This window comes from Eleutherodactylus coqui, chromosome 5, assembly GCF_035609145.1.
Source record: "Eleutherodactylus coqui strain aEleCoq1 chromosome 5, aEleCoq1.hap1, whole genome shotgun sequence".
NCBI classification, from domain to species: Eukaryota; Metazoa; Chordata; class Amphibia; order Anura; family Eleutherodactylidae; genus Eleutherodactylus; species Eleutherodactylus coqui.
Window position 1 is genome coordinate 41,340,127 of NC_089841.1, and position 72,089 is coordinate 41,412,215.

The 72,089-nt window shown below is 44.0% G+C and overlaps 2 protein-coding genes across 3 annotated transcripts; both read right to left on the reverse strand.

The window, feature by feature from the left end:
* Positions 1 to 10,167: 10,167 nt before the first annotated feature.
* LOC136629201 (zinc finger protein 300-like) lies at positions 10,168 to 37,766 on the reverse strand. The gene is made up of 2 exons (XM_066605374.1): positions 37,635 to 37,766; positions 10,168 to 11,402 (listed from the first exon to the last, which is right to left on the reverse strand). The coding sequence occupies exon 2, from the start codon at positions 11,314 to 11,316 to the stop codon at positions 10,336 to 10,338; it is 981 nt and encodes a 326-aa protein (XP_066461471.1). The 5' UTR covers positions 11,317 to 11,402; positions 37,635 to 37,766; the 3' UTR covers positions 10,168 to 10,335.
* Positions 17,272 to 60,135, reverse strand: LOC136629176 (zinc finger protein 665-like). Of its 2 annotated transcripts, XM_066605340.1 has the most exons (6): positions 59,780 to 60,135; positions 58,729 to 58,896; positions 58,523 to 58,646; positions 54,263 to 55,480; positions 52,824 to 52,853; positions 17,272 to 18,510 (listed from the first exon to the last, which is right to left on the reverse strand). In XM_066605340.1, the coding sequence occupies exons 1-6, from the start codon at positions 59,849 to 59,851 to the stop codon at positions 18,011 to 18,013; spliced, it is 2,112 nt and encodes a 703-aa protein (XP_066461437.1). In that variant the 5' UTR covers positions 59,852 to 60,135; the 3' UTR covers positions 17,272 to 18,010. The 2 variants fall into 2 exon arrangements, with proteins under 2 accessions (XP_066461437.1, XP_066461436.1); XM_066605339.1 differs by lacking the exons at positions 17,272 to 18,510; positions 52,824 to 52,853 and having other exon boundaries at positions 53,279 to 55,310; positions 55,401 to 55,480.
* Positions 60,136 to 72,089: the final 11,954 nt, after the last annotated feature.

Sequence of the window (72,089 nt, forward strand, 5' to 3'; positions counted from 1 at the left end):
CGGGATAGTGCTTACCTGAATCCCCGCGCTCCGGTGACTTCTTACTTACCTGGTGAAGATGGCCGCCGGGATCTTCTCCCTCGGTGGACCGCAGGTCTTCTGAGCGGTCCATTGCCGATTCCAGCCTCCTGATTGGCTGGAATCGGCACGTGACGGGGCGGAGCTACAAGGAGCTGCTCTCCGGCACGAGCGGCCCCATTCAGAAAAGAAGAAGACAGGACTACGCAAGCGCGTCTAATCCGGCGATTAGACGCTGAAAATTAGACAGCACCATGGAGACGGGGACGCTAGCAACGGAACAGGTAAGTGAATAACTTCTGATAACTTCTGTATGGCTCATAATTAATGCACAATGTACATTACAAAGTGCATTAATATGGCCATACAGAAGTGTATAACCCCACTTGCTTTTGCGGGACAACCCCTTTAAAGATAACTACCTTACCCAACTGGTGCAGGAGCTAACTAGAGGGAGGGCCACTCTGGACTTAGTGCTAACTAACAAACCAGACAGTATAGTGGGGATGCAGGTTGAGGGGCACTTGGGAAATAGTGACCACAATATAATAAATTTCCAGCTGTCATTCAATAAGAAGACCTATCAGGGAGCGACAAAAAAACTAGACTTTAGTAAAGTAAAATTCCATGAGCTGAGAACTACTATGGGAAGCTTTAATTGGGACAACATCCTCAAAAATAACAATACAAACGACAAATGGGAAAAGTTTTAAAACATCCTGAACACCTCATGTGAGCAGTTCATACGGTTTTAAAAAAAAGATCCACAAGAAGAAGGAAACCAATGTGGCTCGAGAAGACTGTAAGGGGGACAATAAGCAATAAAAAGAAAGCGTTTGAAACTACTAAAACAAGAAGGCAGTGAAGAAGCGCTAAAATCATACAGGGAAAAAAATAAAATATGTAAAGGAAAGATCAAGATTGCTAAGGAGGAGGCAGAAAGACTGATTGCCAAAGAGAGCAAAAATAACCCTAAACTATTCTTCAACTATATTAACAGCAAAAGGAGTTGCACTGAGAGCACTGGCCCTTTAACGAATAATGCAGGTGAAATCATAAAAGACTACGGGGGGAAGGCAAATCTATTAAATGGTTTCTTTACAAGTGTATTCATGAATGAAAATGAAATGGTACATGAGATGCAGGGGAATAGAACGAACCCCCCACTACATATAGCATACCTAACACAGGAGAAATCGCAGAGCCGATTAAAGAGGGTTAAAATGGATAAATCACTGGGTCCAGATGGAATACACCCAAGGGTTCTAAGGGAACTAAGTGATGTGATAGCTAGACCACTATTTCTTATATTTACGGACACTATCAAGACTGTGGTGGTACCACTGGATTGGAACCATCCAATGGTACCATTGGTGGTACCATTGCCAACGCGGTTCCAATCTACAAAAAGGGGTCCAAAAGAGAGCCTGGTAACTATAGGCCGGTAAATCTTACTTCAATAACTGGAAAAAAATATTCGAGGGGTTTCTGAGAACCTCAGTAATAATTTCTTGGCCTGTGCCAGCGAACCCGGGAACATGGAAAGGAATGCCAGCTCCGGGGTCAGCCGAACCCTATCCCTGCACACCCAAAAGTAAAGGGTGCCAACTTCTCTCCATAATGCACCGATCATGGGGCAGGACCACCAGATATGAATATAGGTACCTCTCTCCACCAGGCATCTCCAGCATTTGTCCGGATACTGGGGGAAGATTCTGGCCAATCTCTCCGGAGTCCGATACCATCTCGTCAGAATTTTATAATTCAGCTCCTGTAATCTACTGGAAATATTTATTTTGTGTGTCAAGATATATGCCTTTTTCCATGACTCCTTGGAAGGCAAAGCAACGAGCTCCCTTTCCCACTCTCTTTCAATTTTTTCTACCTCCCACTTTAGTATCCTCTCCCAGCAAGAACCTATATAGTTCTGATATTCTACCCTGTGTTGTGGGATTGGTAATAAAAAGACTCTCAAAAGATGTTAGGGGTGTTCCAGCCCTAGAGGCCCCTCCCATGGCTCGAATATAATGACATAGCTGTAGGTATTGAAACCTAGCCCCGGTGGGGGTTCTCCCCCCTTCACAAATTTCTTCTAGGGCCTTAAGTCGTCCCTCCATTACCATATCCCGTGTCCTGGGTATCGTGTCTGAGCGACCTATTGCCAACATGGTCACCAACGCTGTGCCCCTAAAAAAGGTCGGAAGTTCTGTGTTTCCCACCAGAGATGTCAACGGACCTGGTCTTGTGATCAGCCCCATCCTAGTGACTGAATTAAAATATCTAACTTTATTAATATTTAATTAAAACACATATAGGCTGACAGACAAACACAAAAGCACATATAGTTTGTAACGACCCTAATTTAAAATGCTAATAGCTGTAGTGGCCCACAGTTGGTAGGCCTCTTTATTATGTTAAGTCTCCTGCATTGTATAGTCAGCAACTTCTGTGTGGAATGTATTTGGATGTGTATTGCCCCTTTGCAGCACTGAATGGGTTAATGTGTGGATAATATTTGAAAAATGTATATTGTTTGTGTGTCAAGTGATCGTGTTTTGGATATATCTTTTCGTACAAGGTTCTGAGTGGGAGAGTTCAGAGTTCCGTTCTGGTCTTGCAAGGGAGAGGAGTATTGCAAGCTAGTGCAACGGCCGAGCTGAGCACGTCAAAATAAACAGTTGTTTTGTCACAGGTGACACCAGTACTCCAACCTGAACTCGCAAGTCTAATGATGGTGTAATAACTGGAGACTAGTCCAGTAGCTTGTATTAGTAAACTGGGAGCATGCAGATTTACTGAAGCTTTTGGTCATGACAAAATACAATACAGCAAAACTTTGCAGCAGTAAAGATGAAGCAGAGCTGGCAATGATGAAGTAATTAAACACGTTGAAAACAGCAGATTTGTATTGTAAACAACAATTTCTTCAACGCTCTCTCTCTATTCTCCTAGAGGTAACTCAGTAATGTTTTCCTCTCATGCAGGTGTTGGATGATAGTTAAAGATGGCCACTGAACTAACCCTGGCTTTGAATTCACCGTGTAATTAAATTCACTGTTTTGTGGAATGCTGGCCTCCAACTCAGATCTCCTCACTGCAGAATGGACAAGGAAGCAGAAAGGGACCTCAACTTTGTGTAAAAAAAACTCTATCACACGGATGGCTTGCTAACACTCCTCCTTTCCGAGCATGACTTGCTGTACACTCCTTTCTCCTCTGACTCCTCTCTCCTCCTCGCTCTGTACACTGACTCCTCCTTCACTTCCTACTCTTGATTCCCACACTTTTCTCTCCTTCATGCTCCCTCTGCATAGGCACTCATGATAAGGTTTCCCACCCTGGATTCATTTAACAATCAGTGGAAGCGTGACAGACAAGCAATAGGTAACCAGCTATTTGCAACACTACACTCTGAGCTTAGGAAGGGGAGAAACAGAGTTTCTCTGATGCGCAGCACCTTCTATGCCTAAGAAAAGAACATAGATGGGTGTAACAGGACAAAACGTGATGTGACTATTTTGGAGGACCCTCCGGGCCTCTACAGTTCCCCCCTACTTAAAAACACAGCTGTCCTTGGCTGTACTGAGCTGCAAGAGAGGAGAGGTGTACCTATTAAGTATATGTGACAGCACATTATTTTAGAGTTTTAGCATACTTTCAAGTTTTTAATACGTTGGCATAGGACTGAATCTTAGGTCCCAGCTAGTTATGGGGCACCTTCATAGCTCTTCTCCTCACAGTCAAACAGAATATGCATAATATAAATGCAAACATTAAATTACATTTTCAGGAAATTCACTGTATAGCAGGCAACCAGTTAGGAGAGGAATTAATTTGTTAGGCAACAGTCACATAACTTTACTTTAGAGTCATGTGGAAGAGTCCATATATGCATGTACATCCTGCAAAAGAAAGCATGCAATAAAAGACAGTAGTTTCTTCTTTTCTTAGCAAACCTTTTGGAAAGGTGGCAACCTTACTATCAAGATAGGTGTGAGTCTATAAGCATAAGCATAGGAAACCAGAGTCCATGATGCAGTAGTGTGGGACACTAAACAAGCATCTCTGAAAAAGGTGAAAGTTGGGATGAGCATAAAACAAAAATAACAACTTGAAGAACTCATCAAGTAGTCTCTTGAGGCACAATTCTTGATTGTTACTAAACATGAAAACACGCTGGGAAGTCTCTCGGGGGGGATATGGGAAACCACATTCACAGAATCGCTGATCAAACTTTGATCACCTTATCCTATGAACAGGTGATGAATATAAATTTTTGTACAATCCTTGTAATGGCACTCCCACTTGCACGTTCGACAACAGCTCCTTTCATTCAGGAACACTCAGGGCCTTAATGCTTGTAATAATGGGGGTCCCAGTAGTCATACATACCCAAAGTGATTCTATTAAAACAATTCACAGACTGACAGAATAAATCATAACACATTATTTATGCTGAAACACATAAACAGGAGCCGCACTCAGGAACTCATCTCAACAGGATTCTTGTAGAAAAAGCTTGTAAACATTTTATTCCTCCATAAAATGCATGCTGCAACATTTCGACAAGAATAACTGTGGTCTTTGTCAAGCATGACATTATTTACGCTGCACGATGAATTATGAACATATTAAAAACAAAAACAAAATTTGCTATTTTTTTTCCATTCCACTCCAAAAAGTTAAAGGGGTTTTTTAGGCTAATTCTATAGAAGACCTATCCAGATGATATAATTCATCACCAGAGACTTGTCACTCAGGATCCCTGGCAATAAGATGATCGCCTGGCCTGTTTGTCAGTGCAGCAGGGTCAGACGTCGACATCTGAGTCGGAGGTGGAAGCGTCACAGAGGGCTTCACTCTTATTTAAATGAATGAGAGTGCTGCCTCAATTTAAAGGGGTTTTGTCATTACAACAAAATCCCATCCACCTGCTCGGCCCGGCCTAAAATAAAAAAAGAGGGCATACTCGCCTGTCCTGGAGCCCCGGAACGAAGCTGAGAGCTGCCGCCGATACAGGTTGACAGCCCGGCAGAAGTCAGATGTCGTCTGCTGCTAGTTAGAGGCTGCAGCATAACTGTACATATGTCACCGTACATGCTCTTGGTAAACATGTACGGCGATGGTGCGGCCTCTGATTGTCCGCAGACAACACCTGACCTCCGCCAGGCCGCCAACCCGAAGTCACCACCAATACCAGTGGTGGCTCTCAGCTGCGTCCTTGGGTCTCAGGAGAGGCGAGATTGCCCTCTTTTTTTATTTTACACCAGGCCAAGTAGGTGGACAGGATTTTGTTGTAATGATAAATCCCCTTTTAACTTCCATGTCCAACTGCTGTAAGAGGAGAAAGTGACATAGTACGGCCCCGCTGCGCAGACAGCGGACAGGATGATCAACTGATAGTGATAACTTACTTTTATTTGTTTGAGGTTTATTTAATAAAACCAAAATGTTTAGCTAATAACCCCTTAACGCCACAGGACGAAAGTTAACATCCAAGGTGCATGGTACTTAAGGCAGCAGGCCAAATCCACGTGATCCTGCGGTGGGACCCGGATGTGACAGAAATGTAATAAATAAAAATACAATAGAAAAATGTTAAAAAGTGGGGACAGGTACTTGTGGGTTATCTGTCACCACTTTTTAAATATATATCATTCAACGCTATCTTGCGGGCTATTGCCGTGCTTATACCCCCTTATTAATATTATAAATATTTATGTTTTGGAGAAATAAAAATAGTTTAAGAAATAGTGTTTTTTTTAATGCAAATGTTTTGATGAAACATTTGGGATATCAATTAAAATAGTGGTAACAACTAATATTTTTTTCAGTACATTTTTCCCTTTAATAAAATATGTAAAAGTTTATATATATATATCGCATCCTCGTATTCATAACGACCTGAACAATAATTGGAACACACTAGTTATAGCAAAAACTGTAAAAAAAAAAAAATGTAATTAATGATAGAGCTAAAAAGAATGCAAATAAAGTGATCAAAAAAGCCAAATGTACCCCAAAATGGTTCTAATAAAAACCACAGCTTGTCACATAAGACACAAGCCCTCACAAAGCTCCGTCAATGGAAAAATAAAAAAAATTATGGAACTTTGAATGTGTTGAGATGCAAAAAATACTTTTTGGAAAAAAAGGGGTGTTTTATTGTGCAAACATGGAAAAACCTAAAGATATATATATATATATATAATTTTGGGATCCTTGTGATTTAGGCTCTTTCACACGGGCATACATAACCCCCGCTTTCACGGCCAGCCGGTATACGCCACCCATCTAAGACATTGGCTTCCAATATACTTCAGTTCAGATGGGCGTTTTTCCGCAACATAAAAGTGCCCGGCCAAGATAGCGCATATGGTGTGCATTCCGGTCAGACACTTTTACGCCATCGAGAAAAGATAGTTCTGCAACTATCCTTTCTGTCTGGAAAACAGACGCTGCAATAGACTCCTATGTGAGCCTATGGTAGCTGCCGGAGTAGGGAGGGAGTTTAGCAGCATGACTGCTAAACTTCCTCCCTCTTCACACCCCTTGCCGACTCTCAGCAAAGGCAGGCGGCGGGACGGGGCAGGAGCTAGTGTGCTAAGCTCCCGCCCCCTCCCATTGCTAGCAGCCAACAAAGGGCAGAGATGGGGTGGGAGTTTAGCACACTGCCTACAGCCACTGAGGGGGAGGCAGTTTAGCAGAGTTAAACTTTCTCCCCCCGCCCGACGGTATTCCAGGTGCGGTGTATAATCGTCGCACTTGGCCGTCTGAGTTTTAATGCCCGTTCACGGATTTTCAGCTACGCTGTGGCCGTGACATAGCAAGCCAGAAATCATCACACTGTATGAACAAGCTCTTTTGCTGTATGATTAAAGCGGTTATAAAAATAGCAGAATGTGTTTTTCTCTCCCTGCTCTCCAAAAAAAATGTAATAAAAGTTGCACAATAAATTGATAAAAACTACAGCTCACTTCGCAAAAAAACAAGCCTTTATACAGCCAAGGGGATAGAAAACTAAAAAGGCTATGACTTTTGAAAAAATCGTTGCATCCTCATGGCCAAAATAAGGCGTGTCATTAATGGGTTAATAGTGTAATAGGTGATGAAGCCTCGGACATGAAAGTCTAATAGGAGGCAGCGCTGATGCTTTCGCCCCCGACTACAATCACATGGTCCGCCCTGTAGCATAAATGATGAGTTATTAATAGAATTTGACTTGAAACCCACTATAATAAAAGTTAATGAATAAGTTATAAGTACCCCAAAATTGTGCCTATGTAAAGTACACCTCATCCAGTAATATACAGTCACGGCTCTTGGAGCGCCATAATGAAAAACAGAAAAAGATTTTGAAGGGGTTAATCCTCCCTGCAGCAGTCCTGAAAGGGTTAACCCACCCACCCACCCACCCCCCCCCCGCCAGCAGTCCTAAAAGGGTTAACTCGGCCCTCCCCCTAGCAGCATTCTAAGGGCTTATTCAGACGACCGTATATCGGCTGGGTTTTCACGCCCAGCCGATATACGGTGTCCCTCTGTGCAGGGGGAGGAGGCTGGAAGAGTCGGGAGCAGTGCACTGAGCTCCCGCCTTCTCTCCACCCCTTTGGCACTATTTGCAATGGAAGGGGCGGGGCGGAGCCAGGTTCTGTGACTTGACATTCAGCAAAATCCTAAAGTAAACAGCCCCTAGGGCAGTGATGGCGAACCTTTTAGAGACCGAGTGCCCAAACTGCAACCTAAAACCCACTTATTTATCGCAAAGTGCCAGCACGCCAGGGGGCGGGGCTTATCACGATGTATGATTTTACCCCCGTCGTTCTAAGAAGGACAGGGCCGGTTCAAAATAGACAGTGTGCAGATTTTGACTGCTTTTTGGATGTGGAAATACTACAGGATGTCCTCAGCGGAAAATACTGTGGAAAATTCTGCAGCATTTCCGCATCCAAAAAGTAGTCAAAATCTGTACGCTGTCTATTTTGAAACAGCCCTGCCCATTTCCACCTCATGTAAACATACCCCAGGGGTAATAGTGACCCCCCCCAGCAGCCCCAGTGGTAATAGTGACCCCCACCCTACAGCGGCCCCAGCGGTAATAGTGACCCCCACCCCACAGCGGCCCCAGCAGTAATAGTGACCCCCCGCAGCGATAATAGTGACCCCCACCCCACAGTGGCCCCAGCAGTAATAGTGACCCCCACAGCAATAATAGTGACCCCCACCACACAGCAGCCCCAGCGGTAATAGTGACCTCCACTCCCTAGCGGTAATAGTGACACCCCCCCCCCCCCCAGCGATAATAGTGACCCCCACATCACAGCGGCCCCAGCGGTAATAGTGACCCCCACAGTGTCCCCAGCGGTGACAGTGACCCCCACAGTGGCCCCAGCGGTGACAGTGACCCCCACAGCGGCTCCAGCGGTGATAGTGACCCCCACCCCACAGCGGCCCCAGCGGTAATAGTGACCCCCCAGCGGCCCCCAGTGCATTAGGGACACCCCCCAGTGGCTCCCAGTGCAGTAGTGTCGCCCCCCAGCATGCAAGGTCATCCGCAGTATGGATTTTGCAGGTAGGCAGCGTCGCCGGCCAGGATCACAGGCGGGAACCCGCAGGAGGAATCCAGGTTGTTCGTGTGCAGCTGGCCTTATCAGAGTGAATAGAGTGGGTCGAGGGAGCGCATCATCTCTTCCCTTTTTTTTTTTTTTTTTTAAGTCCTGGAAAACCCATTTAAAATCTCTAAATTACCGTGTTTCCACGAAAATAAGACACAGTCTTATATTTATTTTTGCCCCAAAAGAGGCACAGTGTCTTATTTTGAATGACATCATTGAATGGCTGTGATTGATTGATCAAGTGCCGCCTCTGATTGGCTGATGCGGCTCTTAATGAACCAATAAGAGCAATCGCTTGCTGGAGGCGGGGTTTTCAAGCCGCGCTATCAGGAAGAAATGCTCTGTCGGTGTTCAGGAGTACACGGAATCCAGGGGAATTCAGGGGAGGAATTATATTTCCACCTCCCCCCTTCCCGTCCCAAAAATTAGGTTAGGGCCTATTATTGGGGAAACATGGTAAGTAATTTTTCAGCCAATATTTGGCCCCTGTAAGAGTACCCTAACTCCGTGCCCAGGTGGGGCAAGGAAGTCCTGTCAAAAGCAACACCTCTAAATTTTTTATATTAATTATAAACCCTGATGAGAATTGATAGTGTGCTGATGAGTTGATTTGAGGCGATAGCCACAGCACAGTATAGAAAGTATGGTATGAAATTCAAAAACTTGGATGAAGTTAAATCAGCTGTAAAGTCATGGGTCAGGAAGCAAACTCCTCAGTTTTTCCAAAGTAGATTTCATACTTGGGTTCAACAATGATATAAATGTATTGCACTCCTGTAATAAGCCTGAGCCTGATAAGGTAAGAATAACTCCAAAGGCTTATCCAGCTGCATCACTGTAGAGGAGGTAGGCTCTTGCCACATCCAGATCTGTGAGGGCAATTGAAATCGAAAAGGTAGCTGCAGATAGGAGCGAAAAACTACCTCCTGGCAGTTATTTTTCTTGAAAAATATTGAAATGTAGGAGTTTAATGCCTTGTCACTAGGTGTTGCTGACGATAGGCCTGAAGAATGTTCTTTTACTACACAGTGTACAATTGCTGCCAACAGCTCTCACTGGTGTAAATTCCAATACAATCGGCCGAGAATAGCTTACCTTGTTAGTATCAAAACACACCAAGATGCCTTTCAATCCTGTACTAGGTTCTTTCTCAGGTGTACAGACAGAGCTGCCTTCTAACTACAGTAATGATGGTAGGTATCAGCCTTTGTATACAGCCAGCACCCACCATGTATGGCATGAGCTTAGCCTCCAAGCCCACTTGATATCCTGCCACATATAATGTTTAGATACATTATGCAGTCCTCACAAATTTGGTACATCTTTTGGCAGTCTGTGTGTCAGAAAATCCACACCACCTGCCAAAAAATTTGCACCATAATTTACTACAGCTTCTGGCATTAATTAGAATGAATGTGTTAAACCAAAGAAGAACACACCCCTCCCGCTAAACTACACACAGTTTTTTGTAAAGTGACAAATGCAGCATAAAATTGAAAAATGTTTACTAATTTTTCAGCAAAAACAGAGTGACAAAAGTTGCAAATTTATTTATACCAGTAAACTGGTGCAAATACTTTAATTTCCATGCATCAGGGCTCTCAATTGCTTACTCTTCTTTACTATGACATGTAATTTTATTTGCAGTTTAACTGTTATTTTTTCTGTTTTATTAACAAAACACGCATTAAAAAAAAGTAACTGCCTACTTCCCGCTGTGTGTTCTTAGATGTTTACGAAGGCATGATCTGTGGGTAAAAAACTTCCCACATTTCAAACATAAAAATGGCTTTTCCCCTGTGTGTATTCTCTGATGTCTAATAAGATCTGTTTTCATAGTAAAATATTTCCCACATTCTAGACATAAAAATGGCTTCACTTCCGTGTGAATTCTCTGATGTCTAACAAGATCTGATTTCATAGTAAAACATTTCTCACATTGTAGACATGAAAATGGCTTGACTTCTGTGTGAATTCTCAAATGTCTAACAAGGTCTGATTTCATAGTAAAACATTTATCACATTCTGAACATGAATATGGCTTCTCCCCTGTGTGACTTCTCTGATGCAGAATGAGATGCGAGTTCTGATTAAAACATTTCCCACACTCTAAACATGGAAATGGTTTCTCCCCTGTGTGAATTCTCTGATGTCTAACAAGATGTGAATTCACAGTAAAAGATTTTCCACATTCTAAACATGGAAATGGCCTCTCCCCTGTGTGAATTTTATGATGGTTTACAAGCTGTGATTTATTAGAAAAACATTTCCCACATTCTGAACATGGAAATGGTTTCTCCCCTGTGTGATTTTTATGATGGTTGACAAGCTGTAATTTAGTAGAAAAACATTTCCCACATTCTGAACATGGAAATGGCTTCTCCCCTGTGTGATTTCTCTGATGTCTAAGAAGATTTGATTTATGAGTAAAAAATTTCCCACATTCTAAACATGAAAGTAAATTTCCTGTGTCAGGTATTTGATGTGCAATTGGAGCAGAAATGTTGTCAAAACATTTCCCACATTCTGAACATGAATATGACTTCGCTGTGTGAACTGTTTGATGCTCTCCCCTTCCGTAACTTTTATTCTGCTCAACAGTCTGTGATGAATCAGAAAATAGGATTTTCATAAAAGAATCAGATGATGGATCTTTGCTGTAAAGGATTGAGGCTATATCTGGCATAATGGTGGGTCCTTCATATGTATCACAATCCTCTGCTTTATAATCTGGAGATATCAGATGTCGTTTTGAGCTCCCAGTACTGTCATCTGTCAAAAATAAAGCTGATTATTTTTGCATAATATAACTTCAAAAATTAGATATTTTATAACTTTCTATATAAATATGTCCATACAAATTACAAGTCATGTAGCAAAATTCAATTATTAGGGCACATTCACACCAGCATTTGAGTTACTGCTAGAGTTTTCAATTTTTTTCTGCTCGGTTCAGGGAAGCAGGAAACGGAACGTCTTTCTAAACAAAATAACACAGACTGATGTACTACCGTGTTTCCTCGAAAGTAGGTCCTTACCCGAATTTAAATCCTACCGAGTTTTCAGGGGAGGCTTGAAAAAGTGGACCTAACTAACATGCCTCCCCCCCCCCCCAAAAAAAAAATCTATGCGTCCCGATGGTCCTTGGCGGCGCTGGGTCAAACTTCAGAGTCCTCCCCGTCTGCCATTTCAGCTTTGCTGGTAAAGGGGCTTTGAATACCCTGCCTCCAGCAAAGCGAGCGCTGTGTTTGGCTAATGGAGCGCCAGCAGCCAATCACAGCCGGCCCTCGATGAGCCAATCACAGCCACTCAGTGATGAGATAGGAATGTGGCCTTAACTGGTAAAACAATGGACCTCAGAGCAAATACCAGAAGATCATGATGGTAAGCCTCCAGTATTAGATGTGTTAGTCAAACTCATCTGTTAGGCTTGACTTGCTGTTTGGTATGTGCATGTTTAGGCCCTTACTGCCTCACAGTCTCGATCTGACATAGAAAAAAGAAGTAGAACCCACACCACAGACTTCCTTTAATGTTGGTATGAGGCACTGCTGGTGTGGCAGGAACCCCTTCCAGAATCTAGTACAGTGACTCCCAACCACTGTGCCATGGCACACTGGTGCACTGTGAGAATCTATCAAGGGTGCCACCGTACAAGAAATAGACATTTTTAGTGTTTTTTCTGTTTTGTTTAAACATTTTTTTTGTGGGGATGCCTCGAGGTAAAGTACTTTTGCCGGAGGTGCCGTAAACCGAAAGGAGCAGCCGGTGGTTTTCAGAACAGAAATTTTGCTTGAAGGCGCTGAGGCCTCATAGCACACTTGTAGAGCCCTTGAGCAGCCAAAACGATGGAGAACCCCTACAAATGACCCTATTTTGAAAACACGATCCCTTACCAAATTCTTTTAGGGGTGAACTGTGTGTTTTGATCCCACAGTTTTTTGAATGAATCTAAGCAAAAGCAGAATTTGTATGGCACACATATGAATAAAGACTTGTGCCCCAAAATGGATACTCCTTTTTTTTCCTGTGTTTAGGCACAATAGAGCCCAAAACGAAAGGAGCAACCGGTGGCTTTCAGAACAGAAATTTTGCTTGAAGACTTTTAAGGCCGCATAGCACACTTGTCAAGCCCTTGGGCGGCCAAAACTATTTAGAACCCCCATAAATTACCCCATTTTGAAAACCAGACTCCTTAAGAAATTCATCTAGGGGTGTACTGCGTATTTTGACCCCACAATTTTGGAATAAATCTAAGCAAAGCAGAAGGAAAAAAGTACGATTTTTATTTTTTTGATAACTGTCATTTTAAAAACAGTTTTTTTGTACAGCACACACATGAATGAAAACTTGCACCCCAAAATAGATACTCCTGTTTGTCCTGTGTTCAGAAACATGGCCATTGTGGCCCTCATGTTATGTCTGTATGCACAACAGTGGCCAAACTAAAAGGAGCAGCCAGTGGCTTTCAGAACAGACATTTTGCTTGAAGGTGTTTTAGGCCCCATTGCACACTTGTAGAGTCCTTGAGCAGCTAAGACAATGGAGGACCCCCACAAATGACCCCATTTTAAAAACTAGACACCTTAACTAATTCATCTAGGGATGCCCTGCGTATTTTGACCCCACTTTTTTAAAATGAATCTAAGCCAAGCAGAAGGAAAAAATTATTAATTTTATTTTTTTGGCAATTGTGTCATTTTAAAAACAATTTTCACAGCACACCTATGAATGAAGACTTTAACCCCAAAATGGATACCCCTGTTTGTTCTGTGTTCAGAAACATACCCATTGTGGTCCTAATCTTATGTCCACATGCACGATGGGGCCCAAACTGAAAGGAGCATTAAATTTCAACTTTTTTTTAACCTTTACATGATCACGTGCCCGGAGACCACTCACCCCGACCCTCGGTCACTGCTCCAGGCTCTTGGCTACGAGCAAGGAGATTTTAAATTTCCCGGAACCTCCCCAGCTTCTGCGCTTACGTCCGCCGTTTCGCTTCGAGGTTGGGATAAAGATCCTGTCGGAGGACATCACCAAAGGCCTTAGATAAGTAATTTCACCTTCCCTCATGGATTGGATTCATGATGGGAGGTGAAATTATAATTGCTCCTGGAGCAGGGACGTTTAAAATTTTCCTGGCAATCTGCGGTTTTGCGAATGCGTCAGCCACTCTGGCGACAGGCGTGTGCACAGAAGCCAGGAAGAGGTCCACGGACAAATCCAGTGGCCTTAGGCAAGTAAATTCATCTCCCCTCACAGATATGAACTTTTTAAACTTGTTTTAAATTTTTTTTTATTTTACATAATTATTGTTATCCATTGGATCGTTATCGGGAACCGCATACAGCGGTCCCCGGTGATATCTCTTTGCTCTCGGCTACACATGCTAGCCAGGAGCAGAGAGGTTTTAGGTCCTTTCTGGACCAGATCGCCACTGGACACTGTGAAGGACGGGGGTGAGTATTTTCAGCTCCCCTCGTTTATCCAATCTGTGAGGGGAGCTGAAAGTTTAACTTTTTTCGCTTTTTATTTTCATTCATGCAATGGCCATTATCTATTGGATAGTGGCAATCGCATGACCAGGGGTTGGATATCCTGGCCTCCCAAGTTCCAGGTTGTTAGCTACCTCCAGCAGCCGACAGCAGGGAGCTGTCACGTCTACAAGCCCTGCAGCTTTAATTCTCAGAGTAAGTGTGTTTTTAAGGCCCTGAGAATTGAAGCCCACTAAATTGGGATGTAAAAAAGCAATGGGGCTGTCACTAAGGGGTTAAAAGAAATAAAATTGAATCCATTGCCTTCTGGGATAGGCAAGGTATTGTGAATTTGGAGCAAATAATGGAAGGTGATAGAGGGATTAGTAGGCAAAAATTAAAAGTTAAAATGCTGTATAATTTGCATAATAGTAGGTTTATTTTTGTATTATCAATTACAGTATGCTGCCTTACGAGAATATTCGGACTGTTTGAAGATTTGTGAAATCCCTAAATCAGTATGATATCTAAATTGTATAGTCAGATAAGGTACCTAAATACTGTACAAATGTTGAGCGCTTATCTGTCCCTGCGAGTATAGCTCCTGTGCTTTAAGGCCCATTTCGACACAACGATTCTCGCTAAAAAGATGTCTTTTGAGTGATAATCATTGTGTGCATTTACACGGCAAGATGATCGCTCAAAATTCGCTCAAATGGCAGTTTGAGTAACAGTTTTGAGTGTTCATTTTGCATAAGTGTGTAAATGAAGGCTCACGCTGTATACTGTAGACAAGCGGGACTGCTATCTTCTGCATAGAGCTGTTGTCTTGTCGGAGCGCTCAGTTGGTATACAGCTGAGCGTTCCGAGCAGGGTATGCAGAAGACAGCTGGAGCGTTGTTTTCTGCATACTACCTCTGCTGTGTTCACGGAGCGCACAGCTTGTATACAGCTGAGCACTCTGAGCGGGGTATGCAGAACACAGCCGGAGCGCTATCTTCTTTGTACTCCAGGTGTGTTCTCTAGGTGGAATGTCAGCTGAAACAATAGTATCAGTGGTATCTCGCGTTGCCTTCGAAAAATCCTGCAAATCTCTTGGTAAGACAGGTAGACAAATGTAAGTGTTCTGGAAGAAGAAAAGACCACAGCATTGCAGCAGTGATCCTTCACCATCAACTTCGCTGGACTGGCGACATTGTGTGAATGCCCGACTACTGTCTCGCAAAGCAATTACTATACTCTCAACTCAAAAACGGGAAATGGAATGTTGGTGGACAGTAAAAGAAATTTTTTAGATGGTTTTAAAGCTAACCTTAAAAACTGTGGCATAGACATTGAGAACTGCGCTACCCTTGCCCTTGAGTGCTGAATTTGGGGGTCAGCCATTACCAACAGCACTGTGAATTTCGAAGAAGTACGATTGGATGGTGAAAGGGAGAAATGTATTAGGAGGAAAGAACGTCAAGCCAACCCTTGCCGGGACCATCTTCCACTTGGAAAGCCATATCCCCACTGCGAAAGAACCTGCCAATCAAGAATAGGTCTCTATAGTCATCTACGGACCCACCACTAATCGCCTATACGTGGAAGGCAATCATGGTTGGCCACAAGTGATAGTCTATGATGATGATGATGACTAGTAAATTCAAGACCAAAGCATCTAAAGACCATTCTCCTTGAACTAACAGATACAGTACTTGCTTCAAAAGCCTGTGTTTATATTTTCTGCCCATCTGCGATGGGTTGCAGATAGAGATAGAATGGGCTGCTTCACAAAACCAAAGATTTCTGAGGCCAAAAAATAGGAGCTCTGCCTACTAGAAAGGTCACAGCAGTAATTTTACCAAAGAGCACTTTTGTATGAGTGCCTTTGATAATTGGCTGGGCCCCCAGCAGTGCTAACTTGATAGCTTTTAATTCTATAAGAATTGAAAAGGCTTCTCTATCTTCCTGGGATAAGATCCCCTGGAATGATATATGATGAACACAAGCTCCCCAACCTGATCCACTGGTGTATTTTATAATTACTGACAGGAGATTAGAGCCAAGAGATTCCCACTTCTAGGATTTTTTTCATCTCTACCAGTTCAGTGACCTTTTTAGTTGTAGAAAGATAAGCTTCCTCTAACTTTGAAAAGGAGATCTTCTGAGTCACGGATTTCAACTTTTCTGGAGTAAAGAAGAGATATTTGGTTTTCTGAGTTCAGCATAATCCTTAAAGGGGTTGTCCGGCGGCAGCAAGTGGGTCTATACACTTCTGTATGGCCATATTAATGCACTTTGTAATGTACATTGTGCATTAATTATGAGCCATACAGAAGTTATAAAAAGTTTTTCACTTACCTGCTCTGTTGCTGGCGTCCTCGTCTCCATGGTTGCCGTCTAATTTTCGCTGTCTAATGGCCAAATTAGACGCGCTTGCGCAGTTCGGGTCTTCTCCTCTTCTCAATGGGGCTCCGTGTAGCTCCGCCCCGTCACGTGCCGATTCCAGCCAATCAGGAGGCTGGAATCGGCAATGGACCGCACAGAAGCCCTGCGGTCCACGGAGGGAGAAGATGCCGGCGGCCATCTTCACCGGGTAAGTAAGAAGTCACCGGAGCGCGGGGATTCAGGTAAGCGCTGTCCGGTGATCTTTTTTAACCCCTGCATCGGGGTTGTCTCGCGCCGAACGGGGGGGGGGGGGGGGGGTTGAAAAAAAAAAAAAACGTTTTGGCGCGGGACAACCCCTTTAAGTATGTCTTTCAAAATGACAAACCTAGATCTGACTTTTCTTTGTTTATAATTCATCCTAAGTGCTCAAGAACAGGTTTGACTTACAGGGCTCTTAAGAACTGTAATAGATTGAAATCTGCAGATTGTTAAGATCTAGTACAATATTGATATTGTGGATTCTTAAATAGGCTACTATTTCTATCACCACCTTTGAAAAGATTCTAAGAAAACAACGAAATCGCAAATACAAGCAGTGTGAATTTCATATGGGTCACTCGCAAATTCGAAACCAGTAAGATTGTAAGCAATTTTTGAGATGTCAGTAGGCATCTCAAGGTCCAAGGTTGCCATTACTGCTATTTATTTTATTAGTGGTACTGTAGATCTGTTAGATTCCATCTTGAATTAGTGATATTTGACAACTTTGCTTAAGAGACTAAGATGTATTATTATTCTGTAAGTGGCTTGAGGTTTAATAATAAAAGTTTATTAAACGTTTAAAAGGCTAAGATTTATTATTAAAGATAAGGCGAAATAATAACCCCTGAATTTTCTCTCCTGCGGAACTGAAACTAGAACCCCAATTTTAGCAGCTTCATTCTGAAGACCTTTTCGTGGTTTGGAAGTTTTGACAAATCTTCGTGGAGAATATTATTACTGAGAAGACTGTTTTCCCATCCATCAGGTCCCTTAATTGGATAGATTCTTCAAATAGCAAAGCATTTTCAGTGTAACTTTAGCTACTTGGATGTCTATTTTGAGGCCCTCCTCTTGTACTTCTATATCTCCATCTTTGGAGGTGTTAAAACGTCTCTCTGGTCATTCTGCTAATTAAAAATTAACTTCTTTGTGTTTCAACATAGAATAAAATACTAGGTTTCTGGCATTAATTATAGCGAATCTGTTAGGCCAAGAGAGAACAAGCCCCTCATGTTAAGTCCTATACAGTTTTTTGCACAGTGGTGAGTGCAGCATTAAATTGAGAAACAGTTACATTTTGAGCATGTGAAAAAAATTGCCAAGTTATTCCTGCCAGTAAAGTGGTACAAATACAATACTTTGCTAAAATGTCCCATCATTAGGGCTATAGCTTGCATTCTCTACTCTAGTATGACATGTCATTTCATTTTGACTGTAGTGGTAAGATTTTTAGCATTTGTCAATAAAATGCGTTTTATAAAAAGATAATGGTTACTTCCTCGAGTGAGTTCTTAGATGTCTAAGAAGATGTGCTCTGTGGGTAAAAAATTTCCCACATTCTGAACATGAAAACGGCTTCTCCCCTGTGTGAGTTCTCAGATGTCTAACAAGATCTGATTTCATATGAAATCCTTTACCACATTCTAAACATGAAAATGGCTTCAGTACCAGGTGAATTCTCAGATGTCTAACAAGATCTGATTTCATAGTGAAACATTTCTCACATTCTGAACATGAATATGGCTTCTCCCCTGTGTGAATTCTTTGATGCAGAACAAGATGTGAGCTCTGGGTAAAACATTTACCACACTCTGAACATGGAAAGGGCTTCTCCCCTGTGTGAATTCTCAGATGTCTACTAAGATGTGATTTCGAAGAAAAACATTTTCCACATTCTGAACATGAAAATGGCTTCTCTCCGGTGTGAGTTCTCTGATGTGTAATAAGATTTGCTTTCCGAGTAAAACATTTCCCACATTGTGAACATGAAAGTACATTTCCTGTGTCAGATCTTGGAGCTGACATTTTGTCAAAACAGTTTCCACATATAGAACATGAAAATGGCTTCTCCTCTCCATGAGCTCTTTGATGTTCTCCCCTTTCGTTACTTTTCTTCTGCTTATCAGTCTGTGATGATGCAGAAGTTAGGAACTGTATAAAAGGATCAGATGATGGGTCTTTGCTGTGAAGGGCTGAGGGAATAGCTGGGATAATGACAGGTTCTTCATATGTATCGTGTATGATACCACAATCCTCTGCTTTACCATCTGCAGATATCAGACATCCCTCTGAGCTCCCGGTACAGTCATCTGCCAAGAACAAAACTGATTTTTTTGTATAATATTACCTTCTAAATTATATTGATATAACATTTCTATACAAATATTTCCATAAAAATTACAAGTCATATAGTAAAATTCAATTATTAGGGCACATTATTCACACCAGCATTCAAGTTTCTATTAGGGTTTCCATTTTTCTGCACAGTTAAGACGGCAGAAAACAAAATGCCTGCCCAAACTGATGCAACCTATATGACAGGATCAAATGGCACTGAGCCCATTGACTATAATTTGGTTTTTCTGACTTCTGTTATGCTCTCTAGCATTTTTCCAGACAAATAACACAGATTGCTGTATTATTTTGGTCAGGATTCTATGCTGGAGGCTACAAACATAGCCTCTGACACATATGGGATTGTGGCCTTAACGGTTAAGACAACAGAAGATCATGAAGTTTGGTCTCCAGGTTGTTCCCTTGCAGTTTTTCCACTTCTGTGGTAAAACCTCCATCTTTATAGGTTCATGCATTGATGGTCCTATCATCGCTCAGCCAAGAATCATAATAGGACCTGTGAGTCAGTGCTTTTAGGTCACTAATGTGGGGACAATAGGCGATTATAAACAGAAGCCATTGTCTCCTGTTCATAGTAGATAATTTAATCTTAAACTAGAAAAAAACCTATTCCATACAGAAAAGGTTTGTCCATTTCAAGAACAACATTCCTTTTTTTCCAAAATAACTTATACAAAATATGATGAAGTGAGACTGGTATATTGTAGTTATAATGAAATTACCCCTGGCAGTAGATTCTATTGTCCCCAAGCTCCTCTAATATGCATTCTCACAGCTTTACTAACTCCAACTTCCTACCACTGAGATTAAACAATTAGAAAATTAATAACTAGGATTATGAATAATCGAAGAATTTTAGCCAGACACTAGGTATATTTTTGAAACTGGGAACAGTCCACAAATATAACACATCCACTCCCGTTACTGTGCAATCCCCAGGACACAAGGAATCACACACCTGTCAGACTAATACTCCTGTGTATATGGTGTTTGATATCTAATTGGTGGTAAATTCATGTTATAAAATACGTCGTCCATAGTTTCCCTATTGAGGCACCTCTTTGGCGAATATGGCTGAAATATAAAATTGGGATTCAATTGTGAAGATCTGTATAACTACTTAGCCCCGTTCCCGTGATGTCACAAGGAGGACAGCAGAGGTGCAGTTCACAGAACTTTTAAAACTAAAGAGGGTCCCCTCCCCATTGTCAGATCCAGGAGTTCCATCTGATGCAGGACTGTCCATCTTTCTGTGCACTCCTTGCAATCAGCACTATTAGAATCCAGCTCATAGACTGGCATTTTTTGTTAATTTATTCCTTTTTTAGAATAAAGCCTTAAAGGGGTTCTCTCGCGGCAGCAAGTGGGGTTATACACTTCTGTATAGCCATATTAATGCACTTTGTAATATACATCGTGCATTAAATATGAGCCATACAGAAGTTATTCACTTACCTGCTCCGTTGCTAGCATCCCCGTCGCCATGGATCTGTCTAATTCTGATGTCTTCTGGCGTTTTTAGACGCGCTTGCGCTGTGCGGTCTTCTGCTTCTTGTTTGGCCCGGGCACGAGTGGCGTTCTGGCTCTGCCCCCTTCTACGCGTCATCGCGTAGCTCCGCCCCATCACGTGTGCCGATTCCAGCCAATCAGGAGGCTGGAATCGGCAATGGAACGCACAGAGCCCATGGTGCACCATGGGAGAAGACCCGCGGTGCACCATGGGAGAAAACCGCAGTGCATCCCTGGGAAAGGACCGGCGGCCATCTTTGGAGAAGAATTTTATAACTCCATATTTCGTCGGATCGGTGAGTAGCAAGCGGTTTAAAAACCGCTTTAAATTGCTATTTTAGGCCAGGGGGGTGACAGAGGGAATGGGGTAATGTTAAATTTTGAGGTTTGCCGCGAGACAACCCCTTTAAACGTTTAATTGGCCCTTGGCACTTTAAGCAATCCACAACTCTAAAGGTGTAATAATTGTGAGTTGGCTGATGGAAACCCAATAGGCTCATATCCACACAGTGAGCAGATTAGAGGTGGCTGACGTACCTGTCAGAAATGGTCAGTGGTAGCAGCAAAATGTGTAGGGGTGTGCTACGCTGTGTTGTTTGGGCTCTATCTTGCACGAGTGCAGAATCCGGAGAGTGAGAATAAGTTAACCCCATATCCGTGACACAAAATATCTCATGAAGCAGGATGTCAATAACACATGGTATACAGCAACTATAGAACTGCTCATCTATAAAACAACTTAGTACACACAATAATTCTACATGCTGCCATAGTGGACTAGGGCAATGGCCACTAATGTACTCCCAGACGTCACAGAGAGGACCTTTTAGAAAGATTATGACAGGGAGCACTTTTATATGAGTCCCTTTGTTAAATTGTCTGGGCCCCCATCAGTGCTAACTTGATATCTTATAGCTCACCGAAATTTCAAAAGGCTTCTCTGTCTTCCTGGGACCAGCTTTCCTGAAGGGCTAGGAGACGAAAAGCCCCCCACAATCTGGTCAACTGGTGTAATTACTTTGACAGAATATTAGGGCCAAGAGACTCCCAATTTTCTTTTTTTCTTTGCCACCAGTTCATTGACCTTTATATTTGTAGAGATATAAGTCTGCTTCTGTCTAAAGATGGGTAAGTGGTCTTGAATGAGCTTGATATTTCCAGAACGCAAGCTGTCATGGTCCCCAGCATTGGCATAGGTTCTCTAGTAGAGCAAGTCATCTTCCTTTGAAAAGGACATCATCAGAGCCACAGAATTCACCTTTTCTGGGAGAGCAAGAGATATTTGATTTTCTGAGTCTTGTATGATCCCCCCAAAAAGTCTTTCTGGAAGGCAAAACTAGATCTGACTTTGTTCCATCCTAGGTGCTGTAGAAGAGAAGAGTTTTGATTTATGTGACTCTTCAGAAATGGAGCTGGCTCTTAAATCAGCCGAAGATCGTCTAGACATGGTAAAATATTGATATTATAGTCTTCAGTAGGTTACTACTATCTCTCTAATCACTTTTGAAAAGATTCTGGAAGCTGATGAAATCCTAAATGGAAGATCTAAAAAGAGAAAAAGTCCATTCCGTGCTCACCAGGTATGGGGGTGACAGATAGGAAAAATTCACGGACAGGTATAATGACCGTTCTTTATTGCAACACATTTCGCAATGTTACATCAAACGCCTTTCTCAAGCAATACCTGTTTTCCCACCTAGCACCAAGTGAGTATTTTTCACATTACCACACTGTTTTTGGAATACAGCTTATTTTTGCTATACCTTGGAATACATGAGGCGCTGTTTCATCTTTTGATTTGTCAAATGGAAGATCTGTGAATTGCACATGGGTCACTTGCAAATTCAAGACCAGTGAGAACTTAAGCAATTTTTGATCAGTCGGATGGATTGGAAGAGGACAGTAGGCATTTGAAGGTCCAAGGTTGCGATTACTGCAGTTAATTTTTATTAGTGGTATTGTAGGTTTGTCAGACTCCATCTTGAATTAGTGATATTTGACAACTTTGTTTAGGAGACTTAGATTTATTATTTTGTAAGTGTCTTGAGTTTTCTTAATAAAGTTAAGGAGGTACAACAAACCCCTGAATTTTTATTACTGGGAAACCAGACCTACCACTAATATATTTAGCAGCTTTAAAGGAGTTGTCCAAGTTGTAAGAACTCTGGACAACCCCTTCCCCATGCAATAAAAAAACCAATATTTGATATACTCACCTCTCCTGGCTCTTGCGGTTTCCCACAATGGCGCTCGATCCCCTGCTCCAGTCTCTGTAGACAGCAGCAGTCCTGCCCACTTTACAGAATGTCACAGGGGCTGCAGTCAATAACAAAGCTCATCTGCCTATTTTGACCTTCCCTTTATAATCTTGGTTCTGATGTTTTGATTCCAAAAGGGACCATTCCTCCTGAAGACCTTAGTCTTTGGAAGACCTTGCTTTTTACCTACCAATTTATATAGGATTTTATCTAGGCTCGGTCCAAACACATATTTACCCTAAAAAAACATGGAGCATAATTTGGATTTGAAGGTAGGATCAACTGCCCAAGATTTTAATCATGTCATGCCTAGCTAGCAGACGAGTACAGTTACTGTGGATGTATATGCTCTACAGACAGTGACATTCCGGAGAAGGGAAATAGATGACAAAACCTGATTCCTGGGTATGCAACACCTAATAGGATTCTCAAGATGAAAGAGCCAGCTATAAGTGGATGTAGCTATGTAAGAATTAGCCAGGTTAATTTTTAATCCCTCCCCGCCCCAGGGCATAAATGCTCACCCTGGCTGAGAAGCAGTTCCATCCACAGGGCATACACTTATGTCCTATGGATGGCGCAAGCTCAGAAGAAGATCATCCACAGCGGGAGTTGGCTATGACTGACAGCCAGCCTACCACTGCAACAGCAGGAATTGGTGAGAACACCGATCCCTGCTGTTAACTCCTTACATGCCACAATGTTGATCGTGGCATGTAAAGGGTTCACAGAGGAAGGGCACTCATTCTGTGAAGTCATCAGCCCTTCATTATGTAATCGCAGACACACGATGGGTCTACCATGGCCTATGATCTTGTATTAGCTAAAAAACATTGCAGTACAGAAGCACTGCAATGTATTATCATAGCAATGATAGTATCACACGTTTGTGTCCCCTACAGGAACATAAAAAATGTTTTAAAAAAACAATCGTAATGAAAAAAAAAAACTTCTGCGCATTTTTCCCTTTTTTTTTTTTTTTTTTTTAAATCCGATGTTTGGCGTTTTCGTATCCTTAACATCTCGCATAATAAATTGAACACACTTTGTATCCTGCAATACGAAAAACAAGGCCTCATATAGCCATGTTGATGGAAAAATAAAGTTATGCCTCTTAAAAGTAACCTAGTATGTAAGGCCAAAAATGACATATGCTCTCCTCAACCCACACTTCCCCACCCAATGTTAATCCAGAGGAAGTAAAAAGAAAACAATGAGGTAGAAGCCAATTTTCCCCATTTAAGGAAAAAAATTCTTCCCTGACTCCAGACAGGCAATCGGAATAATCCCTATATCAACAACCCTTTTCGAGTCATGTGCTAACATATAATATTGAGTATTCAAGCTCTGATATGTTTTTCTTGAATATCGGTGCCCAAAACTGTACACAATATTCTATGTCTGGTCTGACCAGTGACGTGTAAAGAAGATTTGTTAAGAGTAAACCTCTCTTAATGCACCCCATGATCCTATTTGCCTTGGCAGCAGCTATCTGACATTGGTTTCTCCAGTTGGGCTTACAGTTAACTAAAATCCCCAAATCTTTTTCCATGTCCATGTTTCCCAGTGGTTTCCCATTTAGTGTGTAATGTTGAAATGTATTTCCTTTACTCATGTGCAGAACCTTACATTTATCAGTGTTAAACCTCATTTGCCACTTTTCCGCCCTAGACCCCCACTTATCCAATATCCTTATTCCCCTTGCAACCCCATTCTATCCTCTCTTTTGTTACGTACTTTACATAGTTTTGTAAATATGATCTGCAAATATTGATATTTTACTGGGCAATACTTCTACCAGGTAATAAATTAGAGGCCAAAACCCTGTGGTACCCCACTAGTAACAGTGACCCAATCAGAGTATGTAATATTAATAACCCCCCTTTGCTTTCTATTGTTGAGCCAGTTACTTACCCATTTACACATATTCTCGCCAAGCCCAAACATTCTCATGAAAATCCCCAAAATGTTGTTGCATCCTTAAGTTCACAGTAGGCTATGTCACTATGAGGTTAATGAAGCTGCTGCAACCTAAGTATTCTTGAGAAGAGTCTCTGCCTTTCTACCCATCGAGTCCCTTAACGCCTTCGTGCTGCAACCATTTTTTTATTTTCATTTTTTCTCCCCACTTTCAAAAAATCATAACTTAAAAAAAACATTCCAGCAAAATAGCTACATGAGGGCTTGTTCAATCGTGCCCTTTTTTCTAAATTTTTTTTTGCTGAAGATTTAGAGAAAATGTACAGTAGCATAAAAATATAATCATTCCCTATCAGGTAACACAAAAGCAACTTAAATCAATGGTTCCATTTAATGTACCATATAATGTGTCAAAAACATTTAAAGATTTCTAAGTAGGGGAAAATTGGAGAAAAATGCTATTGCTTTTACATTATTCATGGAGTGGTAAAAATAACGTTATCTTTATTCAGTGGGTCAGTACAGCTAAATCAAATTTATATATTTTTTACGTAATTCTACTTAAAATATAGAATACCTTTTTAAAAAAATATTGTCACCACCTTTTGACCTCCATAACTTATTTTTCTGTCAATGTGGTTATGCAGGGGCTTGTTTTCTGATACCACTTGGGGTACATACTGCTTTTTCTTCAGTTTTTTTTTCAATTCTTGCATTGTATATTTTTTTCAGAAAACATTTACTGTGCATGATTAATGCTCGAGCGAGCATTGCCTTTAGCGAGTATCTCCCCCGCTCGAGACTGCAGGTTCAGGTGCCGGCGCTGGGGAGCGGTGAGTAGCGGCTGTCAGCAGGAGGGAGCGGGGGGGAGAGAGGGAGAGAGAGATCTCCCCTCCGTTTCGCCCCGCTCTCCCCCGCAGCTCCGTGCCCACTGCCGGCACCCAAACCTGCAGTCTCTAGCAGGGGAGATACTCGCTAAAGGCAATGCTCGCTCGAGCAATTGCCTTTAGCGAGTATACTCGCTCATCTTTAGTTATAAGTAATTGATGGACGGGCGTCTGCCGCACAGGACTCCAATCCATCAGCTGATCGTCCTGCTGGATTACCTGATCAGTGATCAGAGGAGAAAGTCAGAGCGCCAGCTTCACTGACATTGAAATCAGTAGGACTGCCGCACTGCTCCAACACTTCAGGGTCAGGATGTCACGTCTTGTCCTGAGCTCCAGGAGATAGGCCATCAATTAAAAAGGCCCAGAATACCCCTTCAACTTGTTAGCTGCCTTATTTATTCTTTGGGACATCGTTCATGCATGCCTTGGGTAGCAATGCAGCTTGCTCTTAGTTGTCTCCCTGTGAACTGCCAAATCAGGTCAACCTTGAGATATCCAGTCTTATTAAGCTCTGCTACATTGGCAATAGCCGGCTCTACTGCGCCATCACCAAGCCTTGTCAGCTCTTCTTGGCTTAGATTGATCGTGACTAGAGATGAGCGAACATGCTCGGCCACGCCCCTTTTTCGCCCGAATACCGCGATTTCCGAGTACTTCCGTACTCGGGCGAAAAAATTCGGGGGGCGCCGTGGCGGCACGGGGGGTAGCAGTGGGGAGTGGGGGGGAGAGGGAGAGAGAGAGGGCTCCCCCCCCCCTGTTCCCCGCTGCTACCCCCCGCACCGCCACGCCTCTCCCCGCCCCCCGGCGCCCCCGAATCTTTTCACCCGAGTACTGAAGTACTCGAAAATGGCGGTACTCGGGCGCGTAAGTACTCGAAACGAATACGTTCGCTCATCTCTAAACCATACCAATTTTAAAAATATTTTTTTATTTTTTGATGCGACAACTGGAAAAAGTTTTTATTACATTTTTAGATTTTTTTATTTTAACAAATTAAAAAAAACTTTATTTTACTTATCTTTTCAGTTTTTTTTAGTCACAGGATGTGATATTAAAGTGCTCACCACTCCTTAATAGTTAATCAGTAACCAGCCAGAGTCCTGCAAGGTCCGTCTGCCAGTCCAGAAAGGTTTCCATAAGCACGAGTTTCAGAAGCATTCTGCCATACATTTACTAATAAAAGTTACACTTTGTTGAAATGGTATTTTTAATGGAACTATGATGTTTTTGCCCACCATGCTGTGATTCAGAAGCCTTAGAGGTTTAAACGTGGATGCTGCAGGGGCATTGAGTTATATGCGGATACATTTTATCATAATGTCTTTACAAATTTCAAAAGGTGAAAATTCTTTTAGAAACAGGCATTGTATATTTAATTTTTTTGTTCCCCAAAGGAGATTTGAAACTGCGGTTGTTTGATCACTTATACAGTATAATGCAATACTGCAGTATTGCATTATAATTTGTTAAGACAATCCTGCCATCCTTCATGGAAGTCCTTGAGGTCTTCAGAAGGCCGCAGGCTACCATGACTCCCAGATGGCATACCACAATCTTATCCCGGAGGGCTGTTTAGGACATCAGAAGCCTGATCACTACATTACCAATTACGTTTGTCTTGGGTAGGTGTTGCTAGTATGACTTTCTGAATTTGGTGAAAAGAAAGCAAAAGAAATCCTGCAGACCTAAGTCCCAATATGGGCTTTTTGCCATGTGTATATAGTAGTGTCTGTTACCTGGTGATGTGAGAGCCTGGCAGTTCTCCATCATGGCCTCCTTGTACAGATCCTTGTTTCCTTGTAAATACTCCCACTCCTCCATGGAGAAATAGATAGCGACATCCTGACACCTTATAGGAACCTGACAACACAATATACAGTCATCACCCAGAAGTCTCCAGTGCTGCTACTGTATAATGTCCCAGCATTCCCCGCAGTGTCACCTCTTTGGTCAGCAACTCAATCATTGTTTTGGTGAGTTCTAGAATCTTCAATACATTGATGTCCTCATGTATCAGGGGGTGAGGTGGGAGCCCCGTGATTGGGCTCAGGGGTCTCCCTAATCCATCATGCACAGGGACCCGACAGCCATCACTAGAGGCTTTCTTCACTACTGTGTAATCCTGTATATGGGAAGACATTAATAAATATCACTGCAAACATTTCCAGAGTCCATCACCTCTCCAGTCATATAATGTTATTGCCTTAAATAAAAATGATGTAATGTGACATCATCAGAATCTCCTCCCTCTCCAATGATTTCATCTGTTATTACCAGACATAAGAATGATGCAATTTGACATCATCAGAATCTCTCCCCCCCCTCCAGTGACATCATCTATTATTACCATAGATAAGAATGGTGTAATGTGACATCATCAGAATTTCTCCCTTCTCCAGTGACATCATCTATTATTACCATAGATAAGAATGGTGTAATGTGATATCATCAGAATCTCTCCCCTCTCCAGTGACATCATCTGTTATTCCCATACATAGTATGTATGTATGTTAGTCTGGAAGAAGACAATGTCCATCCAGTTTATCTTGTTTCCCCTCCCCCCTTGTTGATCCAGAGTAAGGCAAAAAATCCCCCAAGAGACAGATGCCAATTAAAGGGGTTGTCTCGCGAAAGCAAGTGGGGTTAAGCACTTCTGTATGGCCATATTAATGCACTTTGTAATATACATCGTGCATTAAATATGAGCCATACAGAAGTTATTCACTTACCTGCTCCGTTGCTAGCGTCCTCGTCGCCATGGTTCCGTCTAATTTCGGGGTCTTCTTGCTTCTTTAGACGCGCTTGCGCAGATCCGTCTTCTCCCTTCGGCTCCGCTCGGCAGCATCGGCGATTTGGCTCCGCCCCCTTGTACGCTTCATCGCGTAGCTCCGCCCCCCGTCACGTGCCGATTCCAGCCAATCAGGAGGCTGGAACCGGCACACATCATGGGGCGGAGCTACGCGATGACGCTACAAGGGGGCAGAGCCAAATCGCCGATGCTGCCGAGCGGAGCCGAAGGGAGAAGACGGATCTGCGCAAGCGCGTCTAAAGAAGCAAGAAGACACCGAAATTAGACGGAACCATGGCGACGAGGACGCTAGCAACGGAGCAGGTAAGTGAATAACTTCTGTATGGCTCATATTTAATGCACGCTGTATATTACAAAGTGCATTAATATGGCCATACAGAAGTGTATAACCCCACTTGCTGCCGCGAGACAACCCCTTTAAGCCCATTTGGGGAAAAAATTACTTTCTGACTCTATAATGGCAGGCAGAATAATCCCTAGATCAATGTTTTGAAAGTTAGTATCTGACTCCAAGACCCGGATCAACACCCCATTGCTTATTTGATGTCTATATCCTGTAATATCATAGCGCTAAAAAAAAAAAAAAAAAGACGTCCAGTCCCCTCTTAAACTCCTCTATCGATTTTGCCATCACCACGTCCTCAGGCAGAGAGTTTCACAGTCTCACTGCTCTTACAGTAAAGAACCCCCTTCTTCTGTCAGTAATGAAACCTTCTTTCCTTTAACCGTAGAGGATGCCCTCTTGTTACTGTCGCAGTCCTGGGTATAAACCGATCATGGGCGAAATCCTTGTATTCCCCCCTAATGTATTTATACATAGTTATTTGACCACCCTCAGGGCTCCCACACACTTGCTTTTTTAACGCAAATGTCAATGGGACTTTCTAATGTTAAAAACGCATCACAAGTTTGTGTTTCGCGATTTTAGTGCAATGCGTTTTTAAGATTAGAAAGTCCCATTGACATTCACGTTAAAAAAAACAGCATTAAAAAAAAAACAAGTGTGTGGGAGCCCTCAATCGTCTTTTTTCCAGTGTGAATAATCCCAATTTTGAAAGCCTCTCTGGGTATTCCAGTCCTCTCATTCTGTTTATTAATTTAGTTGCCCTTCTTTGAACCCCCTCAAACACTGCAACATCTTTCCTGAGCAACGGTGTCCAGAACTGTACGCAGTATTTCATGTGAGGCCTGACAAGTGCCTTATATAGTGGGAGGATAATATTCTCATCCTCCACCCCTATGCCTCTTTTAATGCACCCCAAGACTTTATTAGCTTTTGCAGCAGCTGACTGGCATTGGTTACTCCAGTTAAGTCTACAATCCACTAGTACCCCCAGGTCTTTTTCTATATCACTGTTCCCTAGCAGTACCCTATTTAGTGTATATTGGTGACATCCGTTTCTCCCGCCCATGTGCATAACCTTACATTTATCAACATTGAACTTCATTTGCCATTTTTCTGCCAAAGCCCTCAGCTCATCCAAATCTATTTGCAGACTGTCCTCCGTTGTATTAATTATCTTGTATAGTCTGCAAATATCGATATTTTACTGTGCAGTCCCTCTATCAGGTCATTGATAAATATAATGAACAGAAAGGGGCCTAGTACTGAACCCTGTGGCACCCAACTAGCAACGGTGGTCCAATCAGAGTACGAACCATTTACTACCACCCTCTACTTTCTATGTTTAAGCCAGTTCTTTACCCAGCTACACACGTTTTTGCCCAGACCGAGCTGTCTCACTTTACCAGGCTCTGTTCTTGACCCCTTTTTGTATATTGGAACTACATTAGCAATATGCCAATCCAGTGGTACAACCCCGGTCTCAATAGTTTCCCTAAATATAAGAAATAGCAGCCTGTCTATCACGTCCCTTAGTTCCCTTAGGATCCTTGGGTGTTTTCCATCTGGGCCCGGCGATTTGTTGATTTTAATTTTTTAACCGACTCTGCACTTCCTCCTGCGTTAGACTGGTAATATATAGCAGCGAGTTTGTTTTATTCCCCTGCATCTCATGTGACATTTGTGAATACACTTGAGAATTTTTTTTTTATAGATTCACCTTCCCCCTATCATCTTCTATGATTTCTCCTGCATTATTTGTTAATGTGTCAGTGCTCTCAGTGCAAAACTTTTTACCGTTTTATATAATTGAAAAATAGTTTAGGGTTATTTTTGCTCTCTTTGGCAATCAGTCTCTCTGCCTCCTCCTTGGCAGTTTTGATCTTTTCCTTACATAATTTGTATTTTTCCCTGTATATTTTTAGCACTTCTTCACTGCCTTTTTGTTTTAATAATTTAAACGGTTTCTTTTTTTTCGCTTACTGCCCCCCTTATAGTCTTGTCGAGCCACAATGGTTTCCTTTTACTTGAGGGTCTTTTATTTTTAAAGGGTATGAACTGCTGAAAAGATGTAATTACTGTTATATTTGAGAACGCTGTCCCAATTAATATTGCCAAACGTAATTCTGAGCTGATCAAACTTTGTTTTACTAAAGTTTAGTTTTTTTGTCGCTCCTTGATAAGGCCTCCTATTGAATAACAACTGGAAATTATTTATGTTGTGGTCACTGTTCCCCAAGTGTCCCTCAACCTGCAAACCTGTGATTCTGTCCAATTTGTTAGTTAATAATAAGTCTAGGATGGCCCTCGCTCTAGTTGGCTCCCATACAAGTTGGGTAAGGTAGTTATCTTTAATTGTTCTCAAGAACTTATCACTCTTATGAGATTTGCAGGTTTCGCCTTCCCATATTATTTCTCCCATAAAGTCTCCCATAATAATTACTTCATTGCAGTTTGACACCTTTTCTATCTGTCTTATTAATAAGCTTTCAGTTTCTTTTTTTTTTTCAAATCAGTTTTTATTCACATTTTTGATATCATATAACAAGGAAGGGGAACATATACAAGTAAACTCTGGTACTGCTAAGTAATGCACAAACCGATGATATAGAGTGCAGGGCGTCTCGCTCTCCTACCCGTGCCATCCAATCAAACAACCCAGTTAGGGAACCGCCAATTAGCACGTCCCCTTTTCTATTCTAGGCAAGGATGACAGCCAAGGAGTCGGGAGGCCCTCTTCACCTCACGACCAGAGCAGGATAGCATTAGAGTAAGGAAGAGGTGATGGGGTAGTCGAAGGGGAGACAGGGGGGGGGGAGAGGGATAGGGGAGTACGGGAAGTGATACCTTGTTAGTTCAGTTCACTACTGCCAATACGTCCAGGAGTCTCAAATCGCGCCACGGAAACCAGATTTCCAAAAATTTGTCATACGAATTGTTTTGCCAGCTCGCCAGCTCCTCCAGATTATAGATCATGTCGACTCTTTCCTTCCATTGAGAAAGGGAGGGAGGTTTCTCGCACCGCCACTGCAATGGGATCAGCGCCTTTGCTGCATCAACTAGGTGTGCTATTAACTTATCCCTACGCGGGTGGAACGCGGAGGACGTCTTCCATAGAAACATTATCTCCGGGGTGAGGCGGAAATTCTGTTTAATCTTTTCCAGCACCTCCACTACCCCCCTCCAGAAAGGTGTCAACTTCTCGCACGTCCACCAAATATGCAAATATGAGCCTGTTTTGTCATTACACCTCCAGCATCTATCGTGGTCTGCCAACCCATACGCACGCAACCACTGGGGAGTCCTGTACCATCTTATCAACAATTTATAATGCGATTCCTGAGCCAGAGCGCATGGAGAGAGCCCATATGAGGTGAAGAGAATGTTGTCTACATCTTCATGTGACAATGATATGCCCAGCTCTTTTTCCCAGGATACCAGGAACCCTGGTTTAGCTGTGGGCTGTGGTGCAATAAATTGTCGACGAATGTTGGAGATTTTTCTAGCTTTTGAGCCGGATTCCATTAGGGAACGCTCAAAAGGGGTCCGCGGTCTGGTCGATCTATGTATCCTAACAAATTCTTTCAGAACAGTTTCAACTGTAGCTCTAAGGAGAAAGGAAGGATTCCACTCCGGGAGCAGCGAGGTTAATATTTCCCCTGCCGGTAAATGTGCTAGGTTCTGTAGTTCTCCTATTGTGAGTTCTTTGAATTTCGTCCAGACCGCGGAGGAGACTGGGTCTAATGATAGATCCATCAGTCTATAAATGAGGTTCAACGGAGAAACCGGGGAGGGGGTAGGCGCTAAGATTGCTCTTAAGTCATCCCACACCTCGCATGGGCCTCTCAATAGGAGGTTAAATTCCCCGGATCTGTAGCTACTCCTTTTAGGGTACCATAAATCCGCTTGGGCTCCCCTGGTGCTATTGGCTGTGGCTAATTTAGGTAGAAGGCCATCCCTTTTAGGATGTACTAAGTCCATCCAATAGCCTAGCTGCGCGGCCCTGTAATAATCCTGGACATTCGGGAGGTCCATGCCACCCTCACGTCTTCTTCTAATCATTAGGCTATAAGCCAGCCTCGGCCTCTTCTGTCTCCAAACATAGTTCGTAAACATCGAACGTAGTGTTCTGAAAAAACTAGGTGGGAGGTAGATAGGTATCATCCTAATCCTATACAGGATCGTTGGCAAAATATAAGATTTCAATATGTTCCTCCTGCCAAACCAGGAAATGAACGGTATCTCATAATTTGTTAGTAGCGTTTTGACCCGGTCTAGGAGAGGAACAAAATTGGTCCTATATAGGTTTTTGAGCTTCTTGGGAATCTTGATACCCAGATAGTCTAAAGATGTCTCAGACCATGTGAAGGGGGAGGCATCCTTGCACACCACGTACCTTGAGTAGGGGATAGAGATGTTAAGGGCTGTGGATTTCTCAAAGTTGATCTTAAAGTTTGAGAGTTTACCGAACTCCTTCAGAAGATCCACAAGTCTAGGAAGGCCCGTTTCTGGTTTTGTAACTAGGAAAACGACATCATCTGCAAAAGCCGCCACAGAGAGGAGCATGTTTCCAATTGCCAAGCCCGTTATGTTGGGGTCCTGTCTTACTTGTAGCAACAAAGGCTCCAGGGCCAAGATAAAGAGAGAGGGGGACAGGGGGCAGCCCTGCCTTGTTCCATTTTTGATGTCAAATGCCGGTGATAAGGAGTCATTCACCTTCAATCTGGCGTAGGGACAGGCATAGAGGGAAAAGATAGCTAAGACGAACTCTGGCGGGATATTATAGTGCAGCAGCGTAGACCTCATGTATCCCCAGTCAACCCGGTCAAACGCCTTTTCGGCGTCCGTTCCTATGAGGGCCAGAGGGATATTGTGGAGTTGGGCGTAATTTACCGCGTGCAGGAGCCTTCGGCAGTTATCCCTGCCCTCCCGTCCTCTCACGAACCCCACCTGTTCTGCATCAATTAACTTGGGGATAAATTTGGACAGTCTCTCCGCTAGTAGTTTCGCCCATAGCTTGACGTCCAGGTTGATTAGGGAGATGGGCCTGTAGCTGCTACAGAGGGCCGGGTCTTTATTTTCTTTATGAATTAAAGTTATCACTGCCTCTTGTGCCTGTCTGGGAAGAGAAGCTCCCGCCAGGAGAGCATTGAATAATGAGGTCAATCTGGGAATAAGTGTCAGTTGGAAAGTTTTATAATAAGGCAAGGACAGGCCGTCAGGACCAGGACTCTTATTGGGGGGGGATGCCGCTATAAAATTTTTAATCTCCTCTTGTGTTACGGGTGATAACAGGGAGCGGGCTTCCTCATCCGTTAGTTTTGGCAGGGGTAGCCGCTGCAAGAAGGTATCAATTAAATTTTTTGATTTGGAAGGGTCGTCGGTAAGGTGATGAGGTTGGAGATTGTATAATTCTGCATAAAAGAGTTGAAATTCTTTGGCGATCCCTGCTGTGGAGGTGACTATCTTCCCCGTCCTATCTTTTATAGATGAAATTGTATTTTTAGCCCGAGCCTTTTTAATTAGTGCCGAGGTGAGCTTACTCCCCTTATTGCCTTGGATGTACACAGTGTGCCTCCAGTAAAGATGCTTTTTATTAAATTTAGCGTTGAGGCATAACCTTAGGTCTTTCCTCAGTTCCGTTAGCTGGCTTAAAACCGACTGTGTTTGGGAGAGTTTAGCTTTTTGCTCTAGTTTGGCGATCTGTATAAGCTTATCATCGATTTCTTTCTGGGCTTTCTTCTTGACCCTGGAGCCTAACGCTATCAGTAACCCTCTGACATAAGCCTTATGGGCCTCCCACACCATAGGGACACTCACTTCTCCTTGGGAGTTGATCTGGAAGTACTCCTCAATTAGGGCGGAAAGAGCAGATGTATCTTCCTTATTATCTAACAAGGAGGCGTTCAGCCTCCATCTCCACTCCCTAGGACGCTGGTGTGCAGGCTGCAAAGTTATATGTATTGGTGCGTGATCTGAGATGGTGGCCGTATCTATTTTTGCCCCCTTCAGCGATGTGAGGAGACTAGAGGAGATCATCAGGTAGTCCAGTCTTTGAAAAGTACCGTGCACCTGTGAGAAGAAGGAATAATCCTTGTCTACTGGGTATAATAGGCGCCAGGCGTCTATCAATTCCAACTCTTGTAGTTTTTTAATCAGTTTCTTCAGCTTACGCTGAGAGATATGGGAACGACAGGTGGAGGAGTCCAGGAGAGGATTCATGGTGAGGTTCAGATCACCTCCCAGGATTATCTGTCCTGTTGCAAAGTTTTTTAGGACTTCCAACTGTGCTACCAGCCACGTTACCTGGTCAGTATTCGGTGCGTATAGGTTGGCCACCGTGACTCGCAGGCCATTGATGGAGCCTTTTAGGTACAGTACTCTACCATCACCGTCTGTGTACTGTGAGTCGCACACAAAGTTGACGGATTTGTGGAATAAAGTTGACACCCCCCTGGAGGCCGATGTGGTGTGTGAGCTGTGGAAGTGCTGTGGGAATGTCTTACCTTGCAGTGCGAAACACCTGTCCCCCTTGAAATGCGTCTCCTGAAGAAGTACTATTTTCGAACCGTATCTCCTGAGGAGCTGGGCAATGTTATGTCGCTTCGCCGGCGCGTTGAGACCCCGGACATTGAACGAAGTGAATCGCAGGTCGTCCATTAAAGATTACTCAAGGTGAACAATGAAGAAAGAAAAACAATTAGTTATGCACAGGTATCTTCCTTTGGGGATAGGGGGGGGGAAGGAGGGAGGTGAGGGGAAAGCCGAAGGTAAGAGGGGGATGTGATACACAAAGAATAAAAAAAAAAGCGCGGTACAAACAATAAAGCTTAGAAATTTACTTATAATATCAAATAAGGTTGCAATTAACTAGGCTGGAAATTCAGCCAGAGGGTCTGATGTAAATCAGAGCCCTCTCTTGGGGGCGAGCCAATTAGGTGTTGCCGTGGCAAGACCTGTTCTACGGCTATAGGTAGTTGGCTTGACCTGACAGGCACGGTCGGGGAACCTGTCTCGTTGGGGAAATAGTTATTACAATAGATCCAGTACAAACGGATAATACTGTGCAATTCTCGCTATAGTAGACACCACTATCAATATCATCTACATCTTATTCGCTAAGCTGTCACACTACGGGATCTATAAACGTACGAACAGGAAAGTTGGGTGGAGGGTCACCCTCAGTCTCTAGCATGGGACTCAGCTTCCGGACTCTGATAACGTCGTCGTCTTACCGCCCGGACCCGGCAACCCCACCTCCGAGTGGAAACGGATAGCCTTTCAACGAGCTTCCATGTTAAACTCTTCCTGGAGTGGGTGCCGCGTCAGGCTCAGAGCGCCGGATATAGGCGAGCAACAGACTCGCAATAACAAAACGCAGGGAACATATCCTTCCCCTAGGGAGCTCAAGTGTCCAACTTATCCAGATCTTCCCTTGATTTCTTTTTCTTGTCCCTGGGGGACTTATGACTTGTAACTGGCAGCCAAGTCTCTGGCGTCGGCATCACAGCAAACCTTGGAAGCTCCGGTAGCGGCATCCAGCTCGGTACTTCCACGGGATCGATATTCAGTAGCTGCCAACACTGCTGAAGCTCTTCAGGGGTACGGATATTTATTTTGCGGCCCTGGTGATTTATTCCCAGACCAAAAGGGAATAGCCATGCATACTTTATCCCATTGCTTTTTAGCGCCTCCAATAACGGTCGCAGCAAGCGGCGTTTGGCCAAGGTGGACGGGGCCAGATCCTGATAAATTTGTATATCCACGTCCCCAAACTTTAAGTCCTTAGAGACTCTTGCGGCTTTAAATACGTCGCTGGTATCCGTAAAGGAGAGGATTTTGCACACTACGTCCCGCGGGGGGTCAGATGCAGGGGGCAACGGTCTGAGCGCTCTGTGTATGCGTTCAATACAGATGGCTGCTGCTCTATCCTCCCCAAGGAGCTGACTAAAGATGGTTTTGGCCACTTTGTTTAAACTTTCAGCTGCCCACGACTCCGGGAGCCCTTTTATACGGACATTGTTCCGTCTATTTCTATTCTCAATATCCTCCTGGAGTATTAAGGACTTATTGATCTGGTTGTGGTGCTCTCTGATAGCTTTTTCCATGTCAGTAGCGTGCACCGTAATGGCTGCCGCCGTGGACTCCAGCTCCTCCACCCTGCGGCCCATGTTTTTCAAATCTTCTTTAATTTCTAATAAGTCTGCCTTCAGGGGATGCAGAGCCTGAGAGAATAATTCCCTCATAAAGCTCCTAGACACGTTCTCTCCCTCCTCTCCGTCTGATGAGGCCCCCTCCTCCCCCTCCTTACTGTGTGCTGCTGCGGTGTCTGTTGCCGGCGCCATCTTGGACAGGGGACGAGGTGAGCGGGCGCCCCGCTCCTTGAGGTAGCGCTGCATGTCCGCTTGTCCCCGGGCGGCTCTGGGGGTGCTCTGCGCTTCCCCTCCCTTCTCCTTGCCGGTCTTCCCCATTTTGGTTGCTTCTGCTAGCTATTACAGGTCCCCGCGGGTGCCGGTGAGACGGAGCTCCGGGCTTAGGACTCCATCTCCTGCAGCGGTCAAGCCACGCCCCCATAAGCTTTCAGTTTCTTCTGCTATTTTTGGTGGCTTATAGAAAACCCTTATCAGGATTTTCTTATATTTCCCTCCCTGTATTTCTACTCACAGAGATTTCACATGTTCATCTTCTACACCTATATCTTCTCATAGCCTCGGAATTAAGTAGGATTTAACATACAGACATACCCCTTCCCCTTTCTGGTTCCCACGATCTATTCATAGATCGAATGATGTAATGTGACATCATCAGAACCTCACCCCTCTCCAGTGACATCATTTGTTATCACCATAGATAAGAAAGACATAATGTGACATCATCAGAATCTCTCCCCCCTCCAGTGACATTATCTGTTATTACCCTAGATAAGAATGATGTAATATGACATCATCAGAATCTCTCACCTCTCCAGTGATATCATCTGTTATTACCATAGATAAGAGTGATGTAATGTGACATCATCAGAATCTCTCACCTCTCCAGTAAGCTGAAAGAGTATCTCTAGGGTGAGATTTAACATGCTTTCTGCCATCTTGTTCCTGTCCCTCTCCATCCTTGATTGATCACTGAGGAAAATTCTCTTATATAGAAAATATGAGGCGATCCGAGGTTGTAAGGACCTAAATGGAAAGAAGATGAGCCAATGTGAAGACTGAACAAAATCCCATCTTAAAATATACAATTACTGAATATAAGAGGAAACTTTAAGGCCACCTGTCCACGGGCAGGACAGAATATCGCTAGTGATATTCCGCCGTGGGGGAGGAGCACTACAAGGTCTCCGCGATAAGCCTATATTAATGATAGGCTCACCGCGGAGAATCGCGGGCGATCACAGCATGCCGCGATTTTAATCACTAGAGCATAAAATCGATATGATTCTCCACTCGTGGGTGTTGGGCTGCGCTTTCTCCTATGGGAACCATCTCATGCGAGCTTTGCATGCAATTTATCGTCGCGGACCTCGCAATGACAAGTCGCCCGTGGACAGGCAGCCTTAGTGAGATAATAAAGAGGTTGTCCAAATAAAAAAAAAGCTAAAAATTCACAAAGTGCAGGAAATGTTGAAAATAACAAAATAGGTTCTACTCGCCTGTTTGATCCCTCAGTTGGTCCAATGCCACTCCCATTGCTGGGTTTGGTTTACATGTTGCAGCAATGGCATGCCCATATACACACATGCAGTGGCCCCAAAGTTTGGGGTCCAGTACTGCACCTCAGCATGTTTTATGTCTCTGTCTTGTGTTCATGGCTCTCGGATTGCATCTCCCATTGATTTCAATATGGCCGGCAGCAGCATCGCACCATGTGCTATGGCAACTCGGTGCGATACGAGGTTTTCACATTGAAAACAATGGGAGAAATGCTCCAATCCTTCGACGTGGAAGATTGCCACTTCCATTTAGGGAACCCAATGCTATGAATACATCATTATAGTTGGAGACCTTGCTACAGATTTTGCATTAGAGCCCAGAAGCTTCAAATTACGCCTCTGCCTGTATGTATACATGGGATTTTGGTGCAGAATTTTCTGCGTCTTTAGGCGAGTCTTGCAGAAATATTTTGCATGTGTGAGAAGTCCCTTAAAGGGATTTTCCGGTTGTAAGTTATTGATAGCTCGTCAGTAGTAGACTGGCAGGGGTCCATTGCCTGGGTCTTTCTGCCGATCAGCTGTCTGTAGGGCCAGTATGCTTTTGCACCGAGTTGATTTCTGCAGTAATTACAGACAGCTCCGTTTTTACTATAGTGGCTAGGTTTGGTATTGCAGACAAAGTTCCCAATTATTTAAATGTGAAGATGCCTGCTATACAAAGCTTGTCCACTACAGTAAAAAGGAGGTGTCTGCGTCCTGCAGAATTCAGTTCGGTACATGAATGCACCAGCCCAGTAAACAGCTGATCAGCTTCAGGCCCCATTACACACTTGTAGAGTCCTTGAGCTGCCAAAACGATAGAGAACCCCTACAAATGACCCCATTTTGAAAACTTGACCCTAGTCTAAGCACTCCTCCAACCTTCTAGCTATCTTCTCCCTCAGCTCAGTTCTCCAGGAACCCAAACCCCTCCTTCCTACACCAACTATGGAGCCACTTGTTTACCCCCCTAATCTCACGCTGCCTTTCTGGTGTGGTACAGGTAGTATTTCAGAAAATACTACTTTTGAGGTCCATGCCCTAAGCTTACAGCCTAGTAACCTGAATTTTTCGTTTTAGGACCTTCCACTTACCTCTAACTTTGTCATTGGAATCAATGTGCATCAAGACTACTAGGTCCTCAACAGTCCCTCCCAGTAATGTGTTAACCCTATTCGCGATGTGTCAAGCTCAAACGTCAGGAAAACACGCTTTTCGGTCCCAGTTTTTGTAACAGATTACCCTATCTACCCCCTTAGTAATTGAGTCTCCCACTACCAGGACCTGTCTAGCCTGTCCTGTGCTCCTATTACCCTTCTTACTAGAGCAGACATCCTCCTGGCAGTCAGAGGGCATGTCCTGCTACAACAGTGCTAATCCTGTAATGGCATTCCCCTCAGTTGCCAACTTTACAAACTTGTTGGGGTGTGCCAGTTCAGGAGTAACTTCCCTGGATGTCTTCCCTCTACCCCTCCTTCTGTCACCCAGCTAGCTGCCTGCTCATCCTGGTCTCCCATGCTACCATCCAACCCTACATCTACCCCTGTCATTTTTAAAATTATTTACCCATTTTCTACTGTAGCTGCGCTATCCATAGGAGCCAAAGTTACAGGGTGTGAGGGGTTAATTCACGTTTATGCCTTTTAAATTGATAAGTGTATTTCACAGAATACTTATGTGTTTATAATTTGCGTCTTCTTTTGCTTAAGGTTTAAGCTTATACGTGTAAGGGCTGACGCTTAATAATAGACTACAGCGACTCCATTTTGTATCTCTTTGCTTGTTTTGCTTTAATACATGTATCTGTATTAATTTCACCTTTTACCTAGAAAAATGTTAGACCCAATTATAATAATGACTTCGAATCCTTATCAGCTTTCTCTCTCTCATGCCTCCTTTCCCTTGAGAAAGTTCACTCCCTTCTAGTAGAAGCGTCCAGGAATGTTTTGTTTTTGTTACAGGTGTCACCGGACATTGATGCATTGCTCATGTAGGAGACTTCTTTGAAAGATGTGTATTGCTAATTAAAAATGTGCAGATGTTATGTAGCCTTGGGCATGCGCAGTAATCAAATCAATACGTCAGCAAACCTTTTCTATATCATCTGTAATTCTTTGAATAAACTTCACTTCTTCTTTGGCTAACCGCATACCCGTGTGGTCACCCATCTAAGTTGTCTTTGAGTACTCAACCCTGAAACCAATTTGGAAGCAGACAGCATTAGCTCAACGGTCTGAGTTTGACCCCCCACACAGGGGGTATCAGCTCCCTATGGTGATTCAGTTCTGCTAAGATACAGCAGGTCTGCCATGCTGGAGGCCACAAGTAATAATTTGATCATCAGGTCCAATAGAGAAAACAGCACTGCTGCATTCACTATTCTCTACATAGAACTGAATTGGCACTATGTAACTTGCAGAAGAGAACCCCACAGGATGTACAGTGCCACTCCACACTCCCTGCTCAGGACTATGATCAGGCCGTCATTTCCAGGAAGTGTAGGAGCAGCACAGGGCTCCCACTAATTTCAATGGCAGTGAAGCCAGCAGTCTGACTGCTTCCACTGATGACTATATCTAGCTTGCTGCACTGACAGCAGGTCAGACAATCAGCTGGTAAATGGGGGACTCAAGCAGTGGACCTCTGTCCATCAACTACTGATGACTTATCTCCTTTAAAAACCAATTCTGTCCTCCTCAGGGTCTTCGGCTATTCCTGATAGCAGAGCATCCAACCTGCTCCTGCTAGATCACAGGAGCTTCAAACCCACGCTGTATATTCATAATGATGCAGGTTTAAAGCCCATGATCAAGCAATATCAATTTACAGTGCTACGTCCTTATCGGATTAAACCACACGTTGAATGGCATAAAAATGAAACACAAAAATTGCAAAACCTGCTCTTTTTACTATTTCACAACAAAACGTTTATAAAAGTTAGTCAATAAGATACATGTACCCCAAAATTGTCCTTAAAGGGAACCTGTCACATCCCCACAATTTAAGTTATGGTGCTGTTACAGCATGTAACAGGGAGCCAAATGAGGTATTGTTTATAATCGCCTGCTGCCGCAATCCAGCGCTGTCACCCGGTAGACTTGTAGAAGAGAGAATGCGCATCAGACTCTCACCAGGTGACAGCATTGGATTATGGGAATGGGCAAGTATAAAAAAATACATCTAGCAGCACCATAACTTAGTTTATGGTGCTGTGGGAATGTGACAGGTTCCCTTTAACTCCTTAATATTGCGGCCTACTTTGGCCACAAGGACACAACAATTTTTTAAGGACTCCACTGTTCAAAATATAATTTTCAGTTGACATAACCGTATGAGGTCTTGTTCATTGTGTGGCGAGCTGTAGTTTTTATTGGTGCCATTTTTCTTTAATTATTTATTGTATAACCCTTTTTTGGGGGGGAGGGAAGGGAGAAAAAACACCTACACTTTTGCCTTCTTTTCACAGCATTAGGGCAGACACCCACTAGTGTTTTTTTCTCCCCGAGAGCAAGTGAAAACTCTCGCCTCGCAGTGCGAGAAAAAAAATGGGATGACGCCGGATTATCACCAGTTTTTTCAATGGGGCCAGCGGCAGCAGCGCTAGCCCCATTGAAAAGATATGGAGAATACTGCGGACTTCTGCCATTGAAAGAAGTGGTTTTTGGAAAACCCAGCAGTATGATTTTCAGGGAAGGCCTTGAAATATAAGCCCTTCCCTGAAAATCATCAATAAGTGGTTAAAAAGGTTAAAAAAAAAGTACTCACCTGGCCACTGCTCACATGCTTCCTCCAGCTAGCTCCCCGACAATGCTATCTAGCACTTTCACTCCTGAAAGGGCTGTGATGATTGGCTGAGCGCTCAGCCAATAACAGCTAGTGCTTAGCTATTGGCTGAGCGCTCAGCCAATTACAGATAGTGCTTAGTTATTCATTCATGAATAGCTAAGATAGTGCTATATATTCATGTGACAGCTGTGGCAGAAGTCCGCGGTATTCTCCATATCTTTTCAATGGGGCTAGCGCTGCTGCCGCTGGCCCCGTTGAAAAGACTGGCGATATCCCGGTCTCATTCCGGTGTCTTTCTTGCGCTGCGAGGCGAGTGTTTTCACTTGCTCTCGCAGCGCAAGATAGAAAATATCGCCAGCGAGTGTCCACCCTTAGGGCTTTTACCCACTAGCACTTTCTTAATGCTGCGATATTGCAGCGTGTTTTTTACTGCAAATGTCAATGGGACTTTCTAACGTTAAAATCGCATTGCACAAAAATCGCAAGTTTGTGCTTCTGCAATTTTTGTGCGATGCGATTTTAACATTAGAAAGTCCCATTGAAAAAAACGCAGCGATATTTCAGTGTTAACCCCTTCCCGCTCCATTACGTACCAGTACGTCATGGGAGCCTGGTACTTCGCGCAAAATGACGTACCGGTACGTCATCGGGATAGCGCGAGATCATGACTGATCTCGCGCTATCCCGCAGCGGGAGCCGGCTGTCAGTCACAGCCGGCGTCCCGCTGCAACAGCGGGAGGGCATCGGAGATGCGCCCCCCGCTGTTAACCCCTTCCCTGCCGCGATCTAAGTAGATCGCGGCAGGGAAAGAGTTCACAGAGGGATCGCGCTCCCTCTGTGTCTCCGGCCGGCTCTCGCGATGTTATCGCGAGAGCCCGGCCTGTCACCATGGCAACAGGACGCCAGACACTGACGTCCTGTATTGCCTATGACTATGATCGCTGTATAAGCGATAAGCCATGGCAGAGCAGTAGCTCTGCCATGCCTTATAACAGCGATCATAGGCATAGTGCTGCAAGTCCCTCAGAGGGACTCAAATAGTGTAAAAAAAAGAAAAGAAAAGTGTAAAAAAAAAGAAAAATGTAAAAAACCCCCTTTTTTAATGCTTTTTCTAATATTAGCATAAAAAAAGGTTAAAAAAAATTGAAACCCCACATATTGGGTATTGACGCGTCTGTAACGATGTGTACAAAAAGTTGAACATGCTTTTTATTTTGTACAACAAAAAGCGTTAAAAAAAAACGCTAAAAAACAGAGGCAAAAATGCTAATGTTTAGCATTTTGCCTCACAAAAAATGCAATAAAAGTGATCAAAAAAACCGTACATTCCCCAAAATGGTACCAATAAAAACCCCAGCTCGTCTCACAAAAAATAAGCCCTTATAGAGCTCCGTACATAGAAAAATAAAAAAGTTACAGGACTTTGAATGCAGCTATAGAGAAAAAAAAAAGATTTCCAAAAAAAAGGGGTTTTATTGCAAAAAAGTGTAAAAACCTAAAAAAAAATATAACAATTTTGGTATCGTTGTTACCGTACCGACCCGCAGAAAAAATTGAGTGTGTCATTTATGCTGCATGATTAACGCTGTAAAAAAAAAATGTCAGAATTGATGCGTTTTCTCTCCGTTATCATAAAAAAATAATAAAAGTTTTACGATATTGTCTATGTACCCAAAAGTGGCACCGATAAAAACTACAGCTTGCCACGCAAAAAACAAGCCCTTATACGGCCGCGTCGACGGAAAAGTTAAAAAGTTATGGCTTTTGAAAAATTGAGATGGAAAAATACCAAAAATCGCTTGGTCCTCAACGCCAAAATAGGCCGTGTCATTTAGGGGTTAAAAAAAAAACAAAACACTAGTGGGTAAAAGCCTTTAATCGTGCAGCATAGATGTCACGATACATTCTCTCTGTGTGTTACTATTACGATAATACCAAAAATTATGGGGTAGGGAGTTTGTAAGTTTTTACACTTTTGCACAATAAAAACCGTGTTTTGGAAAAGGTCCCATAACTTTTATTTTTCCATCCACAGAGCTCTATGACAGCTTATTTTTTGTGTGACAAGCTGCAGATTTTATTTTTATCATTTTGAGGTACATTCAGCTTTTTGAGCACTTACATTTTTTTGGGAGGTGCAACAAACAAAACAAGCGTTTTTATTTGGGTATTTTTTTTTAATCCTTCGTTGCCGTGCATCATTGTTTCATTTATTGTACAGGTTTTTACAGACACTGATACCAACCATGCACATTTAATATATTCTTTCTTCTTTTTGGAGAGAGAAAGTGCACAAAGTTTTTTTTTCACACTTATATGCCCCTATAGGGGACTTGAACCTGCAATCTTATGATCGCTATGGTAATACATCGCAGTACATCTGTACTGCATTGTATGTTCAATATTGCTAGCCATGGTAGATGCAATAGCAACCCATCATGGCAGGCTGATGAGGAAGCACGCTTCCTCTGTGAATCCTTACATTCGCTGATGGCTCCCACTGCACATGGCAGGGGGTCAGATGCTGAGCCTGTACCATGCAAGGAGGTAAGCTTACACCTTGCTGCCTTAAACAGTAAGCAGTCAGCACATTAAGGGGTTTACAATGTAGAACTCCAGTAATATACAGCCCCTCCTACGCTGACACTGATGGAGAATAAGACATTGTTATAGCTTATTCCACGTACAGCTCTTGCGCGCGTAATACTCTGTACCAATTTACCATAGGTGACAATGTCGTCGCTCACACAGCTTGCGTATGTTCTATCTTGGCACGCATTATGTGCGCATACACACCAGGCTAGTACATGGCTATGGGCGGCACGCAGCCAGTATGCAAAGCCTTTGCATATGGATGCATGCCGCACGTGTATATCTCACAGACTGCATGCTGCCAAAATATGCTCATGTGACCCCCGGCCTTATAGTAACCATGTGGTCTGAACAGGAGGGAACACACACCTACCTCCACCTGCAGAGCTGGACGGCAGCCGTGTGCCTACAGGACCTGTGATGATGTCACTGTCATGTGATCAGTCACATGTGTGGGAGGAGTCAGGGATCACATGGCCGGGTGCAGCTGTGTAATGTGTGCAGTACAGCTGCGTCTTTGTAATGTGCTTCTATCAGGACCGTGTGGACTCATTTATCACAACTTACTAAGGCCGGGCTCACACAACCGTATTATAATAGAAGAATAGAGCACGCTGCGTTTTTTGTATGTGCGTAACACAGTGGAAGAATGAAAGGCAGTGAGATCCTAGTCAACAATTTACTGACGGAATAGAATCGAAAAATAACCCCGATTTCCCAATACATGTTGAGAGAGAGGAGGGAGTAATGTCCGGGAGACCCTCTTCTTCAATGTTGATGTGATGGAGAAACCTTCTATGTCAACAAGTCCCTCTGCAGTGATTGAGCGGTTTGGGGTCAGGTCATCTCGGCTTACTAAAGAAAGGTTTATCATTTGTTCCCACAACACATTGATTGGGTTACGGACATTCCTCTCTACCTGCAAACTCAGATTGGCCAAGTTCTTCAGCACACACAATGGCCAACAGCGCCTTGAATTGGGCATCGTGCAGGAAGACCTTCCTCACCTGCAGATGCTGAATCAATTGCTGGAGGATGTCGATGGGAGATGGTCCATTTACTGACCTGAAGCCTAAAAGTACTAGGCCTCCCCCTGCAAGAGAATATACCCGCATTGATATATTTGTGAGGGAGCTGAAGAGCTCTTATCTGAAGACCTTCCTCACCTGCAGATGCTAAATGAATTGCTGGAGGATGGAGATGGGAGATGGTCCATTTATTGACCTGAAGCCTAAAAGTACTAGGCCTCCTCCTGCAGGAGAATATACCTGCATTGATATATTTGTGAGGGAGCTGAAGAGCTCTTATCTGGAGATGTGTCCACGCATCCTGAATGACAAGGAGTTATGGTGTGTTGAGCTATGACCCTACTGATACCTATCTGAAGGAAATATCTACAATTCTGACAGACGCAAGAACCAGTTGGTTGATTGGACAAGAGGAACTGTCAGTTATGTTACCCAAGAAACCACAACTGGAAACTTTTTAATTTACTCAAAATCCACAATAGCCTCTCACCACTACGGGTTAGACCAGGGGTCCCCAACCACCGGGCCGTGGACCGGGGCCGGGCCGTTTGGTGTTTAGCGCCGGGCCGCGGCACCGCTGGGAACTTTTTCTCTACACACAAGGCCCGCGGGCCTGCCTTGTGTTATGCGGCCCCCGGCGTGACGACGCCGCTCACTACTGAAGCGATTACCAGCAGGGGCCCCCCAGCTCCCCGCTGGTAATCGCGCTGATCCCGGCGCACACACTGACATCTGTGCAGCCAGGATTCTCCTCCCCGAGTCCCCTGCTCATAAGTTCCACAGGAGAGGACTCAGGAGGAAGCGTTCCGGGCTGCACACTGACGTCAGGGCAAGCAGAGAGGGAGCGACGCTGACAGCAGGGAGGAGGTAATTATATGGGTTGGGGGGCTGCCTATTATGGGGGGGGCTGGTTATTACTGGGGGGGGCTACTTGTTACAGGGGAAGGGGGTGCCTATTACTGGGGGGGCTGCCTATTATGGGGGGGGGGCTACTTACTACTGGGGGGCTGCTTATTACTGGGGGGGCTGCCTATTACTGGGGGGACCTGCTTATTACTGGGGGGGACCTGCTTATTACTGGGGGGTTGCTTACTGGGGGGCTGCTTATTACAGGGTGGGGGGCTGGTTATTACTGGGGGGGGCTACTTACTACTGGGGGACCTGCTTATTACTGGGGGGGGACCTGCTTATTACTGGGGGGGGGTTGCTTACTGGGGGGGCTGCTTATTACTGGGGGGAGGTGGGGGCTACTTATTACAGGGGAAGGGGCTGGTTATTACTGGGGGGAGCTACTTATTACAGGAGAGGGGGCTGCCTATTACGGGGGGGCTGCCTATTACTGGGGGGGCTGCCTATTACTGGGGGGGCTGTCTATTACTGGGGGGGGGGCTGCCTATTACTGGGGGGGACCTGCCTATTACGGGGGAGGGACCTGTTTATTACGGGGGGGAGGGACCTGCTTATTACTGGGGGGGTGCTTATTACTGGGGGTGGGGGCTACTTATTACGGGGGGGGGAGATAAATTATATGCTGCCCTATGTGTGTGCTGGGGGGGGATATATTATACTGCCCTATGTGTGTACTGCCAGGGCATTCTAAATGTCATAATTAAATAAAAATGCACTAAACTCCAACCTCCTTCATAACCCCGCCCCATATAACCAAAGCCCCACCCATGTCCCGCCCAACCCTGCCGGGCCTTGTAAAAATGGTCTTGCTTGAAGCCGGTCCCCTGTGCCAAAAGGGTTGGGGACCACTGGGTTAGACCAATTGTCTCCGGTATAGAGAATTTAACACAGAACATCAATATATACCTTGATCGAGTCTTTAGGCCGTCTGTCGAATCACTGCTATCATATGTACAAGATACTATAGACGTTATTGGTCAATTAGAAGGAATTACAGTATCCAATGACATTTTTCTGACAAAGCCTTGATGTGGAGGCACTCTACAGCTCCATTAGCTGATGAGAGGGAAAATTGGGTTGTCGAGTCCTTTTTGAATCAGAGGGGTTTGCATTTCCATCGTCATAATGAGCTGCTGCTGGAACTCCTTGAATTCGTTTTTAAACACAATATATTCCACCAGATCAGGGGTACAGCATTGGAGAGCCCTTATGCCCCCACTTATGCAAAGCTATATCTGAGCTGATTGGAGGAGGGCTCGTTCACACCCCTGTATTTTGTTCAGTGTTTTATTGATTTCAACGGGTTCTTTCACATCGGTGTATAATTTCATAGGATGTGTAATCGCATGATGAAACACGCAGCATGACCGGTCCTGCTGCACATTTGTGGACCAGAAGAGCCAATTAAAACCAATGGACGTGCGTGAATGTGATTTTGTGCGTACAAACACATGGTGAATTTACACAAATGCATGCTGCATAGGGCAAAACACACGGCCGTAGGCATATTTTGGTCAAGCAAGTACATAGCGTATTTGCGCGGCTGAAATGCACTTACACCTGTGTGAACGAGCCCTTGAAATCACTACAGATTGTCATTTAATTCGTCGCATGAAGCCATCTGCATTATTTTTTTTATCAGTATCGTCTTTTGTGATCTGCTTATTAAGTGGCGCTGCCCTCCAGTACTTGTAGGGTTAAATGACCCAGCATAATCCTACAACTCCAACAGGCTGGACACATGAGGTCACATGTATTAACCAGCTTCTGGCACGCAAAACGTGTGACTTTTTGAGGGCTTCCGCTAGGTTCTACCACATTTCCAAAAGTAGGCAGGCCTAACAATAGGAGGCGTGGTCACATGTGGCGCATAACATTTAAGTCGATTTTTAGCAGTAGCAGCTTCCCCCAGGGTCTGGCTGTGGGGTCTTCTGGATGAAGAGCAGTGACATTATATCTGTATATCGCTACATGAGACTTCTACATGCTAAACTATAGCGATGAGGAAAGACTTAAAGGGGGATTCCAGATCATAATGAATATTTTTGATTTATACTAAAGCTAATCGAACAGGCTTGAAGATACAGATAAATAGTACTAACCGCTATTGCTTTATTTTATCAGAATTCAGATCTTATAGTTTTAGTAATATTTTATTCTATGCTTATCAGACATAATAATAATAATTGCAATATACAAACTAAGCTCCTCTTTTTATACTGTCTGAATTTCACCTACAAAACTTCAGCCATTTACATTATAAGCCATTGTGGGTTTCCGGTCATGTGACGGTCTTGTGATTATCTCTCTTCAGTATCTATTAGACTATCCTTGCTTTACTGAATTACGACTGGAATTCACCTTAATATTGGTCAAGAGTTATTATTCATCATATTGGAATGTGCCGATAAATATAGCAGTAGTTCCATTTACATCTCGTACAAGATGTTTGTGTATTCTTCATGCTCCACTGACTTTCCATGAAACTGCTTACCTCAGTAATGCTCCGCCCCTATTCTGATGATGTCATTTTAGCTCTATAAACCGTGTACTTAGTATGAATAAACCTTGTTACCATAACTGACTGCTGTCTAGTGGATCTTTCTCCTAGCTATATCTTTAATTATTCTAATTAGCTCATTTGGCACTGTGCAAAGTGAACAGTAATAAATAGATTTGTCGATAACAGTAGACAACCTCTTTTCAATTGGACACCCTGTGTGAAAATAATAGAGATATTCGCTCCTCCACAGCCACCGGGATCCAGCGCTGCAGCCCGCTGTGGTCACAGCGTTTGTTGTGACAGATGAGGTCTCAGGAAATCACATGACCCCTGCAGTGTTACGTTCTTCAACTCCTCATGTGTTCATCGTTCCCACACCATTATGCTATGCGGCGGAGCAATAAACACAGAGACTTGTGTGTTATACCTCAGGAACGGTTGAGACCCAGTAAAACTTTACTTGGGTATGGTTGGGGGAAAACACAGGAACAATATGGCCCTATAGTCCACGTTATCTATATGTCACCGGTCCTGGAAATTGGGTATACTCCATAGGGAGGTAAAAGGTAGGGGTCTCTCCACATACACTCTGGTAGGCAATTACTGAAGAAAGGCTTAGCCTAGATGCACCCCACACATCATCCGCGTGGGTGTCACAATTACGTACCTCTGTGTGGTGATCCTAATGGCAGACAGCCACACAGGAAAATTGATGTCTGTAGTGTGAACGGGTACCTGTTTTAGTGGGACCTTGTATAAGGGATTATTTGGAGGTTGTGATCTCACTCTGGGGAATTTGGTAACTCACTCGTTCCCTCATGCGTTTCACATGCGGTAGGGGCATCTCTTCTTCTCCTCCATATTAGACACAAGGAAACCAGAGATGTCTTCCTGTGCTACTGCGGTTTCTCCAGCGGATCAGGGAAGAGTGAAGACCCTCAGGTCCTACATGGGGAGCCTCTCCGTCTTCTCCATTTTCGATACAGGGAAGCTAAAGGTGCTTCCCTGCATCACTGTGGATCCTCCAACAGCATTGGTAGATGGATGATCATCAACAAGCTTTTCCCGCTCTCAGACACTCACATTTATCACCTCACTTGTACCACATGACACTATAAGATAGATACATTCAGTAGCCAGAGATGACAGGTAATGATTTTAACACAGTTAACCCTTCAGATGTCGCAGCTATGCACCTTAAGTACTGAAAATTGACATGACAGATTTGCACAGTGCATCCACATAAGACAATACATGTATGACAATTATGAAGGCAACCAGGATGTTGTTCTGGGACACTACAAATGCACTTTGAAGTTTGAGTCGGAGCTGAGCTCTGAGTCACGGGACGGGCCGCGCCACCTCTTCCCGCCCTCAGCATGCAGAGTGACAGCTCTCTTCTGTGTAGCAGCACAAAGCTGTCTCCTAAGAGTCCATCCAGTCCAGCTGCTTCCTTGCATGTGGGTCTCACAGCACGGCGGCAATCTGTTTACAGCATGTCCTCCAGAGTACTTACAGATTCCTCCTCCTCTCACACTGCAGCACTTGAGAGCAGAGATGAGGCGTCTGTATGCCCCCTAGTGGAGGATCTGCGGCTCGACCCACATACATGGAAGGGGCTGAACTGGATAGAATTTCAGGTGCTAGTGAAGGGGTATTTAGTGTCTGGGTTGGGGGCCCAGTTGTAACTGCAACCGCTGCGACCAATAGAGCAACATCACTGCTATTAGAGGGAGTAAAACTGGGACAGTCAGTTATAAGGAAGGATCTGCTTGTATTTGAAGATAATTGACTAAATAACAACACGTCAATCAGTACAATAGTTTTGCGCATCAAAAGAAGCAAAGACAGGCACAGGCACATGATGTTATCACTGTAAAAGCAAGGGTGCGGCCTCATCTGAAATATGCAGTTTAGTTTTAGGCACCGATTCACAGAAAGGATGCCTAGCAGCTAGAAAAACAGGCACAAAAGTATCCAAAGTAAATATTTGTTAACCCTTTCCAATCCACTGTCTGACCTCTGAAGACATTATGATTTAAGGCTGTACAGCTCCGATGTTGGAAGACGTCCATCAGGGTTCTGTTACTGTATATTACCAGCCTCTCTACTGTCGGAGCCTATCCAACCTGTCACCTCATGCAGTACTGGCTTTAGGCAGCAGATAGCGCCGTTGTATAATGGCAGAAAAAGAGTAAGCCCCCTAGGAAAACCAGGATACAAATTGCATTGGAAAGGGTTAACAAACAGGTGAACTCTAGATGCAGTTAGGGCCCATTCACACCTGCACTGGGGCTCCGTTGGAGCTTTATGTCTCTCTGTCCCATTTTTGAAGTAGAGAAATGGAAATTAAACGGAAATAAACTGATCGATTTCCCTCATTGATTTCAATGAGTTATCAAAAAACAAGTGGAAAACCAATGGAAAGCTTCAGTTTGCTTCCATTCCATTTAATTTCCTTTTAACTGAACAAACAATGCAGTCTGTCACGCTTGATGTCGCCAGGGTACAGATGGAACTGAAAGTTTGTCCAATATGGGCTGTATAGAATGGAAAAAGCAGAGGGCCTGGGCTTGAGCCCTGAGGAACCCTCAAGAGGAAGGATTATATACTGAACGAGCAGATGGAGAGGGAGGAGGAGAACCGGGACAGCAGAGTCATTCAGGCCTATTCAGTGCAGCAGACTTAGAAGGAGTAGATGATCAATGGTGTCAAATGCAGCAGTGAGATCCAGAAGGATGAGTAGAGAGTAGTCACCATTAGATTTCGCCATCAGGACGTCATTTGACACTTTTGTAAGAGCACATTTTGTAGAATGTGGAGTGCAGAAGAGAGCTTGCAGATAAGTAGGTGATTAGACAAGAACAGAGCAAGTGCTTCAGTAGTTAGGAGATGAAGGGGTAAAACATTTCCAACATGAACATGGTTTCTGTCCTGTGTGACAAGACGTGATTTCTGAGTAAATAATGTTCCACAAAATTAATGTGAAAACGGCTTCTCCTCTGTATGAATTTTCTCATGTCTAACAAGAAGTGAGTCATGAGAAAAGCATTTCCCACATTCTGAATACTACTTCTCTCATGTCGATAGTTAAAGATGTAGATTCTGTTCTCGATCTTTTGTCCCCTTGTCAGCCATTTCTGTCTCTGTTCAGCCATTTTATGGACTTTTAGTTTAATTTAATTTAGTGAATTTATCTTAAAATCTTCTAAGTAAAGTTGAGATAAGGATTTTCCAGGCATACAGCCAAGGCCACCAATATGTAGCGTCCAGCCAAGGCCGTCAATATGTTTTCATGAAATATATATATCGGTCAGCAATTTTCAGTTTAATTATATTTTCCTGTTATGTTTCCTTTGTACGATTACCTTGAAACTTTGCAATTGTGTATATGATAAGATGTTATACATCAGTGCTTGTCAGCAACTATCACCCACAATGAACAAAATGTGTGACTTGTGTATACCTTTTGGAGTAAAGCCATAATACTCCCTTTTCTGTCTATAAAAACCCTATGTTTTGTAGAATTAAGTTAGAATTCTCTACATACAGAACAACCTGTCTGTGTCATTGACTTCTGCAGGCCTACACAGAACTTCTATTAATTTGGAACTTAGCCATATATCATTGGGATCCATGGACTATCCCTAACACTATAATGTCTATCAAAATTTGCTTTATCATAAAAACATTTCCCACATTTTTAACATGAATATGGCTTCTCTCCTGCATGAATTTTCTCATGTCTAACAAGATGCAATTTAGGAAGAACACATTTCTCGCATTCTAAACATGAATATAGCTTCTCTTGACAATGAGTGACTTCCAACAATGTACAAGAGGATGTTGTCAAAAGATTGACTAATCCAAGCGCTTTTGCCGGTACCAAATTGTCACGGCAAAGCCTCGATTGATCACTTCAGTGGGATTGCAAGCGCCGAGTCATTAGAATACAGGCTGATTTGCTCCCAGATTTTCTGGGCTCCTGTACGCATGCGAAGCGAAAGCTCATATCACCACCTCATCCGTTCTACTGGCTCCTGCACTCTGCAAAACCCACATACACTGGCTGCGACCACGAGCTGTTTAGGGAAGCTGGGACCCAGACCATGAATTATGAACACAATCTTCTAAGTTATAATTTGTTTTAAAACGGACAAGACTTATCATTTCAGATTTATTCTTAAAAAAAAAGAAGAGTAGCAATAAAAATATATTCATAAGTATACAAGAACATACAGAAAAGGATGTAACAATGGAGATAAGGTTATACAGGCATACACAACATACAGTATTTTAAAATAAACAGTAAGAAAATAAAAGAAAGATACCGGGCAGGGTATCGGTCCAATTCCTGGTCGTGCAAAGTCACTGAAGCAATGGCAAAGTCTTTACACTGGTGTGCATCTCCGTAGGTCTGACAATTTGGGTAAGGAACTCACTTAGCTTTTAAAAGCCTCTGCAAAACCACACCCCTGCCGGCCTTTTTCTGACGTCATCAAGGCAGGTTGAGTATATGCAGAGAAGATATGTAGGAAACCCTGATTTAATATTTCAGCCAGGAGGCGCTCCAATGGGGAAGATATGGCTGTAATGTTTAATATCAGGAATTTACCAATCTATATATGCTAAGCATAATAGAGGACAGCTGCTCGGCTACGCCTACAGGCATTTCTGGGGGTTGCACAGAGATGGGAGTAACTGCGCCTGGTCCGCAGTCTTCTCCCACTTCTGAAAATGTAACTGACGTTGAGTTGGGGTCATCGTGTGACCCATAATCTCCAATATTAAATTCTTCTTCGATATAGGCACTAGCAGTCACAGTGCCAGAACATCTAGGAGAAATATCCAAAGTGTCGTTTCTTCCCAGCAATGCGGTAATTAGCATCTACATGTCACTAGTTAACCATTTCGCCATCATGATCAAAAGACTTCCTGAGGAAGAACGCATATCAGGAATGTGAGGGGAGGATGGGGAGAGACAAAGGTAGAGGAGATCAACTCAACTTTCATAGTGTCTTGATCAGCAGCTGATTGATACTGGACAGCTGGGGGGACACTTTATCAATATCTTTATACCACAGTTGTATACAAAAAAATATATACACACTCTGAACGTTAAAACACATTTCTTCCTATATGACTTTTCTCATGTCTATGAAGATTTGATTTTGTGGAAAAATATTTCCCACATTGTGAACATGAATATGGCTTCACTCCTGTGTGACTTCTCTCATGTGCAATAAGCAATGGTCTATCTATAAAACACTTGCCACATTCTGAACATACATACGGTTTCTCTCCTGTATGAATTCTCTCATGTATAACTAGCTGTGATTTATGAGGAAAACCTTTCCCACATTCTGGACATGAATACGGCTTCTCTCCTGTGTGACTTCTCTCATGTACAACAAGATGTGATTTCCGAATAAAGCATTTCCCACATTCTGAACACGAATACGGTTTCTCTCCTGTGTGAATTTTATTATGTATAACAAGAGTTGATTTATCTGTAAAACACTTGCCACATTCTGAACATGAATAGGGCTTCTCTCCTGTGTGAATTCTTTCATGTAGAACAAGATGTGCATGGTTTCTAAAACATTTCCCACATTCGGAACATGAATATGGCTTCTCTCCTGTGTGAATTTTTTTATGTGCAACAAGATTTGCTTTAACTTGAAAACACTTGCCACATTCTGAACATAAATAGGGCTTCTCTCCTGTGTGAACTCTCTCATGTATAATAAGATGTGCTTGCTGAGTAAAACATTTCCCACATTCTGAACATGAATACGGTTTCTCTCTTGTGTGACTTCTCTCATGTATAACAAGGTCCGATTTCACAGTAAAACACTTCCCACATTCTGAACATGAATATGACTTCTCTCCTGTGTGACTTCTCTCATGTATAACTAGCTGTGGTTTAAGAAGAAAACATTTCCCACATTCCGAACATACATACGGCTTCTCTCCTGTATGTATTCTCTTATGTATAACTAGCTGTGATTTCTGAGTAAAACATTTCCCACATTCTGGACATGAATACGGCTTCTCTCCTGTATGTATTCTCTCATGTATAATGAGCTTTGATTTGTAGGGAAAACGTTTCCGACATCGTGAACATGAATACAGCTTCTCTCCTGTGTGAGCTCTTTGATGTTGAACATCCTTTCTGTGACTTTTCTCCTGCTTATCAGGCTGTGATGAATCAGAAGACAGGCCTTGTGTAAGAGAATCAGATGGCAGATCTGTGCAGTGAAGGATTGAAGGTATATCTGGGATAATGACCTGCTCTTCATATGTATGCAGTGAGATGCCACCAGCATTTGAAGATATTAGATGTCCCTCTGAGCTTCTGGTACAATTATCTGACAAAAAAATAATACAGATTTTATTTGTAAATACAGCTCTTAACAAAACATGATGTATATATCTGTCATTTATTAGGAAGGGGGTTATACAGCAGGCTGTAGAACTGAGCATGCTCCTTAACTGGGGGCTATAAGCTGTTTCATATAGCTGACAGCAGTGAGCATTGGCTGTGAGTAAAATTATCACTGATTGAGTCTGTTTTTTAAATTTTGTGGACAATGTGACCACATCCTCTGTGCAGTTAGCCAGAGGTGAACACTCTCAGGCCTGTCATAGCATGGCTTAAAAGGCAGACAATAAACTTACAATGTACTGCAATACAGAAGCAATGCAGTACATTGTACAAACAATCAAATTATCGCACGTTCAGGTCCCCCAGAGGAACAAAGAAAATTGTTATATTCTAGTTTATAAAAAAAAAAAAGTTTTTAAAAACTGCATTTAAAGATTAGGGAAAGGAGAAAAGAGAAGACATGAAACAAACCTTTAGATACAGATGTAGCACTGCTAAAGCAGGTTGGTCTAACGCATTAACTTGACATGATAGCGTGCACTGGCACATTAAGAAAGCACATCCCAATACGTTACAGATCTTCTGCAATTTAGAATGAGAATATAAAGTGCAGTACACTATTCCATCCCTAGATGACATATGACGATACAGTAGGCTACTCTTCCCTGCATCTACAGTAAGCCTCCAATCCTAAATTCAATAGGACTCCTGACTATTATTGCCTAGTTAAATAAATAATATGTCCCCCATCCCAAGGTAGCATTGGTGGTGATTTACAGAGTGAATCATAGAATGGTAGAGTTGGAAGGGACCTCCAGGGTCATCTGGACCTTTAGGGTCATCTGGTCCAACCCCTTGCTCAGAACAGCATTCAGTAAATCATCCCAGACAGATGTCTATCCAGCCTCTAAAGACTTCCACTGAGTAAGAACTCCCCACCTCCTGTGGCAACATGTTCCACTTATTGATCCACCTCACGGTCTAATATCTAATCTATGTCTCCTCCCTTTCAGTTTCATCCAATTGCTTCTAGTCTTTCCTTCTGCAAATGAGAATAGGGCTGATCCCTATGCACTGTAACAGCCCGTCAAATATTTGTAGACCGCTACTAAGTCTCCTCTCAGCCTTCTCTTCTGCATGCTAAACATTCCCAGATCCTCTAACCGTTCCTCATAGGACATAATTTGCAGACCACTCATCATCCTGGTAATTCTTCTCTGAACTTGAATCAGTTTGTCGATGTCTTTTTAAATTAGGATCCGCAGAACTAGACACAATAGTTCTGATATGCAGGGAGTACCGCAGAGACGATCAGCTGACATGCGATGTCACTCCATGGATCTGACACTTGAGTACCAAACCCACTGAGTTTTAAAGCTTCCGCAGAACCGCACCCCCACCAACCTTTTCTCGAAATCATCAAGGGCAGGTTGATTATATGCGTGGTCATCAGTAGGAAACCCTGATTTAATATTTCGGCCATATTTCCCCAGTAGGCGCTCCATATGGCCGCCATGTTTAACATCAGGAATTTATCTACTGTAGATACTAAGCATGATAGGGGACAGATGATCAATACTCCTATAGGTAATTCTGGGTTTTCTTGGGGGTTCGCACAGAGACGGGAGTAACTTCGCCACGTCCACAGAGTCCTCCTGCTTCTGAAAATGTACCCGACGTTCATCTGTGGCCTTCAGGTGATGCATAATCTCCAATATAAAATTCTCCTTTGATAGGGACACTAGGACTTGCTGTGGCAAAAGGTCTATGAGAAATACCAGAGGTGTCAAACCTCGCTGGCAGGGGGTAATCAACATCCCCTTGTCACTGGCTAACTTTATTTCCATTAGTACAAAGGACTTCCTGGGACAACTGTGCATCAAATATCCCTGCTGATATGAGGAAGGGAAAAATTAAAGGGGTTGTCCCGAGGCAGCAAGTGGGTCTATACACTTCTGTATGGCCATAATAATGCACTTTGTAATGTACATTGTGCATTAATTATGAGCCATACAGAAGTTATAAAAAGTTTTATACTTACCTGCTCCGTTGCTGGCGTCCTCGTCTCCATGGTGCCGACTAATTTTCGCCCTCCGATGGCCAAATTAGCCGCGCTTGCGCAGTCCGGGTCTTCTTCTTTTCTGAATGGGGCTCCGTGTAGCTCCGCCCCGTCACGTGCCGATTCCAGCCAATCAGGAGGCTGGAATCGGCAATGGACCGCACAGAAGCCCTGCGGTCCATGGAGACAGAGGATCCCGGCGGCCATCTTCAGCAGGTGAGTATGAAGACGCCGGACCGCCGGGATTCAGGTAAGCGCTGTGGGGGTTGTTTTTTTTAACCCCTGCATCGGGGTTGTCTCGCGCCGAACGGGGGGGGGGGGGTTTAAAAAAAAAAAAAAACGTTTCGGCGCGGGACAACCCCTTTAATATTGAAGCGTTCAACCCAGCTGTCCCCTAGTAAAAAAAACTATGGTAAGTTGACATGGGAAGCCGGGTAACAAGTTACAAATATCATACCACAACCTCATGATGTCACCCCGGATCCGCTTTCCAGTGGTGGTGGCATCCCACAACACTAGGTCTATGTCTCCGTGCTCTGGATTCCGGTTCCCACTGATTGCCTATAACTGTAACAGGAGCTAATAGTTTAATAGTTCCTCAGTCCCAAAACTAGACTAATAATGTACATTCTTCTCTTTAGTACCCAGAGTAGATTAAGAAATGGCCCTCCTTCAGGTTTATATTCAAGTTGTATCTTGTAACCATATTATAAATGCTCATCACGGGTTATCTGCTATAACAGTATCACATTCACATCCATATTCACTTAGCATTGTTGCTGGATCGGGGAATTCAAAGGTGACAGAATGAAGGGCTAAACAATTCAGTGTAAGATTGGTGCATCCAGTGAATGATTAGAGGAGGCAACTCTGTTTCATCCTCTGGTCACTACTCACCTGAGCCGTTACCTGTAGGAATTCCCTCCATACACATAATTACAGGCAATGTGTATTTATGTCTATTACCTGGTGATGGGAGCGGCTGGTGGGTCTCCATCATGGCGTCCTTGTACAGATCCTTGTGTCCTTCTAAATACTCCCACTCCTCCATGGAGAAATAGACAGCGACATCCTGACACCTTATAGGAACCTGACAACACAATATACAGTCATTACCCAGAAGCCTCCAGTGCTGTTACTGTAGAATGTCCCAGCATTCCCTGCAGCGTCACCTCTCCTGTCAGCAGCTCCGTCATCTTGTTGGTGAGCTCTAGGACCTTCTCCTTATTGGTCAGGAGGTGCTGGGGAGGCTCTGTGATTGGGCTCGGGGTTCTTCCTATACCTTCACACACAGGAGCCCGAAAGCCATCACTAGAGGTCTTCTTCACTACTGTGTAATCCTGTTTAAAGGGAGACAATAATAAATATCACTACAGACATTTCCTGAGTCCATCACCTCTCCAGTCATATTATCTGTTATTATCATAGATGAGAATGATGTAATGTGACATTATCAGAGTCTCTACCCTCCCCAGTGACATCATCAGACTCCCTCCCCTACCAGTGAGGTCATCAGACTCTCTCTTCTCCCCAGTGACGTTATCAGACTCTGTCCCCTTCCCAGTGACCTCATCAGTCTCTGTCCCCTCCCCAGTGACCTCATCAGACTCTCTCACCTCCCCATTGACATCAGTCTCTCTCCTCTTCCCAGTGATATCATCAGATTCTCCCCAGTGACACCATCAGACTCCCTCCCCTCCCCAGTGACGTCATCAGACTCCCTCCCCAGTGACGTCATCAGACTCCCGCCACTCCCCAGTGACGTCATCAGACTCCCGCCACTCCCCAGTGACGTCATCAGACTCCCGCCACTCCCCAGTGACGTCATCAGACTCCCGCCACTCCCCAGTGACGTCATCAGACTCCCGCCACTCCCCAGTGACGTCATCAGACTCCCGCCACTCCCCAGTGACGTCATCAGACTCCCGCCACTCCCCAGTGACGTCATCAGACTCCCGCCACTCCCCAGTGACGTCATCAGACTCCCGCCACTCCCCAGTGACGTCATCAGACTCCCGCCACTCCCCAGTGACGTCATCAGACTCCCGCCACTCCCCAGTGACGTCATCAGACTCTCTCCACTCCCCAGTGACGTCATCAGGCTTTCACCTCCCCAGTGACATCATCAGTCTCTTTTTCCCTTCCCAGTGACATCATGAGACTCTCTGACCTCCCCAGTGACATCATCAGACTCTCCCCAGTGACATCATCAGACTCTCTCACCTCCCCAGTAAGTAGGAAGAGGATCTCTAGGGTGAGATGTAATATTGTCTCTGACATCTTGTCTTTGTCCATCAGGAGGATTCTCTTCTGTAGGAGATCGGACGAAGGATCCTACAAGATCAAATGTTCTGTAAGGTTTAGCCATGTGATGTGGCAGCGCTGCCCCTCCTCCACAACTACAAGCCCCGAGACCCTCCGGTCTTTATCAGCACTTCTGCCCTAATCACCAACCAGGTTGCTGGAATTGTGAATCAGGACCAATCAGGTTGCTGGAATTGCTGATTAGGGCAGAAGTGCTGATGAAGATGTTAATATGCCCTCCAAGTTCATTCCACAGCTGAAGGACCTGCGGTGACGTCACGCCCATGTGACCAGCCATGTGACATCCTGAGTGGGAGGAGCCAGGATGGAGCTGAAGAGATTGTTGGTTTCTTGGAAAAGCATCAAAGGAGGAAACCAAAGCTGGAATGTTCTGTTGGGGCTCTGAGGGTCCTCTACCCATACAGTGCAATACTCTGCAGTACTGGGGGTGCTCTCCTCCTATAAGTGCAATACTCTGCAGTACTGAGATACTGGGGACCCTCTCCTCCTACAGTGTAATACTCTGCAGTATTGGGGGTCCTAGACCCCTACAGGTGTAATACTCTGCAGTACTGGGGGTCCTCTCCTCCTACAGTGTAATACTCTGCAGTATTGGGAGTCCTAGACTCCTACAGGTGTAATACTCTGCAGTACTAGGGACCCTCTCCTCCTACAGTGTAATACTCTGCAGTATTGGGAGTCCTAGACTCCTACAGGTGTAATACTCTGCAGTACTAGGGACCCTCTCCTCCTACAGTGTAATACTCTGCAGTATTGGGGGTCCTCTCCTCCTATAGGTGTAATACTCTGCAGTACTGGGGGTTCTCTGCATTGCACCTGGAGGAGGGAAAGAATTCAAAATACTGCTGTCTATTGCACATATAGGAGGAGAGAACCCCCAGTACTGCAGAGTATTACACCTGTAGGGGCAGATGACCCCCAGTACTGCAGGGTATTGTACATGTAGAAGGAGTGGACCCCAGTACTGCAGAGTATTACACCTGTAGGGGCAGATGACCCCCAGTACTGCAGGGTATTGTACATGTAGAAGGAGAGGACGCCCAGTACTGCAGAGTATTACACCTGTAGGAGGAGAGGACCCCCAGTACTGCAGAGTATTATACCTGTAGGGGCAGATGACCCCCAGTACTGTAGGGTATTGTACATGTAGAAGGAGAGGACGCCCAGTACTGAAGAGTATTACACCTGTAGGGGCAGAGGACCCCCAGTACTGCAGAGTATTACGCCTGTAGGGGAAGATGACCCCCAGTACTGCAGGGTATTATACATGTAGAAGGAGTGGACCCCCAGTACGGCAGAGTATTACACCTGTAGGAAGAGAGGACCCCCAGTACGGCAGAGTATTACACCTGTAGGAAGAGAGGACCCCCAGTACGGCAGAGTATTACACCTGTAGGAAGAGAGGACCCCCAGTACTGCAGAGTATTACACCTGTAGGGGAACATGAGCCCCAGTACTGCAGAGTATTACGCCGGTAGGGGAAGATGACCCCCAGTATTGCAGAGTATTATACCTGTAGGGGCAGAGGACCCCCAGTACTGCAGGGTATTGTACATGTAGAAGGATAGGACCCCTAGTACTGCAGAGTATTACACCTGTAGGAGAAGAGGACCCCCAGTACTGCAGAGTATTACACCTATAGGGGAAGATGAGGCCCAGTACTGCACACTATTGCACCTGTAGGAGGAGAGGACCCCCAGTACTGCAGAGTATTACTCCTGTAGGGAAAGATGACCCCCAGTACTGCAGAGTATTGTACATGTACGAGGAGAGATGCCCTAGTACTTTTCCTGAATTCTTTCCCTCCTCCAGGTGCAATGCAGAGGACCCTCAGTACTGCAGAGTATTACACCTATAGGAGGAGAGGACCCCTAGTACTGCAGAGTATTTCACCTGTAGGAGGAGAGGACCCCCAGTACTGCAGAGTATTACACCTGTAGGAGGAGAGGACCCCCAGTACTGCAGAGTATTACGCCTATATGGGAAAATGACCCCCAGTACTGCATAGTATTGCACCTGTAGGAGGAGAGGACCCCCAGTACTGCAGAGTATTGCACCCACCTGTAGGAGGAGAGGAACCCCATTACTGCAGAATATTGCACCTGTAGGAGGAGAGAGCTCCCAAAGATTGAAGTATTGCATTTGTAGGTGAAAAGAGCACCCATAGCCCCCAGTTCTGCAGGAGATTGCACCTGTAGAAGGAAAAGAGACACTCCAGTATTGCAACAGGACAGTGTCACGTAGCAGGGTGAGGAGAAGGAGGAAGGCTTTTAGATTGTGGAGTGACTGGTACCCAACGTCAACCGGACAAGCGACCATGAGCCCCATCTACAACTCTACAGCAATCCGCCTGGCCCTGCGCTGTAAACCAATTTGTGCTTCACTGGACAAGAGGAGAGAGGGGAAGGGAAGGGACAATACCTATCGATCCCGCTCTGTCCTCAAGCACTCTGCAGTATTACAAGCTGGCAGTCATTAGAATACAGGCTGATTTGTACCCAGCTTTCCCACACTTCTGCATGCTTGCAAAGCGAAAGCTCAAATCACCCACCTGATCCGTTCTAACGTACTCCAGAGCTCTACAATATGTATACAGCTGCCGCCACCAATTTCGTTATGGTAAATTGGAACGAATTTATAATTTATTAATATAATCTTCGGAGAATATGGTTTCGTGTTAAAGGGGTTGTCCCGCGCCGAAACGGGTTTTTTTTTTTTTTTTTTTGCATAGGCCCCTGTTCAGCACAGGACAAACCCAAGGGATGTGTTGAAATTAAAAAAATTATTTTGCTTACCCGAATCCTTCTTCCAACTTCTTCCTTCTTTTCCTCCAAGATGGCCGCCGGGATCTTAAAGGAGATGTCCCGCGCCGAAACGGGTTTTTTTTTTTTTAAACCCCCCCCCCGTTCGGCGCGAGACAACCCCGATGCAGGGGTTAAAAAACCCACCCGCACAGCGCTTACCTGAATCCCGGCGGTCCGGCGTCTTCATACTCACCTGCTGAAGATGGCCGCCGGGATCCTCCGTCTTCGTGGACCGCAGCTCTTCTGTGCGGTCCACTGCCGATTCCAGCCTCCTGATTGGCTGGAATCGGCACGTGACGGGGCGGAGCTACACGGAGCCGCTCTCTGGCACGAGCGGCTCCATAGAAGACTACAGAAGACCCGGACTGCGCAAGCGCGGCTAATTTGGCCATCGGAGGCCGAAAATTAGTCGGCACCATGGAGACGAGGACGCCAGCAACGGAGCAGGTAAGTATAAAACTTTTTATAACTTCTGTATGGCTCATAATTAATGCACAATGTACATTACAAAGTGCATTATTATGGCCATACAGAAGTGTATAGACCCACTTGCTGCCTCGGGACATCTCCTTTAACCCACGATGCACCGCGGGTCTTCTCCCATGGTGCACCGTGGGCTCTGTGCGGTCCATTGCCGATTCCAGCCTCCTGATTGGCTGGAATCGGCACACGTGATGGGGCGGAGCTACGCGATGATGCGTAGAAGGGGCGGAGCCAGAACGCCGCTCGTGCCCGGACCGACCAGAAGGGAGAAGACCCTTCTGCGCAAGCGCATCTAATCAGGCGATTAGACGCTGAAATTAGACGGAGCCATGGAGACGGGGACGCCAGCAACGGAACAGGTAAGTGAATAACTTCTGTATGGCTCATATTTAATGCACGATGTATATTACAAAGTGCATTAATATGGCCATACAGAAGTGCTTAACCCCACTTGCTTTCGCGAGACAACCCCTTTAACACGGACGAGGCTCACTAATTAATTTAAAGTTTAATTCTCAAAGAAAGGAGCAGTGCTTATTTACAGAAAAATACAAAATAATGTTACAAGATAATCGGGCAGAGACTTACATGTGATATCACAGACAGTAAAATAACAAGGATTAAAAGAAGAGTGTTACCATTCTTTGGCGTGGAGTCGCGCCAGAACATCGGACCAGACCTCACGTGTGTGACCTCCAAGGGGCTGACCCTGAGCACACGTCAGTGTGCGATTTTTAAACTCTCACTGGGGTAACTCCCATTTAGTTCCTTCCAGCCCCCGTGGGGGCTGGTTTACCTTGGAACACATAATCTCTGGAATATATATTTTCTTCATAACTTTGTGTGGGTGAGACCCACCATGAAAATATGACAACGATGTTTCCTCTCATGATTGTACGTGTGTTTTGAGCCCACACATGAGTAGTTTCGGACATATCTGGTCCGAGATACACAATTCTCGGTTCCTGAGCATCGTGCAAATATGGGAGTCCCTGCATCTTATTCACGGTGATGTGACATTTCATAAAATATCCTCATCAGCGGGCTGCGACGCACAGATCTTTCATAATTTCTAAATTATATTTTTTCTTTGTCTTGAAGGCCTGCCCTTTTGCTAACTATGCCTCCAAAAGTTATAAGGTCTGGCTTTTGGCCTTCAGGAAATGGGGGCGGAGAACTTCCCATTCCTTATCAACTAATATAAACAGTTTCTGCTCTGGCTTCAGAGGGGCTGTAGGACATCAGAGACCCCCTGGGGGAAGTGTAACAGCCCTTGCTGAAGTCTACTTCAAAGGTATTTCAGCAACCAGCTTTACTGGGTACTGAAAAGCATCCAACTCCTTCACCTACAAGCTACACATCAGTGTTGCCACACCACATGGGACTAAGGTCCCACCTCATGGACAGTATACCCAGAGCCGCCAGTAATGCAGAGCATTGCACCTGTAGAAGGAGAGGGCACCAGAAACAGCAATACTGCAGAGTATTGCACCTGTAGCAGGAGAGGGCACTGATAGCTTAGAGCAGTGGTGGCGAATCTATGGCACGTGTGCCATAGGTGGCATGCAGAGCCCTCCCTACTGTCACGCGCCGCCATTGGCGGTTCACCACTTTATCGCTGGGGGGTCTCTTTTATCACTGGGGGGACACTATTATCACTCGGGCAGCTGGGGGGGGGGTCACTATTACCGCTGGGGTATGTTTACATGTGGCGGAAATGGGGATGGTTGTTTCAAAATAGACGCCATGCAGATTTTGATTGCTTTTTGGATGCAGAAATGCTGCAGAATTTTTCACAGAAATTTCCGTTGAGGACATTCTGCAGCATTTCCGCATCCAAAAAGCAGTTAAAATCTGCATGCTGTCTATTTTGAAACGGCCCCGTCATTTTTAGAACAACAGGGGTAAAATTATACGTCGTGATAAGCCCCGCCCCCTGAAGTGTCGGTACTTTGCAAATGGGTTGCAATTTGGGCTCTTGGTCTCTAAAAGGTTCGCCATCACTGGCCTAGAGTGTTGGAAACTATTGCACCTAAAGGAGAGGGCATCCAAAGTTCGAATTACAGCAGACTGTTACACCTGCAGGAGAAGAGAACACCGAGAGCCCCCAGTAATGCAGAGTATTACACCTGTAGGTGAAGAGGACACCGAGAATGGTCTAGCCTCCTGTCAGTCTGTCTCTACTGCTTCAACGGTACATCAAGACCTGCAGTCTATAAGGACCAGCATAAGTCCTGAAATCTGTCCTCCTCCAATGAAAGAGCAACTCTTCCTATAGGAAGCACCATTGCTCTAAAAAAAAAAAAGAACTTAAATGTGTTTGACAACTACTTAAAATTGCTTCACGGCCACTCTCTACTTCCTGGTTACTGCTGCAGCCAATCACTGGCCATAACAGTGACCTTCTAATAAGTGATTGGAAAGCAATAGTCACATGTCCTGGTCAGCAGCAACTAGGGAGTACAAAGTGGCTGTGGAGCAATTTTAAGTTGTGGGAAAAGACAAGAATTATTCTTACCGTTAATTCCTTTTTTATGAGTCCATCATGACAGCACACATGGAGGTTGCTCCGCCTGCGATCCTTGGGACAGGAAGAAGGAGTTCTTTAAAAGCCACCTCCCACCGCTTGACTCCAGTGACTTCCAAATTATCACAACGGATACGAGGTCCAACAGTTTTATTATTAGCACTGAAAAACATTAAATCGTATGTACAGACATTATATACATCAATCAAGGGTGGGAAAGCATGTGCTGTCATGATGGACTCATGGAAAAGGAATTAACGGTAAGAATAATTCTTGTCTTTTCATAGCGTCCATCATGACAGCACACATGGAGGTATACCAAATCATAAGACCTTTCTTTAGGGGGGGGACTACTGCCTGAAGTACTTTCCGTCCAAAGGCCAACTCCGTGTTTGAGTGGAGATCTAGTCTATAATGTCTTGCGAACGTATTTATACTAGACCATGTTGCTGCCTTGCATATCTGATCTATTGAGGCTCCCCTGCGTTCTGCCCAGGAGGTGGCGAGTGCCCTGGTGGAGTGGGCCCTCGTCCCCTCCGGAGCTACCAAACCTCTGGTTTTGTAGGTCTCCTGGATTGCTAATCTGATCCATCTAGCTATAGTGTCCTTAGAAGCTGGTCTGCCCCTATTTGCCCCTTGGTATTGTAAGAAGAACTTTTCTGACTCACGGAAAGTTTGAGTAACTTCTAGGTAGGTTTTTACTACTCTACGGACATCTAGACTATGAAGGCGCTCTTTCGTGTTACTAAAATTTTGGCAAAAGGATGGCAGTATTATTTCCTGATTTAAATGAAAAGGAGACACGACTTTTGGTAAAAAGTCGGGGGGGTGTTTGAATATTACCCGATCATCTAAGATCCTTAAGTAGGGTTCTCTACTGGATAAGGCTTGCAACTCGCCAATCCTCCTGGCCGATGTAATGGCGATCAGGAAAGCGACTTTTATGGATAGATTTTTAACCGTGATTTGGTTAATGGGCTCAAATGGCGGGTCACAGAGGCCCTCCAAGACTAAATTGAGGTCCCATGAGGGGGATGGTCCCCTCACGAAAGGTTTTGATCTGTCAGCCCCCTTCAGGAACCTTCTTATCTATTTGTTTTCCGAGAGTTTGAAATCAAACAGAGCACTAAGAGCTGCTGTCTGAACTCGTAGAGTTCGGGGACTGAGACCTTTGTCTAACCCTGCTTGCAGACTGCCTATCAAGCCGTCCCCGTGGGGTGGCTTCATAGGCTGCCTGTCAAAAAGCAGTATGACGTAATGCTATAGCATTACGTCATACTGCAGGAGCGATCAAAGCATCGCATCTTAAAGTCCCCCAGGGGGACTTCAAAGTAAAGTAAAAAAAAGAATCAATAAAGTTTTTTTTTATTGAAAAAAAAAAAAAAGTTGTAAAAGTTTAAATCACCCCCCTTTTGCCATATCTATTATTAAAAAATCTAAATAATAAATTAAAAATATGTATTTGGTATCACCGCGTCCGTAAAAGTCCGAACTATCAAAGTACCACATAATTTTTCCCGCACGGTGAACGTCGTCCGAAAAAAAAAATGAAGAACGCCAGAAATGCATTTTTTTAGTTACCCTGTCTCCCAGAAAAAACGCAATAAAAAGCGATCAAAAAGTCGTATGTATTCCAAAATGGTACTATCAGAAACTACAGGACATCCCGCAAAAAATGAAACCTTGCTCAACTACGTCGACGGAAAAATAAAAAAGTTATTGCGCGCACAAAATGACCGCAGAAAATAATTGAAAAAAATTTTATGTCTTTAAAAAAAAAAAAAGAGGAGTATAGTAAAAAAAACCTATACAAGTTTGGCATCGTAGTAATCGTACCGACCCATAGAATATAGTTATCATGTCATTTTTGTTGCCATTTGTGCGCCGTAGAAGCAAGACGCACTAAAAGATGGCAAAATGTCGGGTTTTTTTTCATTTTACTCCACTTAGAATTTTTTAAAAGTTTTTCAGTACATTATATGGTACTTTAAATAGCACCATTGAAAAATACAACTCGTCCCGCAAAAAACAAGCCCTCATACAGCGACGTGGATGGATAAATAAAGGAGTTATGATTTTTTTAAAGGGGGGAGGAAAAAACGAAAATGGAAAAAGAAAAATGCCCGCGTCATTAAGGGGTTAATACTATCCGGGCAATCTAGGTTAGGGCTCTCTGGTTTATACCATGTACAAAATACTTCCCAAATTCTGTAATACATTTTTGAAGTAGTTGATTTCCAACTCTTGAACAAAGTATTAATCACCTTGTCGGAAAGCCCCTGTTTTTTTAATCTCTGCCTCTCAGCGTCCAGGCCGTCAGTTTTAACCAGTGGATTCTCTGGAAAAACACTGGGCCCTGGGATAGGAGATCCTCTCTGAGGGGTAGCGCTATTGGAGATTGTATTGCCAACCAATTTAGCATTGGATACCAAGGTCGTTTTGGCCACGCTGGGGCGATGAATATGACGGTGGTGTGACTGCGTGCGATCTTTTGTAGGCATCTGGCTACCAATGGTAAGGGAGGAAATGCATAAGCCAGGGGCATTTCCCATTCCTGGGATAGTGCGTCCAGTGCTAGTGGTTGGTCTGCTGGATCTAGGGAGAAGAAGTCCCGGCATTTTGCATTTTTTCTTGAGGCAAACAGGTCTACTTGTGGTAGCCCCCACTGGTCTGTAAGTTGTTGGAATACTTCCGGGTTGAGGGACCAGTTTCCCGGATCCAGTCTTTCCCTGCTCTGGAAGTCCGCCACCTGATTCTGAGTCCCCTTTAAATGGACCGCCGAGAGGGATGCTGTGTCCTCCGGACGGAGTGAGGAAGCTGCCTCCCCTGGCCGGATACTCCGCGCCCCGGTGAGTAGCGCTCGCAGCTCCCCCTGTCTCCATCCTCAGCACGGAGAACTCCTCCTGTGTCCGTTTGGGACAGGAAGACACTGGAGTCAAGCGGTGGGAGGTGGCTTTTAAAGAACTTGTTCTTCCTGTCCCAAGGATCGCAGGCGGAGCAACCTCCATGTGTGCTGTCATGATGGACGCTATGAAAATACCTTTAAACTTTTGGCCTGCATGCCATGCTTTAGGGTGCCTTCACACTTGTGATAAAATCGTGTGATGCTAGAGAGTGAAAACGCAGAATTAGGAAACCAATTTCAGCATCCGAGGAGCAGGCCCTCAGCCAAAGCAACAGCGGAAATTAACCTTGTGATGGGGCTCTACCTTCTCCTCCAATTGGCTGAATAAGAACCCGATCTCGTTACTACTTTGGAAGGCCAAAGTTTAGTAACCTGGGTTACCTTAAGTCCTGTTTGTTTCCCTGTGATGCCAACATTCCTTCTTCTGCGGCGGATCATCCAACTGGAATAAAGTAGTCTACACACAGAGTACTTTTCAAACAAGAATCGTGAACATTCGGTCCTGTTCCTTTACTTAAACAGTTCGTAAATTAACAGAAGAATAACTTGTACGCATTGAATTATTAGTAGAAGTAGGCTTATATTCCTCGTCTGTTTTCTTTCACTCGTGCAGTTCGGGTTTCCCAAGGTATTACATCCACAGTCTCAGTTATCTCTTGGATCTCTCTCTCTCTTGGATCCAAAAGGGAAAAAAAAGAGAACCTCGGCGCTCCAATGAACAGGTCGCTGTATATAATAATCACCCCTTGGTACTGGCGCACGTGCTAAGTCTACACAACATGACGCTATTGTACGGCGGATGCATATTTCTCCCCCCAATTGATTTATCATTGGGGTCATTTTACTACTGCTGTTCCCTGGATCTACAGGATCATCTCAAAATTTCAAGCACCTGCTATACGAGAACTAGGATCTCCAGTGCAAGTGGGATGTCCCCTGCTTTAACAGGGACCCCGCTTGGCACTAGGTGAGTTTATCCTTTATCCTTTTATTCAAACACAGCGGTCTTTTGTATGGGTGGCGCTGATCATTATTTATTCTGGTTCTCTTTCTTGGATGAAACTCTCAACTGGACGGACTCTAGACTTCTTTCACACTTGTAGTTCACAAAAAGTAGACACTCACTTCTCTGTCAAGAGCAACAGCCCATCTCTCCTTCTCTTCCATCCATCCAGCTTCACTCTCTCACTACTGACACCTGACTCACGTGCACATAAACTCTGACAGACACGTGACTAGACAAACAAATACATGTTCCAGACACCAGACATTAACCCCGTCTTGCCTTCAGGTGCCAATACACAAACTACAGACTCATACCACATTACCGAAAATGATATAAGACATACATAAAACATACATTTACACGTAATGGAGGGACCCCAAACTCTGAGCCACTGCACAATGATTTCATACACATTTTTCGATGTTGTGAGAATTAAGAATTGCAGCATGTCCTATCTGCGTTTTGCTTCTTTTTTTTCATTCTCTAGCTCATGTTTCCCTGTGAAGCCTCCTTTTTATCGCATTGCACGGCACAAATTTGTAACATTAGAAACTCCTATTAACGTTTATGTGATAAATGTGGTGCAGCAGCGATGCAATGTGTGATTTTTCACAAGAAAAAGCATCGCTGATGCTCAAAAATCACCTGAGCAAAGCTGCAATTTTCTCATGATCGCCATTGTGAAGCAGCCCTAACTTCAGAAGTCATGTTAAAATTGGAAAAACCCTCATTGTCATTGCTCCTAGATGATGAGAAAATGAAGTCCTTTTTAGACTTCACTGATAAGAAATTTTCCATGAATTGCTTATTAATGTGCACACACCATAACTTTACTATGATTTGCTCTGAAATGCTTATTATAATTTGATTGTATGCTTAGGTGCTGAGGTGAGCGTGTGATCAGCTCCTGACTAGTTTACCATATATGACGTACATAATAAACGTTCTTCAGAAGAGAAGCCTGAGACATCATCTTTGCTGCTTGTGGAACTAATGAAACAATTTGTAAAAGCAATTGATAAAACTTCTGTAGCATTTAGACATTTGAAATCTAAATTTCCCAAAGTTAGTGATGCGAAAACCTTTATAGGGTCACAAATAAGATCAGTGATGGATGATGAAAATTTTTAGGAACTGTTAAATCCATTACAAAAATCAACCTGGTTGGCATTCAAAAATGTCTCCTTGAAAATCCTAAATCAGAAAACTACTGTTATCTTGTGACATCATACGAAGCTATGGGATGCAACATGTTCTCTAAACTAAACTTCTTGGACTCCCACCTGGACTTCTTCACAGAAAGTCTTGGGGCTGTCAGTTACCAGCATGATGGGCGTTTCCATCAGCAGATTTCCATGATGGAACAGAGGAACCAAGGCAAGTGGAGTCCCAGTATGCTGGCTGACTATTGCTGGACTAAGAAGAGAGACATCCCAGAAGCAAGATATTGCCGTTAATCATCATCAAAAACTTTCTAGGTAAACTGGATTTTACATAGGCCGCCTGTCCATAGGCGTTGCGTTTTTCCGTCCACAGGCAAGCGTATTTCCACCGTGGGAGAACAATAAAGCCACCGCGATTTGCCGCGATGAACCTATCATTGTGATTTTTATACGCGAGTGGAAAATTGCGGTGGATTTCTGCTCATGTACATCAAGCTGCGCTTTTCATAGTTATCCTATGGAAAGCGTTTCATGCGTTACCCGTGTGCCGATTATTGCCGCAGACAACACAATGAAGAATCACCAGGCCATAATGTTGACTTACATAAGTACTAATTTTATAAAACTTGAAACGTGCGTCACAAAAACCCTTCCTGATGGAAAAATTCTAACAACATACAGTATTTAAATTTAGGGAATGAAATACTGCTAGAATCACCATTAAATATTTCTGTGAAAGAAGAAAAGTTATTTCTTTTGTAGGCCAGTGCAATTAGGCTTACCTGATTGATAAGGCTACGATAACCATTTTAGTATCACCTAAATTAAGTGATTTAACACCTGCCTTAATTTCAGACTCCTCTAACCCATTGCTAGAACAGGGGGGTAGTAATGAATAAGTCAGCTCTATGAGCTAGTGCTGGGTTGTTTGTGAATAAGCTGTCTCCCACTTGAGAGCCAGAAGTGGCTCCTGGAAGCTACAGGCTGGCATCCTGTCACTGCCGATATGACAGGTGATATTTGATCTTCACACAGCAGGGAATCAGTGAGGACCATTAGTTGGGAGTTCAAGGGTTATTCAATGCAACAGTCCATGGCCCTATAGAGGCTGTTTAATAGGGCACATTACGCTCCCACCCAGTGGCACTTCCACGAGGAGGAGGGGGTAAGTATATGCGTCTTGGGGGGGTGCTACTACTACCGGGGCTGATATAGGGGATATTATTTATAATAGTGTCTCCTATATCGGCCCCAGTAGTAATAGAATTACTACTGAAACCACTGTGGAATGTCACTATTACTACTGGGGCTGCTGTGGGG

Excerpts from the sequence above, each read along its gene's own strand:
- LOC136629176 (XM_066605340.1), bottom strand. The coding sequence starts at position 59,851 with ATGGACAAAGACAAGATGTCAGAGACAATATTACATCTCACCCTAGAG. Across the intron at positions 55,481-58,522 it reads CCAGCCGCTCCCATCACCAG|ATAATTGTACCAGAAGCTCA; the intron begins GTAATAGACATA and ends TTTTTTTGTCAG. Across the intron at positions 18,511-52,823 it reads TCATGCAGGAGAGAAGCCAT|TTTCATGTTCACAATGTGGG; the intron begins ATTCATGTTAAA and ends CAGGAAATGTAC.
- LOC136629201 (XM_066605374.1), bottom strand. The coding sequence starts at position 11,316 with ATGCCAGATATAGCCTCAATCCTTTACAGCAAAGATCCATCATCTGAT.